The following is a 64,927-nucleotide window of genomic DNA, read 5'->3' on the forward strand; positions in this document are numbered from 1 at the left end:
GAAGAAATAATAATAATTATTTTGAATATTAAAATTGAATTGAATTAACACGTGTAATCAGACATTATGAAAATTAATTAACTAAAGTTAAATTAGTAACTAAATTTCCATTTGTGAAATCACACAAAAAAAAATTTTTTAATCAATACCTTTGTCTTGTTTTCCGCTAAAATGGACTAAACACCATTAAAACAAGGCAAATTTGCATGAAAATCAAAGAGAAGAAATAGAATTAACTCTATTTTTCTTATCCCATTGGCTAATTATTAATAATATTAAGCATGAATCTCAATAAATTTAGTGTGACTTGTGCTTAAAAGGGAAAAGAGGAAAAAAACTAAACTATTTGCCAGTGGGTAAGAGAAATGCAATTCATGAATTTAGACAAATTAGTTGTTATTTATTACCTGAAAACCACATTTCCTGCAACATGCTTGAAATTCGGCACCCAGCATTCGAGGAACTATCTGGACATCAAGATATTTTTATCTGACCAAATTATAATGCATATCTAGAGAGAATGTGCCCGTGTCACATCAGGACTTGTTCTGCCTATGCTCTATGATAGAGTTCACTGTGCCACATGGTGAATACAGAGAAATCCAACTTCTCCGAAAGAGCTCCCTGGAATAGAACAGAGTCCATATAATGCAGAGCCAAGACTTACTGCTATCTTTGTATTCCTGCGCTTTTATCGAGTTGGCATTCATGCAGTGACCTGATCAATCCAATTCACTTCACATACGCATCCACCCATTCAATCTCTCATTTGTCCTCTTCACAGAAAGTCATCTGTCCTTGAAATCATAGTGATACGTCAGCGACCAAACAAGCACCCATACGCGCACATGCATATCATCACCAGGGAATGTAAACAGAGCTTTGCGGAGTACTATAATCATGTCCTACTGACCTTTGTCCCAGTATTTAATAGGACTTCTTGGTCCCTTTAATTCAGTGACATGTGTATCCCATGCATACTTAAAAATCCTGTGTATTGAGGAGCTTTCTCTTATTGCGTATAATGTGTAGTGTTAACTGTAAGTACTGTATGTCTAATAGTACACTGTGTGTACTGACTGACTATATGTATGTGCGTATTGCACATTTTCACCTGTTGAAGTCTGTGTGGTTATATGTTAATTGTTTTTGCAATTTCTGGAGCAAGCTCCCAAAAATTTCACTCACCAAGGCACATGTGCTTTGGTGATGTGACAATAAAGGTGACTTGAATTGACTTGTAAGAACAAGCTGAAGTAATTGAGAAATTGCCACTGGAATGAAGATTTAACAGGTGATCTCATGCACAAGAAATTATAGAGAAATCATAAGCTTTAACAGGTAATCTCATGCATAAGAAATTATAGAGAAATCATAAGCTTCATGATAATCAAGCACGTCTGTAGTGCATCTGGAAGTTTTTTGAAATGATTCCCATTATTTAAACGTCACCTAACTTTGCAGTAAGATGTGTGGGGTCTGAAATATCACACATATGAGACCACTGAAGTGTGTCGAACCACCTGTCTGCAGTGAGACATTTGCACCTTTGCAGTTTACTCATATTGCTCTTGAAACACACCATTTATTTGTTTCTCCACAGGCAAAACAATGAAAAGCCCCCTCGGTCGGCGAGAGAGAGAGGGATGGAATGAGAAAGAGAAAGAGAGCTAGCGAAACAGTGAGTCATGAGTGCAGCTTTAAACAACAAGGGGAAATCCTTCCATTGAGAGGCATGCACTGTGGAAATATGCATCACTCATAGAGGTAATGGAACCAGAGGCCACACACAAACTAAAACTTTTAGCCATTTATCTGGAGTCTTGATGTTGTGTCATGCAAAAAGTTAGCAATATAATAACAGAACACTGTAATGCGTTAGCAATGCAAATTTCATTTCATAAATGTTTTAATATTCTAAAATGATTTTTGTTGTTTTATAGAAATGATATGGCATTCAAAGTACTGTACATAGTGCTCTTGATCGTTCTGATTAATATGCATGAACTTGTAAAAAAGTGTCTTCTTGGAGTCATTCAGATTTGTGGTTTTTCACACTTAAAAACGTAGTTTATCAAGAAGCCTACACAATTGAGCTATTTAGGGAAATTTCACGTGAATGTCATATGTAAGTATTCACCCTGTACTTTTGCAGCACTTGAGTTAGCACTTTACGCATATGAAACTCAGGGGTAGCTACCCATCTGGGTTTAACATGAAAAAAAAAAACCTGTTTCCTGTTGCTTTGCAGTGTTTCTTTCACATTGTTCTCATTTGCATAATTTCCACCCTGTTACCCATGTTAAAAATCAGGGTTTGTAGGGCCCCAAGAGTCAGTTACATCATATCATTTTGAGTCTTTTGTCCTGGTTTAACAGAAATCAATATAAAGATGTCAACAGGAAGTGTGCATGTACTTGAATGGCTGAAAAGGGGATGAACTGTGTGTGTGTGTGTGTGTGTGTGTGTGCGTGTGTGTGTGTGTGTGTGTGTGTTCTTTAGATATTATGAGACCACTTATTTAAATAATTAGGTTGGCAAATTAACTATATACTGCAATGCAATTCCATTGACTGTTTGTATGCAGAGAGGTGATGAAATGTTAATGATGAATAAATCTGTTGATAATGATTATACATTTACTTTACCTTAATTGTAGATAAAATCATAAATTCCTGTAGTGTACGCTGATTTCATGCATGAACGTGTTAAAAAAGTTAAAGAATTCAGCATAGGACTATTATTTGGCACAGCAGTAGTTTAAGGAAACCTCTAAGATGTTTACATCCTGTACAAAAATAATGAAATGACATCAATTTACAGCTGGCTCAGGGTCAAAATCAAATCAGATCTGAATGGCCTTAAAATGTGGGCTTCTGTTGCACTGGCTAAACACAGGACGTTCAAGAATATGAGCTGTATTATGAATAAAAGAACCATTCGCTGTGCTGTTAAACTTAGTAATGTTTAGACATTTATATGTCTGAATGTTATTGTATTAGATAATAAATTTATGAAACCAAGTAGTATTTTCGAAAGACAGATAGCACAAGCAAAAAAAAAAAGCATCCATATCCAAATCTGTAAGGTTTGGCAGTACATATTACATTAGTATTTATTATCATATTTGTAACCAGTGTTGGTTAAATCACTTTCAAAAATGTATTAATTACTAATTAATTCAAATCGCTAATTGGGCTACATCTTAAAATCCCTATAAACCTTAATAGAAATTAAAATCTTTATTCTTTCAATTTGAGTCAAATAATTTAGCCTTTTAGCTTTACAACAACTGTAATACTTAAATATTTTTATTTATCTGGATAACAAAAAAGCTTAAGAAAAGTGAAACAATACTTTTCAGTTTGGCAAGATGTTCAGGAAAAGCCCAACTAGTAAAATCCATACAGGTTTATGTAAAAAAACACTTTCCCCCGGTTTCACAGACAAGGCTTAAGCCTAGTCCTAGACTAAAATGCAAGTCTGAGTTGTTTCAAATGAAAGAAACTTGTACTGATTGATCTTAAAATATATCAGTGCCTTTGTTTTGTCTCAAGATGCACACCAGTAATGTTTTTTTCTAAGGCATGTTTATAAAAATTACTTAAATGTCCTAATTGAACTATGGCCTAATCCTGGTTTAGGCTAAGCCCTGTCTATGAAACCAGGCCTTTAACTAATGTAGGTAAGAATAAATTACATAAATGATCTTCTCTGGTGAATAAAGCCGTGTCAGATCACGCTGCTCTTCTGAGGTAAACTCCTCATAGCAGGACTTCTTTCAAAAATGATGAAAATGAGATGAATCTTGAATTTGTATTTATTTATTTATTTATTTATTTGATCTATTTTTTGTATCTGGATGGGGGTGTTTGCGCGCAGATGACTGCATATAATGAGCTCAGATACGGGAAAGACTGTGCATCGCTTTAGTTTCATACGGATCATCAGAGAATATTTGCTTTCAATTTGAATTCATTCAATTTAAAAGTAGAGACTTCAAGCTTTCAGATATGGGAAAGATGTGTCTCGCTTTAGGTTCATATGGATTACATAATCAGAGAATATTCGTTTTCGATTTGAATTTGTTCATTAAAAAGTTGACACTTAAAGCTCAGATCCGGGAAAGATTGTACCTATAGCTTTGGTTTCATTTGGATTACATAATCAGAAAATATTAGTTTTTGATTTGAATTCGTTCATTTAAAAGTAGACCCAAGCTTTCCATAGACACATTTCTCATGTCTCTGTGTCAAATTTCGCTGAGTTTGTGACGTGTAGAAAGTTGCTCACGGAGACCTAGACGGCAGAAAGTGCACCCTGTTTGTTTTTTTTATTTTGCAAGAGCACAATGTTTTGTTGTAATATTCAGTTATTCGATTGATTTGATTTTAGTCTTAAACCCATTCATCCTCAGAGTACAAATTAAGATATTTTTAGACATAGACAGCAATGCAACTGAAATGTTTTATGGCCCCCGAGAAGTAGTTAGGGTATTGATAAAATAGTCCATGTGACATCAGTGGTTCAACCGTAATGCTATGAAGCTACAAGAAAAGGTTTTGTTTGCAAAGAAAAGAAAAATAATGACTTCATTCAACAATTTCTTCATGTTTCAGTTGCGTTGATGTCTATGCAGGGTCAAAAAGCTTCATAATTCATAATCATAATTTGATTTCTGAAGATGAATGAAGGTCTTATGGGTTTGGAATGACGTGAGGGTGAGTAATTAATGACAGAATTTTAATTTTTATTGAACTATTCCTTTAATTTTCACATGCAGGCTGATGTTGCTGCATTTATAGATCGATAGATAGCATTTATAGAAGTTTCAAGTGTGGGATGTTTGATTTAATCAGCAGAAGTCTTGACATAAAGATGCATTAAAGGGTATTTTATGAGAAAAGCACACTGTTTTATACTCTGACGCTGACGTTATTCGCTGATGTTCTATATTCTTTTGCTGGAATCAGAAGATGTGAGTAATCCACCAAGTGAAGCTCCTACCCTTTTACCAGAAGAGTTTATCTTCCCATGCATGTTTGAGAGTGTTCTCATCTACCATCAGTTCAATCATCTAACCAAGTCTGACTGTGCATGACTAGAACATCTAACTAAAAATATCAACCACCACCAGTACATCTGGTCTGAATATGAATAATCTGTAAACCTCTGAGACTTTCAATAAGATCATTTATCGTGCTGTTGTGTCTTATGATTCCTGTGCTTCCGCAGAACCAGTTATAGATCACTTACTGTGTCAGTCGGATCATACATAAGATAGAGATGAGCTGTCAGACACCAACACTCATAAAAGGGGAAGCCCCTATCAAACACAAGACTCGTCATCTGACACACATGACAGAAATGGAAGTTTTTGACTAAAAAACACCCACCCAGGAGGGGCCCGGGTCAAATTTAGGACTCATTTCTGATAGACTTAAAGTGAGCCTTTACTTGGGTGTAAATGTGTTCTCTCTTAGTTCTTTTCCTTCGCTCATATAAAATCCCAAGTATTATAATAAAACTGATATCAATTACTTATATAATAGTATATAAAATTTTGCACTGCAATAAAACGGCTAAAAAAACAACAAGATTTGTGCTGATGGGAGAGTCATATAGGCAAATGGGGAGTTCTGCCCTGATGAGCAGCCTTGCACTAAAAGTAACTAAAAACACCTTAGCAATTACATAGCAATGGCCTGGAATAATATGTAGAAGAAAATGTCAGAAAATACAAAAATAGCTCTTTATACTACTGTTATATGTGTTGCTTAAACTGTTCATTGCAATGGTCTGGCTGATGTAAATGGACTTATGTGCTTTGTAACCATAACTTTATGATTGCAGAGTAACTCAGCTTGGTTAGTAGATGTTACTATTTTCATCCAAACTGTCTTTTTTGGTCACCCAGATTTCACCGAGCTTTTCTCAAGGCTTCCATCTTCAGGGTTGTTGGTTTTTCACAGACCACACATACTGGAGAATACTGATATTTCACCAAACAAGGGCTGAGTGTCTTGTGCAAGCAGTTTTTCCTTGAGGTAATTACAAATGTCACATAAGAGCTTCATTATATAGCCATGGAGTTTCCTAATGAGAGGTATGTGAATGTATAGTTACAGCAAAGTGCGAAAATGAAATATGCAAAGCATGCATTTTTTGGTGCATTTATTGTGGGGTTTTATTAACTCCCTCTGTTTTTGCACTCCTAACAGTGAACTCTTGCAGAATAAAAAGTAATACAGCATGAGGGTTAATAAAGTAGGACAATTTTCACTTTAAGATGAATTATTTCTATAAAGCAAGATTTTTTCACATTCAGACTGTTATTCAACAGTAAAACACATGTTCAGACTTTGGTTTGGCCTCACAGTTGTGATTCTTTGTATGATGAGGACACTTTGATCCCTCCTGCCTCTGAGTGGTTATTTTCCATGTGTCTTTATGTACAGTATGTACAGTATGTCTCTGTGCTTCTGTGAATTTTCCTGGGCTGTGTTTCAAGTGTCTGGGATCACACCCTCCCATCTGGCAGGCTTTTCTCCACCCCCTGTGTTCAGCCACACAGTGTCCACTTGAACACATTTAAATTGTATTTTATTTTATTATTTAGTTTATTTTTAGCTACATATTAATATTTTCTATTTAATTTAATTTTAAATATTTTTTTCATAATTTGTGTATATACAGGTGCATCTCAATTTCATTTAAGAAAAGTTCATTTATTTCAGTAATTCAACTCAAATTGTGAAACTCGATTAATTCACTGCACATAGACTGAAGTAGTTTAAGTCTTTGGTTATTTTAATTGCGATGATTTTGTCTCACATCTCAACAAATTAGAATACTTCATAAGACCAATAAAAAAAACAATTTTAGTGAACTGTTGGCCTTCTGGAAAGTATGTTCATTTACTCTACATGTACTCGATACTTGGTAGGGGCTCCTGTTGCTTTAATTACTGCCTCAATTTGGCGTGGCATGGAGGTGATCAGTTTGTGGCACTACTGAAGTGGTATGGAAGCCCAGGTTTCTTTGACAGTGGCCTTCAGCTCATCTGCATTGTTTGGTCTCTTGTTTCTCATTTTCCTCTTGACATTAACCCATAGATTCTCTCTGGGGTTCAGGTCTGGTGAGTTTGCTGGACAGTCAAGCACACCAACACCATGGTCATTTAACCAACTTTTGGCAGTGTGGGCAGGTGCCAATCCTGCTGGAAAATTAAATCAGCATCTTCAAAAAGCTGGTCAGCAGAAGGAAGCATGAAGTGCTCCAAAATTTCTTGGTAAACGGGTGCAGTGACTTTGGTTTTCAAAAAACACAAATGTACCAACACCAGCAGATGACATTGCACCCCAAATCATCACAGACGGTGTAAACTTAACACTGGACTTCAATCAACTTGGGCTATGAGCTTCTCCACCCTTCCTCCAGACTCTAGGACCTTAATTTCCAAAGAAATACAAAACTTGCTCTTATCTGTAAAGAGAACTTTGGACCACTGGGCAACAGTCCAGTTCTTCTTCTCCTTAGCCCAGGTAAGACACCTCTGACGTTGTCTGTGGTTCAGCAAATTCCTTGACACGTCTGTGTGTGGTGGCTCTTGATGCCTTGACCCCAGCCTCAGTCCATTCCTTCTGAAGTTCACTGAATTCCTTGAATCGATTTTGCTTGACAACCCTCATAAGGCTGCGGTTCTCTCGGACAGTTGTGCATCTTTTTTTTTCTCCACACTTTTTCCTTCCACTCAACTCTCTGTTAACATGCTTGGATACAGCACTCTGTGAACAGCCAGCTTCTTTGGCAATGAATGTTTGTGGCTTACCCTCCTTGTGAAGGGTGTCAATGATTGTCTTCTGGACAACTGTCAGATCAGCAGTCTTCCCCATGATTGTGTAGCCTACTGAACCAAACTGAGAGACCATTTTGAAGGCTCAGGAAACCTTTGCAGGTGTTTTGAGTTGATTAACTGATTGGCATCTCATCATATTCTAATTTGTTGGGATGAAAATGTGTTTTTGTTAAATGTGATCCAAAATCTTCACAAATAAAAGAACGAAAAACTTAAACTACTTCAGTCTATGTGCATTGAATTTATTTGATACAAGAGTTTCACAATTTGAGTTAAATTACTGAAATAAATTAACTTTTCCCATGACATTCTAATTTATTGAGATGCACCTGTATATTATTTATATTTTATATTTAGTTATATTTGTTTAGTTTATTCTATATATTTGTTTTAATTATTTGTTTAATCATAAAGCAATCTGATGGGGCTAGAAAAAAAAACTATAGACTAATACTGAAAGTGAAACATGACACATTTCTAGTGACAAGAATATAGACACTTGGTTGGGATTTTTTTGGTTTTATCTAGTAAAAAATGAACTAGCAGCTACATAGCAATGAAACACCAAGAATAACTTATAGACCACATATCATCAAAGAAAAAATACAGCACTTTTATTTATTTACGTTCTTTTTATTGATGCTTTGGAATTATCTTATAATATGCTGTTAAATTAAATTGGCATGATATTGAAAAAATATATATATCTTTGAAATATTTTAATTTTATAACTAATTTTGTGAGGATGTAGAGTATTGAAAAGTACTGTAGAACATCAGCTTTGTGCATTAACTGTCATTTTTATCTGGTAAAAGAGGTTTTAAATCTTACATATATACGCTACACATTAGTGTTATGTAATAGTTCATTCTCGCAGTTCTTCAGCTGGTGTCATGATAAAGTGTAGATGTGTCCCTGAGCTGCTGTGGAGAACTGGCATGCAGTTATAATTAGTTTGAAACAGCAACTGCTCTTGCATTCCCTCACACACACACACACTTTCTCTCTTCCTCTTTCTCTCCCTCACACACCTTGGCCCTCAGTAGCATTCTTGGGGGAAGGGATTAAAGCCTGAGAAGGGGCAGAACAATTACCCTGAAGAGGCGTTGGGCCAGACCCCTGCAGGTGGAGCTGACAGGGCGAGACCTCAGGCTGTCATGAGCTATTAGCTAGGCAGAGACGGCCAGAGAACACACACTCAGATGGAGCGACTATACTTTGAATAGCTTTTTTTCTGCTGGTCTAGGCTATGTTCAGCATACTAATTGTATTGTTTCTTCTGTGTGTTGTTGTGAGTGCAGTATGGACTACATTCTGCATGCATACTATATTTACCAGGCTATACAGCAAATTATTGTGAAGTTCAATATAGGGCCACAGACTTCTCTGTAAGAGCTGTCAGTATTTAGGACACACTACAAAATAACATTAGACAGTAATCCACCTTTGATTAATTTAAGTTATGACTAAAAATATGACTAAAGACGAGCCAAATATATGATTGTTGAAAAACTTTTTTTACCATTATTCATTAACATTAATTTATTTGAGGTGTATTAGCATTTATTATAATGCAGCTTGCTTGTATTTGTATTACTACTACTTGTAATTTTTTTTACATTTTCTTTTTTTACTTTTCTTTTTTTTTGCTTTAGGCATGATGTTTTATGTATGTTAATAAATGGATGATTTAATTACAGTGTATATAGCTTTTTTCCTGCTTAGGGACTGCAGATTTAGTCAATTTCAAGTAATTGATTAATAAATAAATATAGCATATTTCTGAACACAATGCCCTTTATTTCACTTTCCATTTACAACATGAAAACTGTAATATCAGCTGTGATGTTCAATACATCCTTCTTGTCGACCTGCCAATATTCAAGCCATTATACACAGAATTGTGTAAAATATATATTTACTCATAAGTTGGTAACTTGACGATACTAAATTGAAAATGCTAAGAAAAGTGACAATAATGTTGTATTCAAACACATCCTATAGAGAGTGTTTATTGTCATATAAAGGCAAACAGTGAAACTAAATATTGCTATGTAGTTTACAAAAATTACAATATGTCTATACATTGAGATATATATTTTTCCATTACATTTTTTATAGAGAGAGGATTGGAAAGGATTTGGAGAGAGAGATGGAACAACATGTCTTTAAACCATGCTAATAGTTCAGGCTAAACGTATAACCCTTAAAGACCTCATATAATCTCACCTCAGTTGCCTTTGTCCAGGTCGCACACTATGTACAAAATGTGGACTTTGACTCTTAAAGAATGACCAACCTTTGAACAAATATACTGGGTGTGTTTGTGTCAACAGAATGATGCAAAACTTCAACTCTTCACATGCAAACATGCGTGTACCATAACAACTTCCCTTGTTAATGAGCAGAAATACATGATGCTTTTGCATTATTTTTAACATTGCACTTGTCCACAGCTACAAATTAGCATTTCCCCCCACTGTCACACCTTCTCATTACTTCTCTTTTCTTTTCTGCACATTACTTCCTATTTCTAAATTCCTAATTCTGAAATATAAAACAAAACTCACAGGTTTACAGTCTTATCATGGTCATATTCAGCTCTCATTGTGCCAGTTTTGCCCACAGATGTGTTTCATTCAGAGAAATGAAGGGAAAGAATGCTGGTGAGCAGGAATTTAGCCAATAAACCCTCATATTTAAGCCTGTGTACGCAGTGATCCTTAGTGAAGGATCTACCACTTTTTTTTCTGTAAACAAATTATAGATGGCATTAGAGCAGACAACCTTTATTATTTATCATTTTTATTTATACTATAATTACAGAGTAGAATACTAAATCAGTGCTTTTTTCAGTAAAACTCACAGGGAAAAACAATTATATATATATAAAAAAAAATAATAATAATAATTTTATTTTGTATTGTATCTTCAGTTGTGAATTTTTTATATATATTATATTGAATAAATGTATTTTTCAGATATGTTTCGAACAATATATTTTGATTGCAAATATATTAAAATATATACAAGTTCACGTTATACTATTAAACTTTTAAAAAATATTTATATTAATAAATGTTTAAATATTGTATGTACTTAGGTTTACACACACACACACACACACACACACACAGATATTAGTCACAAAAAAAAAAACTTAACATTGTGTAAAACAAATACATACATACATACTTTTACACTACATTAAGGTTTTTTCTTTGGCAAATAGATGTTTTTCAGTTTTAAGCATACACTTGAATACTTTGTTTCTGTTTTCAGATTTATGCATAATATAAGGTTTAGTGTGTGCCCTAAACTCTCTGCGTGTGTACATACATGTGCTGCAGGACATTCTTGAGATGACAGACATGCACACCTACAGAATCTCAGGGGTGAAGCCCCCCCATGGTGAAGGAAACGGCCTGAAGAAAGGCCTCATGCTGGAGGGAGAGGGGCCCAGCAGCTCCCTCAACAATGGAAGTTCTTGGAAGATTCTAGGAAGGTCCTGTGATTTATGATTCATCTTTTTCTTGATAGGCAGCATGCACCCCACTTCACATTCTTTTCGCTTTAAAACACAGAGCAGTTTCTCAAAACGTGTGTTTCTTTGCTTGCATGTGAGATACCCGTGTGACCCAACCGGTCGAGCGACGTTTTGGCGCCCTTAGAAAATAAAAAGAAATATATTGTGCAAAGCGGCTAACATGTCACCCCAAGCTTTTATCATTCCTTTGTCAGTTTAAAAGCCTTTATGTGAAATAATCTTTCTGACACAATTTGACATACTTGAAATAATCCACATAAATTCCATTAATGTTTAATGAAACCCTATTGGCTTCTACGCCTAATTACCCCTGCATTTCTTTCACTGTGACTGGACTCTCATTATGCTCTGAAGGCAAGACAAAAAGGAGGTTTAACGTCCACAAAAGAAAGATCCTTCTTATGCCCAGGAAAGTGGATAAACAGTGACCTTTAACCTTTGGGGGATTAGGCTTCATTAGGGGGTGACCCTAAAACCTCTGTTCGCCCGTATGCTCTTCTCTCTGGGATTAGAGATCTTTGACCAAAAGGTACAAGGACACTTAAAAGCAGGTTATCGATGTGTAGTGTCTGTTTGTTCTTCTACTAGTTTGATTGTAAAGAAAGTCATAAATAGTGATTGCAAACAATTTAGCTTCAGTGTAAACATCATTTATATGATACTTAGAGTCCCTTGTCAAGGCTATTTTAATTGCTTTATGATTAACTAGTTTAGATATGCTGGTTAGTTAGTTCTGTATATCCTTATGCACCAAATTTTAAAGAAATTCAGGTGAAATGTCAAAAACTAAGTTTTTTATTTCATCACCAAAACAAAGCAAAGAAAGACATGGATCTGAGATCTGTTGAGTGTAATTCATTATGTACTTAAAATGGGTTTAAGATTAAGCCACTTTGTTTTGAAATTGCAGGGAAGTTTCTTTCAAATCCCTAAAACCATTAATTGTTGTGACAGTGAGGTTTAGTTGAGTTGATAAGATTAAGTGTTTTAGGCTGTGCTTGAAGCTAAAATTATACTAATTTGACTACAAGCTCGATCTGTAAAAGACTCAGTGAATGGTCCATATCTGAAACATCTATAACTGCTTACATGGCAATAACAACATCAGTTCTTGAAAGACATAAAGTTGTCTGATGGCCGCTGAAGTCCAAAGGCTTCGAGTACCATAGATGTGTTAAAGTCAACATGAAACCGTGTTCAAATTCCATTGTACTTTCACAATGTTAAGTGTGTTTCAGAGTGAAATAAGATAATCAGTGGGGGAAAAATGTTGAATGAGACCTTAAGGTTTTTATTTGATTGTGAAAAGCGATTAGTTTATGGCAGGCAGTTGGAAGGGAGGAGATGGAAAAGTTGATTACTTTTTGATGAGATTGTAAAGACATGCAACTGATGAATCATGCTCGATGAAGTGTATTAACAGGGTAAATTTTGATTTCATATTACATTCATGTAAGTTATATTGCCCTGCACTTCTTAAGTTAAAGGAATGGTTCAAATTGTTAGGATTTACTAGAACATTTTTATATATATTATTGACATATTTTTGTTTCTATGAAGTGAAAGTCTCATTAGGGTGAAAGACGTTTATTGTATGAACATAATTCAGTAGAAACATTCTTTAAAATATATTTTATGTTCTGTAGAAGAATGAAAATCATTTTTTTAACAACATGGAGGTAGGTATATGATGATATAATTTTCATTTTTGGCTGAGCTATCCTTTTAAAGGTTGAAAAAAATCCTGAGGACCACATGGTACCAGACATTCAAGTCATTCCAAATACCACAAACTCAATGCAGAAATATGTGCCTCGTTATAGGAGATGTTCTTATAATCGGCTCAAAATATCAAACATGTTTGATACCCTCTGACTGGATTGAATCATCCAGACTGCAAATCAGGGCAAAAATCTGTTCAACGTTTGTGTAGTGTATTCCAAACATAAGTAAACCATTACCATTAATCCCAAGGCTTAATTTAATGTTTTTTTTTTTTTTTGTTTTTTTTTTTTGTTTTTGCAAATGGCCTCTTAAAGACCCTCTTTATTGAAAACTCATTTGGGTGCTGTTTTCTAATGGCGGGAAGATGTTGCTATGGAATTGACTTACTTTAGCCCTCTGGTTGGTGCGTGGTGTGTCTTCATAAATCATGCGCTGAACACACAGATGCATTGATCTGAACCTGTTTTCAAAATACTTTCCCAGCTCCACACATGCATCCAGGTCGGTCCCCTTCCACATACCCCAGAGAGTGTATCCCGGCCACAAACAGATCTCACACCTGTCCTTGTCTACCACTCCGAAAAGCCTCACGTGTCAGTGTAACGTGTGGATCTCTCTGGCTATTTGGCATTTTTGTGTGCTTCCGTGACTGCTACCTCTCAAAAAGCAACTTCTCCAAAAACAGCCAGCGGTCATTCATGTCTGAAAATCAAATTTATGTGTCACTTATATAATTCTGAAAGTGCATTTCTGAAATAACTCCTTGTAGGTTGTGCATGTAAAATACTTTCATAAATCACATTTTAACCCTTAAGTAATACAAGTTCGGCTTTTCTAGGTCCTTTTGCATGATGTAATGGTTGCATTTTAATGTTTTGGGAGGATGCTGACCTATTTGGAATTAATTATTAATGAATGAATGTCTTTGTGACCTTTATGGTCAATATTCTTTAAAGAGGCTGTTTCAGCTCTAAAATCTGCTTTCATGTCTTAATGACAGCAGGAAGGTGAAATGTCCCAGCGCAAACATGGCTCCCGTCTCTTGTCACCTTCCTGCGAGGGAACATATGGCCATAGACACTTTAGTGTGATGAAAGCAAACCCAACAGTGTCAATCCACATCAGACCAACAGGCTAAAGCCCAAACAATGATAAAAACACTTTCACAGAAGGCACAATATGGCAAGATTGTAGAAAAATTCATAACTTTGGATGAACGTTTTTCAGCAAATACACTCTTAAAAATAAAGACTCCAAAAAGGGGCTTTCACAGTGATGCCAGGCAAAAAAAACATTTTTGGTTCCCCAAAGAATCTTTCAGTGAAACATTCTAAAAATAACCACATTTCTTATTGCAAAGAACATTTAAAAAAATCTAAAGAACCTTTTTCTAATATAAAGAACCTTATGTGCAACGGAAAGTTCTCCATGGAACCATCATGTCGATGTCGATAATCAACCCTTATTTTTAAGAGTGTATGGTAATTAATTTATGCATTAAATTATGATTTTTAAGGTGTTATTCCACCTCTTGAATAAAACTCAATATGCAAAAGAAATAAAGATGATTCCTCTGGTCATGTATTTAAGTGGATTGGTAGAAGCACCAGTTTTCAAAGAAAGATGGGTGTGATCGCTAAAGTAAATAGATATTCATCTCTTTATCTTTTTCTCTTATTTAGGATCAGACCTGAGGTGATTCCCTGTGTTTTTGGAGGGCTTTGGTTTAAAGATGAGCTTTTGAAACACTCTGGAATCCTTGTCAGGATGTTTTCTTGCTTCCTACTGAACAGCCTCGGGACACAAGCTTAACATGCACTGACGTGTGTGTTCAACCCTCCTACAGATGTTGCAACTTTTGATATTAGCATTTATAACATTGTGTTAAATTGAATGGTTGAAGCATATTTGCTTATTGAAACTCTCATTTTTTCTATGAAATGTGATCTGTTTCAGCCACAGACCCTTAAGAATTATGAAGGTGTATGACTGAAACTTAAATGTGAAACGAGCAGTTTCTTTTTCCAGATCTCGTCTTTTTTCGTAATGGTCTCACATTGTCTGCTTTCGTCTACAACTTCAGAACAGTTCAGGGGCCAGATGACAGCACATTTACATCTTAGACTGAATGCGGAATTCACAATGCAGTTTGTCAGGAGACTTTGCTTAAATTCTTTGCAAAGCATCCATGACCCAACAGGTTTAAGCACAAAAGATGAAAGGAGAGTAAGCAATGGAGGTCTAAAACCCGTTCTGACACATGTTGCAAAACCGTCAGTGCTCAGCCTGGACTTGCTTCTTTTTCTGAGGGAAGCGATAAAGGTCACTAGAAGTACAAATGCTGTATTATATCTATTTAAATGTATTTAAAATGTACTTCTATTTCTGTCATGACAAAGCTTATTTTTCAGCATTATTACTCCAGTCTTCAGTGTCACATGATCCTTCAGAAATCATTCTGATTAATGGTCAACTGATATATCGCCAAGGCCAGTATTATATTATTTAAGTTATGTTTTTCTGGTTGGCAGATTTGTTCAAGGCAGGACTTTTATTTTGACGGCGCTGAGAGTCTGCCAATACAAATAGAAGTCTATCTAATAATCAGATAGAACGATTAAACAAAGGAATTATTGTATACAGAAAGTATTATAATTAATGCTTTTATATTATTTGTAATAGAAAGGCAAACAGTATAATACTCTCTCGTTTGCCATCAGCATTAAGCAAATACCCATTTATATCATTTAAACAAATCTTTGAAGGACAAATTAATATCTCATTTCACAACCTTGCAAACTTAGTAGAATCCAGCTGTGAGAACTTGGGATGTGTGCATTGTTATCCTGCATGATCGCTTGTTCTCTGTGTGATCGTCTGTCCATGTTAATTGAATGCTTTAATCTTTACACTCATGATTTTAAATTATGAAGTGCTTTATGCATTTGCCCAGTCATATTCATGTCATTTTCACTGTGTGCTGTATCTAAAATGAGTGTTACCCTGGCTTTATTTGAAAAATATGATTCCCAATGCACACAATCTTTCCAGGATACTGAGTGCCCTGGTTACAGTGTTTGCTTCCTTTTTAAATGTGAGAAATACTTTGCCATCTAAAGTATAAGTATGTTTTTTACACATTTGCTTTTTAATCCATTGTCAAATTATTTCAAATTTCTTAAATAATACAATTTTATTGGCTTTAAATGGGCTATCTGCCCCCCTGCTTTCAAAGATATTGCATCTGCATCAGCTGTCAAAAAGCTAATATCGGTAGACCATTTGGCAAGTTTGTGCTCAGTGTTTCAATGCGGCAACTCATACACTTTGGTGTTTTATTGACCCACTGCAATCAGGGCCTTTAGACTTTCAACAAATGTCAACCCTGCCACCCCCTCACCTTGACCCACATTCCATCACTCAAGACATTCCTGCTTTTCTTTAAAGATTTTATTCTTGTGCAACTGTGTGTGCCTGCAATTTCACCTGTGAAGAAACCACACCTTGAAATCTTTTTTCTGCATGGTCCCAGTGAAAAAAATAGATCCTAACAAGAAGTCATCTTGCTCATTCTTTATTACTTTATAAAACAAAGTGCAGTTGAAGATGAACAGAACTTTTTTTTTTTTTTTTTACTTGCAAATAAACCAAGAAAAAGCCTAAATAACTTATCATACATATTTAACAGGTGGTGTTTACATGAAAAAAAAATTCTATACAGTTGCCATTATGAAGGCAATAAAATAGCCAGGTTTCTTCCTGATAGAGGTAGATAAACATAGAAATGGGAGGGAACATACAATAACTGACAGAGTAAAGACACGTGGAGTCAAAACAGAGTGAGATTCTAGTATGAATACACTCCACAACTCCAGACTTCAACCATACAAGCTATGCATGAACATGAATCCAATATAGTTTATCTTTCCAGTCTGAACATCAACAAATGCAAACTTTAGTCTATAAAAACGTAATCATCTGCAAATTACATTCAACCCCTTATTTTTCACAACCTTTGGATCCAGCCCAAAATATTTCAAGAAGTGTATGCCAAGAACAAAAAGGTAGAATGTGTGAGGATCTTCTAGGGTTTCTTTTTCAAGGCAAACAATGCTTTTAACTGATTATCTACATCCAACATACAGTATATGAAACTGCTTCATATTAAGACTTAAGAACTAAATGACTTTAACACAATGTAAAGTCACAACACTGAGAACGTTCTTTTGCATTGACCATGCATGTTTCCAAACGGGGAAAAATCCAGAATCTCCTCAGAGACATTGAAGTCTTTGCAGTCAGTCACAAGTGTTACAGTCCTCAAACCAGCAGGGTCCTAAACCAATATCTAGCTATGAAACCGGTGTGGTTTTTTTTAGTCCCAGACCTTCACAACCTCTTGAGTCGTTTCAGTCTGGCTTTCAACTGTTCTTGTCGTTCTAGAAGTTTCTCTGTCTTCTGCATCAGTCTCCGGTTCTCTGTTTCCAGATTTCTGATACTTTCTTTAGCCCGCTTTAAAATTACCACCTTAGACGCCTTGTCGTTTTTGGACAGTTCGGGGACGTTGTCACGTAGCCTAAGGAAGCAGTTCTTTAACTCGTTGCGCCTTTGCCTCTCCATCACATTGTGTGACCTCCGTCTCTCTTCTTCGTCCTCTGTGTCCACCCCCTGTCGGGAGGCCAGACTGCGAGAGCGTCCGGTACTCTGCGTGCTTCGGTGGGAGTCTCCAGACCCTCGAGAGCGTTTGAGAGGGGGTGCAGAACAAGGGGAGGGAGGGGGCGGAGGAGAGGCGGGCCTTGGGGCGGCATAGTTGTGCTGTTGTTGGATTTCAAAGTGACAGCGCTTGAGAGCACGCTGCTGCTCACGCCTGCTGTCCTCCAACTGCTGCTGGTGTTGAGAGCGAGTCAGTGTGCTCGACCGCCGGACGGTCACAACATCAATCTCCTCCTCTGTGGAACACAAACAGTTAAAACTATGTTAAAGAAATCTTAAAATGGTTTAAATTGGTTACAAGAAAAAACACTTTCCATCATAACATAAAAAAATGTATGCGAGTAAAAAGACTCACCAGAATCGCTTGTGGATGATTCTTCTACAGTGGACAGTGAGCCATAATCAGATGTGGACTCGATCTGCTCCTGGATGTCCAGCGGTAAGTCCTCGCTCTCCAGAGCCTGACAGGCGAGCGCCACACTGTGGCAGTCCAGCATAGAGCCGGCGATCTCGGCAAAAATCTCAGTGTCAATATTGGAGAGCAAGGGGCTCGTGGAGAGCACAGCTGAGAGTTTATCCTCGTTTGGTTTGTCTGTTTGCCACAGACAGTCCTCCGAGAGCGGATCCAAATCCGCTGCTGTAGCGCTGCCGGTAAAGTTCCAGTCCAGCTTGAGAAAGTCGCTGTCCTCCATTAAAAGTTCAGATACTAACTCCAACTGATCCACCGTAGATAACCTCTTTGCGAGCCCGGCTTTCATCGGAGGGGATTGGGGCGGCGTGGGGATGGACTGCAGGTCCTTCATGAGACTCGAGCAGAACTCATCATCAAACAGCAGCGGCTCGGAGTCGCAGAACCAATCGTGGGATGGAGAACAAGCCTGCAACATCTTCGCGGAACCTGTCAAAAAACGCACGAGAAACGAATCCTTTATTATGAGAAAACGTGTGAATCCAAAAGTAAAAGTCCAATCTTGCTTTCAGCTTGCGAGTAAAAAGCGGCTCGTTTCTAAACGGCCTGCGAAGTGTTGCCCTTATGCACTGCCGATTGTAAAGTTGCCCGGCTCGCGCGTTCTTTTTTATTCATGTTTACTATGTGGCTCCGCCCAAATGGGCGGGGCTGTGCGACTAGAGCAGTGATGTCACAGAACAGCTGAAAAGGTCCCGCACGAGAGCTGTTCTGTTCCACGCCAAATTTCTCACATTTAAAAAAAAAGTAAAATCTTACATTTGACTTTTTGAATGCTAATAACCCAAACTGAGCTAAAACATGTTTATTTTATAAAGAATTTCCACTTCATGTATGCAACTATTTTGCCTGACAATGTCATCGACACTACTAGCGTTAATATATTCAAAAGCTTATTTTCTATATTTCTATGGCATTGATTAAAGTGATTTTACCCACACGCGTTTCCAAGTTTTGCCATGATAAAAACAGACTTAAAAACCAATGTTTCGTATTTGCAGGAATTATCAAACTGTTAAAAATTGTATTATTTAAAAAGAATTAAGCTGATACTTGTGTATACATACCGAGTTTTATACAGTTTATGATATATAGACACTGCACAAGATAATTGAAGTTTGAGACAGTCAACTTTCCAACACGCTTTAACTAATTTCTCCACGAGGAATGCACTGCAAAAGTAAGCGAGAGGTTCACGTAACGCTAGCAATATCATATGGAGGAAGCCGGTAGACACACCACATGCACGAAAGAACAAAAATAAAAAAAGTAACGTCTCACCTTTTTTTACAAACACTATGGCGAATAAAATCGACGGAAACCGCCTGGCAATCTAAAATAACTGTTTATAAAATGGTTTTAAAAAACGCTGAAAACCCGCAGATCCTCTTTTCTGCATGTCAGTGGCCACGCAACAGAAACTCACACAGTGTGAGGGTGTGGCGACGGATACGATGTACTGCCTTTAATTCCTCCGCTTAGAAAACTCGCGCCAAATATAATTCGACAAATGTTGAATGAAAACACTTATTGTAATTATGACTTATTATAGTCTGTAGCTTTATATGCAATAAAAACCATCACGGAAAACCGGCTGAATAGCCGTGGAGGAATTAAGGGAATATAGGAGGGATCTAGAGTCCTCGCGGAGCGCTCGTACTCAATGAACCGTACAATACCAAGAAAAAGAAGGGGGTTGTAACTCTCACACACGTGTGTTCACAAATGCCGGTTCTGGTTTGCTAAAGTGATAGTGTCTACAAAAAAAAGAAAAAGATTAAAAAAAGGAGAACGAAAGCTGCGATCACGTTGTGCTGTGGTCTGTTTTGGCGGGTAATGTATGTAAACAAGGACATACTGTTCTCAAACAGACACTCCTTATATACACAATTACAACAGATCTCGCGCGACTTAAGGGATAAAAATATTAACTTTGGAGGTACTGTAAGGCATGTGAGGAAGATATAGGCGTTGGTTACATAACAAAAGAATCGCATCCGACTCAACACGTGCAGGGTAACCCCCTCTTCTCAGGTGGGAATGATTTATGAGTATCCCGTGAATTCAGCATATGGGCGGAATCCTGCATTCCTTACAACTGCTGACCTCAGAATGCAACAACGAGAGAGAAAATAGAGTTCTCGCAAGTTAATTGTACAATTTGATTTACTTCTTTTTCTCTACTTCTTCTTAAACTTGTTTAAACTGCATTTATTATACATAATTAGTATGTAAGCAGTTTTCATATTATCGTATTAAAGAGACAATGTAGGAGTTTTGCACTTTAAAAAACTAATTTATTAGACTATTCTAGTGCAACTTGATTTTCAGGGCATTCCAAAACACCTACGATCTTTTAAGCAGTATTTAATGAAATTATCAAATTAGGCTAAGGTAGCCTAAATAGATATATAAAGGCCTACCCAACAATATATGTTGAAAAATTTTATGCAGCAATTTTGATTGACTTTGAATGTATTGATAATTCAGAATACACAACACAACACATTAGGTAAATGAGCTCATAAGTAAATCACACTGCTTAAATGGAAAGAACTGCATATTTTTTGAATGTCCTAAAATGTTGCCACCTAGAGGCCACTGAATGAGGCTAGTGCACCAAGACCTAGTGAACTCCAAACACATGTACAGCATTACGACATCGCTCAGTTCACTTCTCAGCTGCCAGCCCCGGATCTAACCTCTGTGTATGAACCAGGCCTTTAGTGTATCTTTCACACTTTGAGCCAGAATGCTTTAAAAAAAAAAAATTGTGCCATTTTCCTGTGGATTCTTGGTAGAGCATTGCATTAGCAATTCAAAAGGTTGTGGGTTTGATTCCCAGGGAACACTGGTACAGGTTAAAATGTATACCCTGAATGCACTGTAAGTCACTTTGGATAAAAGTGTCTGCTCAATGCATAAATGTAATATTTGTATACTCACTAATGAAATGACATGAATATTGCACAATGGACAAGGACTGGAGAGCAGTGCTCAGTAATTGTATAATTAGTATTAAGTTAATGCACATGACACGCAACAGCCAGATCAGTTGTCTATACACTAAATTCATACTGCTACCTTATCCCAACCTACATTACACAAAGTTTTTATTTTATTTGATTAATGTTTAACTTTACACTGTAATCCGTCATGTCAGATTTGTCTGGGATAGACCTTCTAGAGAAATCTTATCGTATGACCGGTTTGTGGTGGTAATGTGGTTGTTAAACTCAATGGGAGGCATTTTGAAGTCCAAGACTGTTTAAATGTCTTACATCACTCATTCATATTGCTAGCTATCTCTAAAACAGCTTCTATATGTTGTCCAGCTACATGTTTTAGATGTGGAATTTAAATGGCTTTCATTCAACAAAGAATCCCATTGTTTTGTAGATTGCCTCATCAGCACTGCTTAAAAAAATGTTGCAATTTTAAAGCCACACTTCCAATGAGGTTTTATTTTTTCTCTTATCAAGACTGTATAAAAAGAGAACCTGTCTAGACAGACATTCAAAGATAAGCATAAGGTTTGCAAAGACCACGTCCACACACTGTCATCTTGTTAACAAGCAAAGTTTACTTTCCCTTATATTTTATTTTCTTCTTTATGGCAGCTTGAAACTTCTTATAATCAATTTAGTGACGTGACGTGACATACAGCCAAGTATGGTGACCCATACTCAGAATTCGTGCTCTGCATTTAACCCATCCAAAGTGCTCACACACAGCAGTGAACACACACACACCGTGAACACACACCCAGAGCAGTGGGCAGCCATTTATGCTGCGGTGCCCGGGGAGCAGTTAGGGGTTCGGTGCCTTGCTCAAGGGTACCTTAATCGTGGTATTGCTTGCCCGAAACTCGAGCCCACAACCTTAGGGTTATGAGTCAAACTTCCCCATAAGAGTCAATTAAAAATGCACAAATTAAAATGTTTTACTTTTTAAAAAAATACACTCATGAAATGTAGTGAGCTCAAATAAATGAATCATCAATTGATGACAGATAACTGCACACTTTTGCTTTTGTGAATGAAAGAATGACACAGTATAAAAGCAAAAAAAATCATTTTTTAATTGACAATGTTTTTGCTTTATTTCTTTTTGTTAGTGCATTTAAAATATGATCCTTCATGGCTTTTAGTGAAAGAAGATTGGAAACTCTATCCATCTTGATTGTGTCACTAACTAAAGTATTTAAAGCAAATTTAATTATTATTTAAGCAAAATAAAAGCAAAATAAAAGCAAAATAAAAGCAAAAAAGCATAAAAGCAAAATTTATTATTATTTTTATAAATTTTAAAACAAGTTTGACCTATTTGTGCCAATTTGGAACTGGTTTTAAAATAGCATCCTGAATTGGGAATAGAATAGCCTACTATTCTTAATATTTTTGGCAGAACAAGGGTAGCCTATAAGTAGGGCTGGACGATTATGGCCTAAAAACAAAACCTCGATTAATTGAACATTTTACCTCGATTACGATTAATGAACGATTTTTTTTTTGTTTCTGTTTTGTTTTTTTGCCCTCATAGTTCACTGACAAGGTTTGTACTGTAAATATGATTGACTATCAGCAGTTATTTTATCTATGTTCGTAACATTTCTTACTAAGGTTGGGTATCATTTGAATTTTATCGATTCCGATTCTGCTCATCGATTCCGATTCTTATCGATGCCTAGTTTCAATAAAAAATCCAATATAAAAAAAGTCAAATATTTAGATGTCAAACATTTTTACAAAGCATTCTGTTGCAGCTGAATAACATGAGCAAAAATCAGCAGCCTACAAAACACTGCAAGAGGAATTTTGCCTGTGATTAAAAAAATACCATAGCAAAAACAACTAGATTAATATAAATTTCAAATATTAAAGTGTTAAAGACAAGTAAACAGTCAGTAATAAGATAGGAACAAACAAATCAATTAGCAATATCATAAATAAATACAACTAAACAAAATTTCAGGTACAGAAACTGTAATTAAAAGTTTAAAAATACTGCATAGTTTTCTTTTTATAAATAAAATAAAGATTAATCAATCAAGTTAAGTTATTAAATATATTCAGTTAAGATCAGTGAATGATTTTCTTTTGTTCTTTGATTAACATTAATGACAGGCAGCGCGTTTATTAGGCTGTTGTCTCTTAAAGCGAAAATACTGCACGTGTGTTTTCTTTCTCATCTGTTTATGTTCACGTAAGACAAAAACGGCTGCGTTTATGATGATATACTGATGTAGTTTTCTGTATCGTAGTTTCGACTCGGAACAACCTTTTCTACAGTTAAAATACACAAAACATGGACACAAACCGGGAACCCGCAGCGCGACTGCTGCTCTCTGTGCACGCGCTTGTGCTTCATGTGCACTGCACTCAAACATGTTATAATAAGTTTTGAGATTCTAAGCTACTTTAGTGATAAATCACAGGACAGCGCTGACAACTAGTTTCCGTGTTCCTCTGTGCAGGCGATCTTCACATCTACTGTTTATATGAGTGTTCGTGCCACAATGCAGCTGCGCGAACATGGTAGCTCGATATAATAATACACATCCGATCATCTAATCGCTTGAATGTCCAAATTCAAGCGATTACATCACTATGTGCGCCATCACTATGTGTTGAACCGGCGTTCACCTCCATGTTTTGCTCTTATGCCACTGACTGGACGGGGCAGAGTCATGTGGCTACACACGCGCTAGTATGCTTTTAACGGGGAAGTGTTAACAGGATTACAAAAACCGAAATAACCGACATGGGAAAATTACGTCGGTTAGAGGTTATGAATTTCGGTTTTGATTACTTTTCGATTAATCGTCCAGCCCTACCTATAAGCCATTCCGACTTCAGCTATTCTTGCTTCTTGTGAATTTTACCTCAGAATAGCTTGACTCAGGATGGGCAGAAGCTTTTCGAGCCCAGTTACAAGATGTTGAAAGTGGTGTTTAAAATGGCATATTGTGGTTTTACTATTCCCGCTGATACTATTGTCATCTTCAGCAAGGGCAGGAAGAGAAACAAGATAACAAGAAACACCACCTAACACTATTCTCTGCAGGCAATCAAGCGTTGCAACACAAGCAGCCACAACTTTCCTTAGAAGCGCGTGGTGTGTGTGTGTGTGTGGGGGGGGGGGGGTTCTGAACTGTGAAAATGCTGCTCCTCAGGGGTCCTAGAGAACATCATGCAAGAGAACATGATGCTCTGGCATATCTGGAGTCACAGACTGTAACTGATAGCTCACTGGAAAAAAACAATTCACCAGAAGCAGATAGAATCATCTTCCTGTGAGACTGTTACTGACTTACCTTCATCCTTCTTTCTTAAGGAAACTAAGGAAATAAGAGTATGTCAGTCATGTCACCATCTGGGTCAGAAAGCAGGGTATAAGTACTTTTTACTTTCTTTCAGCCCATTGATGCATGATGAAAAATGATCATAAATTTTACCATAAGACTGTATCCAAATATGCGCTTTACTATACATTTCAAATACATCACCATTAATTAATGCATGCAGGCATGATTAACTGCAGGTAACAATAAGCAATAATTCGTTTTTAGTCGTTTTTAGCCAAGTAGGTTTATATCTATTTTTCTTTGCCGTTTTCCATTGCATTAATGCATGGAACATAAACATAAATATATATATAAAAATAGATATAGACATGCAAATTTCTGTAAGTTTAAATCAACAGTTTATTTATTTGTCTTGGTTTATATTTATATATTTATATTTATGCATTTGAAAAATGGTTTTTTATTTATTTATTTATTTATTTATTTTTTAATCCAAAGTCACTTACTTTGCTTTCTAAGGTGTAGACATTTCATCAGGTCATGCTTTCCCTGGTTAATGTTATTTACAAAACAAAAATGCTATACTGAACATGCTTTCGTATATGTAGAAAGAACATTAACCAAGATTACTAAATGCTGTAAAACTGTTCTTTATTCATAGCTAATGTTAACTATTATATAAACTTAATATCTATACTATAAAACCAATTTTTAATATTTTGAGGTCACAGATTGATTTTATCTCAGATGTTAATATAGTGCTATCAATAAGATGTAAACTTATTTAAACTAAGAAAATTATACAAGAGGTTGTGTCCAATAAGTGGCCTCTCTTTACTGTTACACTCCGAGTACACATGACAGGTTTCACTTCTGCTTTTGATGCTCTGTCGAACTGACCACATACCACCAACAGTTAGCCTTTACTGGGCCCCTCAAGTGGGGAGGAATCAGTCAGTAAAACAGCTATGAACGTTACTTTTGCAATTCATTTTTTTTTGACATATTTGAATTGACATTTTCCTTCCTCTTGGAGACTTTGTACTCAAAATGATGTTATGTAAAGTGAACAGGTATAGGTAAAACTACAAATCAGTGTGAATTTGCTGTTTTAAAGTAACAGTGTTGCTTTTAAAATAAATTAAAAAAGAAAACTCTGAAAATATTATACATAAAGTTTTTGAACAGTAAGAGTTTTTAATGTTTTTTTAAAAGAAGTCTCATCAGCTCACCAAGCCTGCATTTGATTAAATGTTTTTTTTTTTTTTTTTTGAGAAGCAAATTAGAATATTAGAATTATTTCTGAAGGATCATGTGACACTGGAGACTGGAATAATGATGCTGAAAAATCAGCTTTGAAATCACATTTACAAATATATTATAATAGAAAGCAGTTATTTTAAATAGTAAAAATATTGTATTTTAGATAAAATAAATGCAGGCTTGGTGCAGGAGAGAATTCTAAAAAAAAAAAAAAAAAAAAAAAAAAATACTGTTATATACTGGTAATGTCTCTGAATATATAAATTAATTTAAAATTAAAAGAAATATATTAAAAAATGTTGAAAATTGCTCGTGGAAAAAACACATTGGATATTATGGCTAGTTGTGTAGCTATAATATAGGCGGATAACTACAAATATAATTAAAATATTGATCTTATTAAAAATGTATAAACATTTTTTGTAGAATTTATTTTCTTCCATTTTATTGACCACAACACAAAATTGTACATTTAAAAGCCTGACCATGTAGAAAAATATGGAGTTGCGTAACAAAGTTTTATATTATATATCAAATCATTTACCCTAAATATGAACAATATTGTCTTAGCAACCACAAGTCATCACACCCAGCCAAATATGATGTGGAAAAAAGAAATGAAATAAACGTAGAATCTCACAGAAATAAATCGGACATCACAATCAATCATTGATTTGTTTGGAAACACATGAGCGTCAGCAGGAGCGGTTTCTTGTGCAAACATTTAGAATGCAAAATGTCACACACTCACATTCACATCCATCCAGTAAGAAGACGAACAGAAGAACAGAAGGAGCTCAGTTCTGAATGCAAAACAGATGCACACACACACATCACCATAAGAAACATCTGTTTTTTTAGCAGCGAGTCTCCGCATCTGAAAGTGTACTAATGCGAGCCCTGAAACTATGTCCCAATCCGACAGTCCAAACCAAGGTCACCCCGGCTGGAGCCATTCCCACATTAATTCCCTGACAATTATAACATTCTTTCAAGGTTTATCCACATAACCTGACCATTTGTCATTAAAGATATCAAACAGTACAGATGTCCTATCGTGACCAAAAGGACCAGCAAAGCAGTAAAACTGAGCCTCACATGGCTCCCACGTGAGGGGAACGTACAGGGGATGATCTGTTTTTCAGTCTCTTCCTTGAACTTAACTCCAGTATGTTTTCTAGGAACTTGGGACATAAAGCTAGACTGTGTGGAGTGGTGCAGCAAAAGATAATATGCAGCGGGAGGGAATTCGATTTAAAGCCGAGTGAAATAAGAGAGGGAGAATGAGAGAGGGCATCACCATAGTACCTCCAAATTTAGACTATACTCAGAAAGAGTACCACAGAGTACAACCGACACTGCGAAGCCACAGCAGATGCCAGAGAGGTCCTGTATCAGCAGAACATTGCAAAGCACATCCGTTCCTCCTGGCCATGTAGGGCAAAGAGTTGGCACACATGCCCCTATAGCAGTTGGTGACCACAACTGACCCGCAACCTCCATTCATCGTGGGCTCCCGAAGCGACTTCTCAAGAACAATGTCTCACTGTCCACTGTCTCTATGGTAAACTTGGTGTTGTTCCAAATACCTGATTCTTAAAATCACAAGACTGCTCATGCTACATTCAATGTAAAGAAATGGAAAGGAACAGTTCACATTTCTGTCATCATTTTGTGGAACACAATGATATTTTATAGCATTCCAAGCTGCGCTTTAAAACACTTTCTTGAGATACAAATGTCAAATGAAGTCTTAAAATGTAATGAAATTAAGTGAGATTGTACTTATAAGATTCTGTGACAATCTGTCATCAAAGTATAAAAACTTCCCTTTGAATACATTTTTCTTAAACCTGTTTGGAGATATTTATTCTTATTTAATTTTAAGCTCACTTCATTTTGATAAATTTGACAGAAAACGTTTATATTTCAGTACATGTTGACCATTTGCGTTCCCTTCAAATTATTCCTTAATTTTTTTTTCTAAACAATATAGTCTTACAGACATATTTTTGCACATTTTTTTTAACAAACATGTCACATTAACAATTATACTGAATGTTTGCATGACTTACTCAAAAATTTAAATGGTTAAAATTACAATATACCTGTGCATAGCACCAAATTGCAATCTGGTAAAAAAAAAAAAAAATCCATAATTGACAGTCAGCATGGATTTGCATTAATTTGACAAATTTGACATTGATCATGTGACTCTTTGTACAGATGGTCAGATGCTCTTGCTTCCAACAAAGCACAAGACGTTCTTCAAGATGTTGCTGTCAGACACTACATTTTTTTCATGCATTGGACATTTTTAATATTTTAGACTAGTTTGCTTCCATAACATGTCTTTTCTCAGACTAATGGAAAGAAAACATCCAAATACACATTTAAATGTCTATTTTATTATACTTTGTTTATTTGCTACACTTTATCTATGTAGAAAACCTTGTGCATCTCACAGTGCATAAATAAATAAAATACAATGAAACTGAGTTTATCCATTGCACTAGAAATGTATGCAAATTGGTGCATATTTAATCATAGAATGCTTCATTGTGCATATTTAATCATAACATTTTAGAAACCTTGTAATACAAAACAATATTCTCGGATTAAACACCTTGATAAGTTTGGTGGGATCTGTACCCTCACCTGTGGTGTCTTGCCAAAACGTAAAATATAAAAAAAATACAAAATCTGAATTTTCACTCAAGCTGTTATGCTAATAATATAATACACAATAAAAAAATCTGTATTAAATTAGGAAAGAATGCAAAATTATGGAAGCTTGTATCCACCGCAGAATAAAAATTTACGGTACTTGTGACTTCAAAACTCACAATTTTGACTTTTCCTCACAATTCTGAGTTTATATCTCACATTTATTTCTTGCAATTCTGACTTTTTTCAGAAATGCACAAAATCCTGAGAAGAAAAGTCTGAATAAAAAAATGTCACAATTACCTTTTTATTTTTTATTCTATGGCGGAAGCAATTCATCCTCATTAGTAACTTTTAGACCTTACATTTGGGGGATCATAAAGACTCTATTCTGTTCTTATTTGTTTTGTAATTTCATAATGTAGGTTTCATGATCCCCACTTATCAACTCAACAGACACCCTCAGTTGGGTTTAAATCAATATTGCTCAAAAAAAGATGGATGGGCATTTGAAACAAATGCAGGTTGTGTGTTTGACAGTGAATGATGGAGCTGTAGTAACAGATGTCCCAGCAGCCGAGGCATGCTAAGACTCGTCAGGAGTAACTGCTCAGTAACTTCTGTCCTATGCGCATAACTAATCTCTGGCCTGTTGTCTCTTCTAGTCCTCTATGTAAAGACTAAATGTCTCCTCAACACCCCGGGAGGTAGGCTACATGAACGATCAATGAGCTATGCATTGAGCATCAGGCATTAGCATAAGCCATGGCTGCATAAGCTGTGAAGTTTCTCTCTTTGTATCAGTCTCTAATGATCTGCATGTCAAAGCTTGGCTGAATAATATGGGAGAGATTAGCTGCAGAATACAGCAAAGCAAAAAGTCATGCAACGCTCTAAATGCAGTTTGATTTTTCCTTCTGCTCCATTATTATTGATGGTGATGCTATGCTGAGGTTGTTTCATGGATTGACATATGGCCAGGATATAGTGCACACTCAGCAATTATCGCTATCTCTGTCCGCCTGATTAATTCATTATTCATAGGGATTAGGACCCATGTAGCTTTTCCAAATGCTTTTGCTCAACATGCACATACATTTTTCAAAGCAAATGGTAACTAGCAAATATTATATATATATATATTAAAACAACCATGTAGGAAACCTTGTGCATTTCACAATGCAAAAATAAAATGAAATAAAACTGTGGATTTTTTTTAAATACAAGATTTTAATAATAATAAAGAAATATAAATAGTATATTTGGTGTAAAATAAAACCAGGGTATGTTCTTTAAAAACCCGTAAAGGTTTAAGTGTACTATTAAGAGTCCAAGTCTGATGTACAAAAACGAGTATATTGGAAATCAATATCACATCTTCAGAATAAAAGGGTCAAATCATTTTAATAACAATAAACATTTGAAACCCTAATCCTCCGAAATCTAAATCCTCAACAGGGTCCTTTTGTTCTTTCTATCATCTGTTCCTCTTTTTTCCTTTTTCTTTCCTTCCCTCCCATGTTTCACAACGGTCCAGATATCAGACTCATCAGACAGTGAATTATAGTGTTGCACAGAACATCTAATATTAGAGTTCGTCTCGGTTTTGCAGAGTTTGCAAACTGTCAAGCCTTTCCCATGTTGCACAAAATGTTCAGATCTTCCCTATTTCTTAATTTGCGGAAAAACTCTCCCACAGATAGTCTGGCATCAAATGCAGCTAAGCAATAACACACATAAGCGCAGAATTCTGTTATTCTGAACAATCAAATTTGTGCAACTGAACTAACTGTTACATACTAACATACTGTTACTATTTTTGCAATGTAGGCTATAATACGCCCATGTAAACTTTTATAGCTTTCTGTATGCATGGAACAGATTCCATGGAAATGCAATACAGTATACACAACCCGCTCTGGTTGGACTGCATATTAAGTCACTGAAAATGATAATCTAGGTTAACGTGTCACTATAAAACCTTGCTTTTCTGTTAAATAATAATGAGATGCTAAAATCAGCACACTAAAATTAGTAGCTACACATACTGCACTGTGTTTGGTATCCCACAATGCAATGCCCTCAAATTGACTTTTAATTTACTGCATGATAAATAAACTGGGAGTCATATATTAAATGTGATTTTCAACATCTTAATTCCATAAGAAATAAACTTGATACCACTTGCTAAATAAAGCGTGCAAACTCATATAGTCACGTGACAATATAGCATATAATTGTTAGAAAATCATTCACATAATGCCTTACTAAAGCAGACTAGTATGACTCAAGTTCAGTCATTGAGTCGGGAAACTAACGTCTGGAAACATTTCCACATGGAATAAATTAGAGAAAAGTCTCCAAGGATTTAGTCTGGACTTCTCATAACACCGCTTCACCAATTAAACGAGCTAAAATCGGTTTCTTGAATAGTTATGTTTCAGCACAAAAGCAGTTGTGACACACTTCCTGGAAATTACTCATGACAGCTCACTATAAACGTGTTCCTCATTTTATCTTACAAAATAAAATAAATAAAATAAAAAAAGAAGAAAAACGATTAGTCGTTTTTTGAGGGTCTATGCATTTATAAGAATACAAGAGCTCCACCTAGTGGCCAAAATGACCTGCCCTCAGACGCAGGAAAAGGTTTTCTTTCACAGTCGGGTCTTTGTTCTGAGGAGATAATTTTGGAAAATTGTCAGTGGATCAGTCACATGAAATAATTAATACACAGCAAAAAGTCTGCCTACTTACAGACCTTTAATTCAGAACAAGTTCATCCTCAGGAAATGGCTCTGTGTTCTCAATCATATTAGTGTATTACTAACAAATAACGTGCCGAACACACTACATAATGCACATTTTGTTTGAAACGCATTATGCAACAGAAAATTTCAAACAATTGTATGTTACTTCTTGTCATATGACCCAGTTACGTTGCTTGTGTAATTTAATAATGAATCATCAAGAAAAAAAGTTGTTTTGCATTTTAAGTCCAACTTTATCACAATTTCTTGGCAATTCAGAATGTGCAAAGGAGATTATCAGAATCGTGGTTCATATTGATTTCAGTTCATTATAAATCAAGCCCAGAGCATTGCATTGTGGGATACAGTAAAGTACTGCATATTTTGGTGATTTAATACACTACAATTACGCATAGACTTACAAAATAAAAGTCTCGGAAATAAAGAGCCTAATTTTACATTTTTCAATAAAAACTAAGCACTTAAGATCAGATTTATAAAATCAGGCAAGAATTCTAATAATCTTGATTGATAGCATCGCTGTTGTGCATTGCCTCTGTTTTCGAGATCCGAATTTAGGATGCAATTCAAGAGTTACAAGAAAACACACACTGAATTTCAGTGTTACATTTATTTCTCATTTTAAGAACTGCTTTGAACAATCAAAATATAAATAATTTTTTCCCATACATAAAACAAACCGCCAACAACACATGACGAAAACTCTCTCATACACCCATCTGCAAACACACACACACACGCGCACACTTGCAAAACACACACACCCCAGCCCCTGAATTTAGAGTTAAAGGTGCAATACGAAAAAACAAACGACATCTGTACAGACTGCAGTCTCTGTGTTTCAGTATCTAGTTTGTGTCTTTTCCAGTTTGACAAAGGCTGCTGCTTCAGATTCTTCTCTAGGGACCCAAACTCATTCAAACGACTGTTAAAACTGCTGGTTTATTAGTCTGCCAAACTCTGACAGTGTATGACAGGCAGGAAAACACTGGTTTTGTGATCAGGTAAGAATACAATTTTTAAATAAACCATTCATGAAGATCAAATAAAGGCCAAAATCTCAGAAATCAGATTTCTTTTTTGTAGGGGGTAATCAATTGTTGCATCAGCGTGCCGCTAATGCGAGCGTTCATAGTCAGCCAGTGTCTTAGTCACAGGTCCTTGTGCGGTTCCTGTGCTTGCTTGCGAGGGGCCCGTGTCAACGGATACTGCTCTGTGGCCACAACAGGAAACAGTCCGGGGCTTTCATTGTGGCATCTTCCCTTTAAAAACACAGAAGTTTCCAGACACAGTCATGCACACAGTGTCCCTGTGGTGCTAGGATGCTTTACCCAGCTCGATCTTCTTCTGTATGGCTCTTGCTGAGTGGTATATCAAAGAATCGATGAGTCCAGCAACTGCAGAAACAGGAGAGATGAGGACTAAGTGTGCACATCTACAGGTAGACCATGCATGTTGCATTCACATTTTGTACTTGGTAAAGCCATCAAAACAATGAAATGACACAAAGATTATTAAGTGATATAAATACTAATAATAAATTGTACTATTGCTTAGGATTTTTACAATAATAAAAATAAAACCTAAATCACGATATGGTTATAAAGCGACCGTCAAATTGCTGAATTTAATTAAATAAATGAGACACAATTTTGTATTTTTGTCACTATTATAGCATTGCACAGTAAAATAAATTGTTTATATTTTTAAGAACTTGATTTTTTTATAATTTTACAGTGATGTATTAAAATAACAATTTATCTTATTTAATAATTATATGTAGTATTAATAATAATTATTACTATTAAACAAAATAATTAAAACAATTAGAAATATTATTACAATAATAGTCATATTACAATCACAAAATGTTTAAACCATAACGTGCAGCCCTACAAACAAGCACAGCAAATCAGAATCTTTAAAAAGAATGCATAAAAAATATCTTCTTCAATAATAATAATAATAATAATAATAAATATAGAAAGTAAAGAGCTTTTTGTGAAGTGCACACACACTATGCTTCTCTCAAATAACCTCATGATGTTTTTAAAAAGAATCGAAGGTGTTCACATGCATGCTGGACACTTGTTGACTGATTTTCCTTCATGCTTTGGGTCTAAAAGACTAATCTTTGGCATTTAAACTTAAGTCTGTAGATCAAAAGGGTTTTTAAGATCATGAGAAACGAATTGAGTAAAGCATGTGGAAACTTGTGACTGTGCCTTTCTGAATGTTACAGTTGCTCTTTGCTGCTAAACTGGAAACAGTTTTCTGGATTTTACACACTTCACATGAACATGATGTGCACAGGGACAGTTCTGAGCATATAAATGTTCAAAATGCCACAGTATAAAGAAGCATTAAAAGGCGGTTTAAAGTCTACATGCTTTCGTTCTGCACACACGGTGGATGTCTGTGGAAACCACTCAAGCACAAAACACCAAATGAAATCTGACCTGTAAAAACACCTCCTATAATAGCACAGACTCCTGTTAGGAAATGAGTGAAAGACCTGCAGATGAAAACACATGAAAAATAGATCTAAATCATTCAACTCACATGACATTAATCTGTTTCTTTCAATCAAAGTGAACTGAGTGTATGTTATGTGATTAAATGAGAAGTTAACAACTAAAACAGTTCATTTACTGAGACATACCTTTGCTTCTCTGTGAATTTGACCATCATGGGAGACAGTTCATAAAGAACAAACACACCAGGTAAACCCTGATCTCCAATCAGCCCGTTGGCTACTTTCTCATGTCTCGTTACTGAAAACTGGTTTGTTTTAACAACCTAAAGTAAAGTACAAAAGCATGCTTTCTATTATCCCTCGCTTTATCAACACATCTAAACAAATCAAAGACAATAACTGAAGCATCCTAAAGAGTTAAAAGATTACCATGACAACCCTAATTTGTAGCTATACAGTTGTTACTACTTCAGTTATTGTCAGTGCTGTAAAACCTTATTTATATATCGTCATAGTTAGCCTTTTAACACTGATTAACAAATTTTGTGTGTTCTGTTTTTAACCCCTTTGTTTTCTCATAGCTCAGCTCTCTTACCTCTCCATCTCCTTTAACATATATCGTTGGCACAATTTTCACAAAATACTGGTACATCATTGATGCTGTAAAATGCAAAAAGAGTGCAGAAGTCAATCTTACATACAGGATCTCAACATTTTGTGTCAGCTGAACTTTTATTTCTAAGTAATACCTTAAACTCCTGATGCACTAACAACAAAAACAATATGCTGGTATAACAAGGTTTTTGTTTTTTTTACATATCAATGCCATGTGTTTATATTTTTGTTCTAATCTTTATATTATGATAGGGAATATATCCAAAAATAGCCTTTTGTGTAAGAGATTATAGAAGTACATTTCCACCATCCACCATTAGGGGGCGCGAATCTCCGGTTTAAAGACGTGATTGGTTCTACCACTAGACGGCGCTGCAGCGCTTCAGAATCTTACAATCTCCGCTTGTGCTTTTTTTAACACCACCCACTTCCTCTCAAGTAATGGCGTCCGTGTGAAGCAGTCCTGTAGCAAACATTGGACAATTTCTCAAAAAACGAACTAACCGAAGAACTTATATTGCGATTTAAACAAGGTAAGCGTACTGTCTTCATATATTTTTTTCGAAACTTTTAGCGTTGCGAACATTACAGTGCTCCGCGGAGCCAAAGACCTTGAGGACATTTAATTACGACTCACGTGCAATACGTTTTGCTCCTATTCGTTTTAGCTTAACCGCAACATTTATGTAAACCTCCTAGATAAACCAATTTCATGCTTAAATACATTCCCTTATATAACACGCATGTATGTGGTTTATCAGTAAAAACCTAGTGAGCTACCTAACGTTACAGCAGTTGCAAGCAACCTTTTTATTGTTTCGACACGCGCCTATGTAGAACAAAAATTGTAAGCTTTCAATTAAAGAAATATATATGTATGTGTGTGTGTGTGTGTATATATATATATATATATATATATATATATATATATATATATATATATATATATACACAGTATATATTTACTGAAGTATTTACATTTGCATGTTACTAAAACAATAAAAGACAAGCTAAGACAAAATATTTTCCTCTTTCCAGATGCCGGTGACCGTAGGACCGTATGGACAGACGCAGCCCAGCTGCTTTGACCGAGTCAAGATGGGCTTTATGATGGGTTTTACTGTGGGCATGGCTGCAGGTGCCATGTTCGGAACGTTCTCCTGTCTCAGGTGTGAACAACCGCTCTCACTTTTAGGATTATTTATGATATATAGTGGTACTTTTTTAACCGAGACGATTATGTTTCATCCAGGATCGGCATGAGGGGTCGAGAGTTGATGGGCGGAGTTGGGAAGATGATGTTGCAAAGCGGTGGCACGTTTGGAACCTTCATGTCCATTGGGATGGGCATCCGCTGCTGAGATCACACTAATGCCACTTCTACAATTATAGAACTTTGAAGCATTTTTAGATTCATCCATTTGTTATCATACCCACATTCAAGGACACAGGTGTCAATAAAGACGGATTAAAAAGAATCAAATCTTGGGCTCAGTCTAAGATCTAATTGTTGATGGTTGCTAGATTCTGACACTTTGAGGATAACTGTCGGATTGACCTTGAGCAGTGAGCTTTCTGTGGAGGGCTGACAATGAAATGACCACAGAGAAGTTAAAGAGGGGTTCTTTAGATTCTGGAAATCATGTTCTCTGGCATTCATGCTGATTTTTACTTGAAAGAAATTAAATGCACTTACCTTGAGGTGCTGCTACATTAGTACCATCTAAAGGATTGATAATTCCAGGGTAGTCTTTGCCGAATGAGAGATGTTTGATGAAGTGTGTCATGTTGATCTATGGTCGCACCAAACAAATTCTGTTAGGCCTAATATTTGTAGGAGATGGCAAATTTATCGTATTGAAAAGAGGAGAGGCAACTCACATTGTCTAGTCCAAAGCTCTGCAGATCATGAACTGAAAATAAAGGAATAAATGAAAAAAATTAATGTTTTTAAAGATGCACAATTTGTAAATGCATCTTAAAGGAATTTAATTAGCATATAAATCTTAACATTTCAAACAAAGGCAGAGCGTAGTATGTTAAGTGGTCACAGATGCACTCGCTGATGAGAATCATGACAAATTAACTAACGCTTTAAAGCCACTGCAGAGTCAAATCACAAACTGACTATTTGTTAAAGTCTAAATCTCTATATGTGCAGAGAAAAGCAGAATTACTGATGTAGTAACAAGGTAAATTCTAACTTGTCTTGCATAAAGATTTATTAAAATATAAAAGATCAACTTACTTTCCACAGCATGCACTGCAGAAAGAAGAGAAAATAGTCACTAAATGGGTTTTGTTTTTGGAAACCATGTTTTCAGAAGATTTTTTTTGACATCCACTGGCCCTTTAAGCTCATTCCAATGTTAGAGCAAAACGGTAATTGCCAAATTATCATCTCTTTTTTTTCTTCTTCTGAAGGGCTATTGAAATATTGATTGTCACTTGAATCCAAGGTCTGTAAAAGTGTATTAATGAGTACTGTATGTGCACTTCAGCCATTGGAAAAATAGCCTATGCAGGACCGAGGATAACTGGTGTTAGTTCTGTACCTTGTTACTTAGAAAGATTGTGAGCTTTGTGGTGGAAAAGCGTAGAAACCTTTTTATCCCCAAGTTAAAAACCCAAAAATAATTTCAATCATTAAAAGCTTTGATTTACAGCATCAATGGTCAACACAAGGTAATGAATGTGTAGAAGAATTCATACGATATTAAAGGCACACTTGCATGCACAATGACAGGATAAAAAAAAAAAACTGTTCATCAGCCCAGAAACAAAGCAACTGGTCAATATAAAAACTGACTTTGAGCTGATTTAAACTACAGACTCTCAGGTGCACGGACTGATGAACAGTTTTGAGAAAGTAGGCAGAAAAAAGCAAATATGCAAGACATGCATTGTGTATTTCTCTACATAAATACAAATTCAGATCTCAAAACATTTGTACAGCACTGAATGGCTCAATATGCACTTCTTTGCATACTAAGAAATTAAAGGCTACATGCAGACAAATCAAACGTTCAGGTCTGACACATACTGGCACAGGGGCTCGATGTAAAAGCAGTTTCAATTTGATGATAACATTAATAATAATCCAAATTTGTAACATAACACAAAAGGTCAAGTCCTTGATAAGTTAATGGGCTAAAACTAATAAACATGCCTCTGCATCAGACCTAAGAGCTTTGATTTGTGTTAGATTCATACTTAACAACTAAAACCAAGTCTTTACCATGTACATGAGACTGCTGGAAGCTCTTTCCAGGGGCAAAATGGAAATTTCCTGCCACCTGGAGAAAGATATAGGAAATAATGTGATAAAAAAAAATAAAAAAAACTAAATCTATAGAATGTACTTGAACCAAATAAATACAGTGAATCAGACATCAGATCACGGGGCTGCATGTTACCTTATTGACCTCCAGAAAGCCATAGACTTGACATCCTTCATTCTTCTGTTCCTGCATCTTCTGGCTGAAGCCCTCTCTCTTACACTGCTCAATGGTGTCAGGGTTCTTAAACGCCCAGCCACGCCTCCGGTACGCCTCCCGCACATCATCACAGTTATTGCAACACCTGCAGAACAACCAGTTGGTGTATTAAATCACATCTTAAACTGGACATATATGCACCTAATATTAACATCAGGCACTGATCAAAAGCAGTTTTTATTACTGTCATATAAAACTAAACTATATAAAAAAAAGTAACTTAAATTAAAACTGAAATAATATGAAATATAAATAAAAAACTTGAATGAACTAAATGAAATAAAAAATAAACCTAAATACAAATAACAAAATTATTAGACTAATTAAAAACCAATTCAAATTGTTAATTAATACTGATTGTATAAACACAATAAGACAATAACGGATTGCCATTTACACTTTGCATTAAAATGTCTTAAATTCCTTTTTTACAGGAAACATTAAAGTTTACAATGCAAATGTGTATGTACAGTCGTGGCAAAAAGTTTAGAGAATTACATAAATATTAGTTTTCAAAAAGTTTGCTGCTAAACTGCTTTTAGATCTTTGTTTCAGTTGTTTCTGTGATGTACTGAAATATAATTACAAGCAATTCATACGTTTCAAAGGCTTTTATCGACAATTACATGACATTTATGCAAAGAGTCAGTATTTGCAGTGTTGGCCCTTCTTTTTCAGGACCTCTGCAATTCGACTGGGCATGCTCTCAATCAACTTCTGGGCCAAATCCTGACTGATAGCAACCCATTCTTTCATAATCACTTCTTGGAGTTTGTCAGAATTAGTGGGTTTTTGTTTGTCCACCCGCCTCTTGAGGATTGACCACAAGTTCTCAATGGGATTAAGATCTGGGGAGTTTCCAGGCCATGGACCCAAAATTTCAACATTCTGGTCCCCGAGTCACTTAGTTATCACTTTTGCCTTATGGCACGGTGCTCCATCGTGCTGGAAAATGCATTGTTCTTCACCAAACTGCTGTTGGATTGTTAGAAGAAGTTGCTGTTGGAGGGTGTTTTGGTACCATTCTTTATTCATGGCTGTGTTTTTGGGCAGAATTGTGAGTGAGCCCACTCCCTTGAATGAGAAGCAACCCCACACATGAATGGTGTCAGGATGCTTTACTGTTGGCGTGACACAGGACTGATGGTAGCGCTCATCTTTTCTTCTCTGGACAAACCTTTTTCCAGATGCCCCAAACAATCGGAAAGGAGCTTCATCGGAGAAAAGTAGCCACAATATCCTTGCCTGTGAAGCCATTTTTATGCAACGGAATGATGGCTGCACGCGTTTCTTTGCAGGTCACCATGGTTAACAATGGAAGAACAATGATTTCAAGCATCACCCTCCTTTTAACATGTCAAGTCTGCCATTCTAACCCAATTTAGCCTGACATAATGATCTCCAGCCTTGTGCTCGTCAACATTCTCACCTGAGTTAACAAGACGATTACTGAAATGATCTCAGCAGGTCCTTTAATGACAGCAATGAAATGCAGTGGAAAGGTTTTTTTGGGATTAAGTTAATTTTCATGGCAAAGAAGGACTATGCAATTCATCTGATCACTCTTCATAACATTCTGGAGTATATGCAAATTGCTATTATAAAAACTTAAGCAGCAACTTTTCCAATTTCCAATATTTATGTAATTCTCAAAACTTTTGGCCATGACTGTACATTTTATTGGTTGACTGACAAATTGAACATAGTAAGTGTGAATCCAGAGGCCCTGGAGGACTTTTAAACTTCTAATTAATGTCTTCCACTTTCATTCAGCCAGGTGGTTATGAATTCGAGAAATTCTGACTATGTAAGCACCTGTCGATTTACCGGATCTTTAAAATAACTTTCACAACTGGTTTCATGCCAGCAGACAGACCGGTTCTACCAGCACCTTTCCCATCAGAAACTCTCTTTTTCTCTGTTTGTGGCGGTGGAAAACTCACTTTAAATCCTCTGTCTCAGCTCCATAACAGCTCTCGCAGCGGTCAGGATCCAGCTTACTGGTGTCAAACACCCCTTCCTCCTCCTTCCCCATATCTGCACAGAAAACAGAAAAGACAAGTCAAATCAAAGCATATATTCAAAAAATCTGTGATCTGTATATTAATTGCACACTTTTGTTTAAAGTTTTCATTATTTAGATTTTATTTTAGATATTGGATTTCATTTTAGAATTTAATTATTTTGTTTACAAAAATCACAAAGGGCGCAAACCAAGCGACATAAAAGTATCTTTTTTTTTACTTTCATTTATAAATGAACTATTCCTGTATTTATTTTAAGTATGTGTGAAAAGATTTAAATATAGCTTGAAGATTGCATTAATACATTTAAAGTTTCATGTGGAATCATTTACTCTTTCAGTAACGATGTACTGTACGTTTTTCAGTAGTACATCAGAAAACAAGAGCATCACTTACTATGACGATACTGACCGTGTTTTTCAGCCTCTGCTGTGACTGGCTGGCCATCTTTGTCGAGCCTCTGTTTAAACAAGTTATGCTCCACGTCTAGCTGCTGTTCCCCTGCTACATCCATGGCATCAATGCTCAGATCTAAGAAAACAAAATCACAAACGTTTAAACAATTCAACAACCAGCGCGGCCAGAGAAAATAACTTCAAACAGCTGGAGCAAATACCAGGATTTTACCATTGTCTGTTAGGTAATAAAGTGTCAGATTTATGACATGGATATGTGCTTGACACTTTCAGGTCCTTCGGAATCAAACATTTCACAGTATAGCGCCTTCTTTCATTTTACAACTTCTTAATCAAGCGCAGTTCAAAGGATCATTTTCTACTTTCTTTGATTTGCTTATATGGTTTTATAGTGTATTACGAACAACACAACAGTAATTTTTATCTACAGGTAATGCAAAACATAAATCGGAACAACGTGTTTACTTACAGGCACAAGGCATATGTGGAAATATAACATCAATGTTGATTCTTAGTTTGTCTCCTCTGGAAGTGTCTACAAATAGTTCAGGATGGACCTGAGAGATGACATCAAAGCCAGAACATATCAAACTTTTATGAACAGCTCTAAAAACGCACAATAGTACTATTATTAAGAAAATAAAATCTACATACACAGTCACTACAGCCTCACAGATGTCATGAGATTGAGATTATATATATATATATATAAAGTATATATATATATATATATATATATATATATATATATATATATATATATATATAAAATGCACAACAAGGTGGTGTGAAGTCATTCACTCACCTCTTTAGTGAGATAATACTGCAGTTCTGAGAAGAACAGAATCAGCATAATAAGTCCACTGATGATGGTCACTACAAAGTGAACGAAGAACATGTGAATTAGAAACAACTTCTTAAAGACTGAGCTAACGTACATGTCATTAAAATCATGACTCTTTATCTCATACAGCTCTGGATTTATGCGTCCCAGTGACCATTTCCATTCACACTATGTTCATTTTTGTGTCATTTCAATATGTAATTATATGTGAATATTTGAAGACTTTATGTTAATCAGCTTGTTCAGCACTGCTTTCTCCCCACGAGTCTGTGTGTATGAATGGCGCTCAGCAATTCTGCGGCTCTCGGTGGATATGTATCACTCACCCGTGGCTCCTCCACATGTTTTGATCCTAAAGTCCTCTAGAGTTTTCGGATAAGCGTCAAACTGTTTAAGTTTATTTAACGCATCCATTCTCCCTCTCGTACGGCGGTAACGCTAGCCGTCACTTCGAGTTCCAGTGACCCATTTCCGGTACACCAAGGAAGTGATGGAATCCTCTCAGCCAATCAGATTCCACCACGTGGCTGGAGCGTCCCAGAGCCATAGAGCGTCCCTGCTGGGTTTCCACCCTCTAGCGGTAAATTTCTAGAGGGAATTTCTATTTTATTTTATTATTACTTATACCGGTAATTATAAAAACATTACTTTTATAAAATATATGTTTTATAACTGAACGTGGATTTTAGGACCTCTTTAACATACTATTTTTATATCAACTTTTACACACCCATTTAATTACAGATATATAAATATATATATATATATATATATATGCTCGATATTTGTAGTAAGATCAGCACAAAATATAACCATGCAACATTGCTTTAATTAAATGCATATATATTGAGATCAAATGAACATTTTGTGGTGTTTATTATTATCTTTTAAGTGTAATCAGTGTAATTTAAGTGTAATTTAATTTTGTTGTAATATTATTAATTTGCCCAAAATTACTTATTGACTGACCCTTAAAGATATTAGTAGAAAATAATAAAAAATAAAATAAAAATGTTCATCTATGATGCATCAAAACCTTCAGGAAATCCCAGAAAACTGCTTTTCGATAAGCAGTTGATTTCACAACATTTTATACACATCTAAACTACCCGCATCTGTACTTAAAAAGGTCCAAAGCTGGGATGTTAAATATTGCTTTACATCTGATAATACTGTCATTTTTGATGACTGGCCTTAGTATTTCCTCATTTTTAGGTTGCTTTGGATTAAAAAAAAAAAATGAAAAAACTGAAAGAATCAGATCACAAACTGCCAGACTGGTTATAAGAGGGCATAAGGATATACTGCTTTTATTAAATATTTACACAACAAAGTGTAGAGAGCCTACTGCAAGTACAGATCTCACAACGTACAAGAAGGTTGCAAATGTAGTTTTGATTTTTCGCCCCTGAGCACACAACTTACAAACAACCACAAATAATTCATTGGGATAATATTTATTTTACAGTAAAACATCACAAAGGTTGTCTCAGGTCCCACTCCCCAAGTCATTCAGGAGCAAGGACACCTATCTGATACAATGCCCAGCGTTTATTGATGATAGCAACCTTATCTTGAAGCATTGTGCATTCTGAAAAAGATCGTACAATCGTGAATCAAGTTTTCACTTTGTGTCAAGGCCTGGATAAGGCAGCAGTTTGGCTTTATTTGGGAGGCCTGTAGGCGATCTTTCTGCTCTTCATCACAGACCACCTGTGTCTCTTAAGGTAGTAGACCAGGGGAACAAGTATGGAGGCGCCCATCAAAATCTGCAGAGAATCAGAGAAAAACAATAAGCACTATTTTTAAGTTATTGTGCTTTAATAAGGACAAATGTAGAGATGCACCATCTCTTCATGCATGTTTTGCTCTTCTGTTGTGGGCATTTAGTATTGAACTTAGTATTGAAATTTTCCACCAACATCTGAAAAATATAACTAGTAGGGATAGAAAAAGGAAAATACATGCCTTCAGTCCCATACGTTTACGTTGGTCATGTTCAGGCTCGGCTGCCCACCTCAGGAAAGTACAGACATCTTTAGCAACCTGGCTCATGGTGGCAGGGGTTCCTATGCAGGAGAAGAGAGTTATTAATAAACTCTGACCTACGCATATAGTACTTAATATGATATTCCATGTCCATTAGTTGTAATACCTCATAAATGCATTTAATCCAATAGACGCTCTCATTTATATTCAGCCACTTAACTTTCTAAATGGCTAATTTATATGAAACTCAAATCAGGAGGAATGATTTAGAGTCTTTATATGGCAGAATTTAATTATAGTCAAAAAGTATAACCCATGAGTAAAATACACCATTAATGAGAGTGCCACTGTTGGGCTGACAAATCTTATTATTAAAGTGAGTGAGTGAAGTGAAGTGAAGTGACATTCAGCCAAGTATGGTGACCCATACTCAGAATTTGTGCTCTGCATTTAACCCATCCGAAATGCACACACACAGAGCAGTGAACACACACACACACACACTGTGAGCACACACCCGGAGCAGTGGGCAGCCATTTATGCTGCGGCGCCCGGGGAGCAGTTGGGGGTTCGATGCCTTGCTCAAGGGCACCTAAGTCGTGGTATTGAAGGTGGAGAGAGAACTGTACATGCACTCCCCCCACCCACAATTCCTGCCGGCCCGGGACTCGAACTCACAACCTTTCGATTGGGAGTCCGACTCTCTAACCATTAGGCCACGACTTCCCTAAATATATTCCCTTCATTCCACCAAAATGAACTAAACACATTAAAAATAGAATGCACAATGTTTAGAAAAAAAAGAAAGAAATGAATTGAAATGGGTTTTAATCATAAAACTCACCATCATCATACTCGAGCACTTCATTGTAAATGGGAGGTGCCATACCAATAGCCTGGCCAGGGAAATAAGGGTTGTAATACAGGCCCTCCCTCACAGACACACCAGCTGGAGGATCACAGTAACCCGTCAGGAGAGAGAACACGTAATCTTCCCCTCCGTGCCTGAGCGAGAGAGAAAAAGAGAGTTTATAACTATAAGATCATGTATGACGAAAAACAAAAGTGTGGTAATGATAATATTGAGATTAATCTATCCTAATTATAAAAAAATATATATATTAATTGCTTGCAGTATAACCACAAAAGAGGCTTTTTTTTGTTAAGAGTAAAATAATGACTTTATAATAATAATAATTCATTACATTTATATAGCTCTTTTCTACTGTTCTAAGAACTCAAAGCAATCTGCATTGTCAGGGGGAGTCTCCTCGTCCACCACCAGTGTGCAGCATCCACCAGGACAATGCACCAGCAGCCACAGTGCACCAGAACGCCCACCACACACCCGCTTACTGGTGAAGAGGAGACAGTGATGAAGCCAATCAGTAGATATGGGGATTGTTACGAGGACATGATGGTCAGAGGCCAATGGGTGAATCTGGCCCGGAGGCCGAGGTCACACCTCTACTCTTTTCGAAAGACATCCTGGAATTTTTAATGACCACAGAGAGTCAGGACCTCAATTTAACGTCTCATCCGAAGGACGGTGCTTTCTGACAGTATAGTGTCTCCGTCACTACACTGGGGTGTAAGGACCAACACAGACCTCAGGGTGAGCACCCCCTGCTGGCCTCACTAGCACCTCTTCCAACAGCAACCTAGTTTCCCCAGGAGGTCTCCCATCCAGGAACTGACCAGGCTCAACCCTGCTTAGCTTCAGTGGGCAACAAGTCTAGGGCTGCAGGGTGATATGGCTGCTTTATGGCTTACTTTAGCACCTGACCAAAATTAATGAATTACCTGGCACTGACAATATAGCTGAGGTCAGGGGGCAGAGCACCGTTGTTAGCAGCACGGGCGGCCTCAGGGTTTGCATAGGGTTTGGGGAAGTAATCTGAGAGTTTTCCAGGACGGGTGAACATCTCTCCAGTGTCATCAGGACCATCCACAACTTCAATCTGCATAGCAGAATATTAACATTACAGACAAAGCACACAGTCCTTATGGATTCTTATATACGTGTAAAATATATTAAAGGGGTATTAAGCTCTTTTACAAAGTCTTGATTTTGTTTTGGGGGTGTACTAGAGCAGGCTCTCATACTAAGTAGTTTGCGAAAAACAATATTTTTCACATATTTTACATTACAACACCTCTCTCCCAAGTCTGGCATGAACGGCTCGAATAGTTCCTGTATCAAATGAAGGCCCGCCTTTTGAAATGTGCTGTGATTGGTTAGCTGGGCCAGTCTGTGCAGTGATTGGTTAGCTAGGCCAGTGTGTGCAGTGATTGGTTAGCTGGGCCAGTGTGTGCTGTGATTGGTTAGCTGGGCCAGTGTGTTTTGTGATTGGTTAGCTGGGCCAGTGTGTGTTGTGATTGGTTAGCTGGGCCAGTGTGTGTTGTGATTGGTTAGCTGGGCCAGTGTGTGTTGTGATTGGTTACCTGGGCCAGTGTGTGTTGTGATTGGTTAGCTGGGCCAGTGTGTGTTGTGATTGGTTAGCTGGGCCAGTGTGTTTTGTGATTGGCTCCACTCTGCACCTGTCTGGAAATGTCATGTCCCTTCCCATAGCCGCCTGTGGACTTCAGTGTAAATACTAAAAATAAACAAAATCACCTCAATATGAGCGTGATTTTAAACTCAAATGAATGTAGCCACTAAGTTTGTCTGTCTTGGGAAAGCTAGTGTGTCTCCACCTTAGTGATAACACTCGTTGCCTTCTCTAGTGCAGCTCAACCAGGTCTCATCCTATTCGTCAGTATTTGGGACATCACAAACCCCGGAAAATATGCGTTGTAGTCCAAATGAGTTGTTCGTTGTAGTTATTGAAAAGTAACTTTGCAGATCTTTTTTTATGGTCTAACAGCAACATTACAGACTGACTAAAGTTGAAAAAGTGAACAAGCATAATAGCACCCCTTTAAGTTAACCTTCGCATTACCAAGACACTCTGACCCTACACTGTTTATGTAAAAAAAAAAAGTTAGTCGGTGTAAAATCTGTCACCACAATTGCCAGGGTGTTGCTAAGTTGGTGGTTTTTATCATATTGCTTTGCCCTAACATGCACTACACTATCTAATTAAACACATCAGCGCAATTAGACAATTAAATTAAGTTGTGTCTGGGTTAACATCATATGAAATCTGACCTCTTCAGCAAGAGTCTTGACCTCTGCCTCTGTGTGTGACACTCCCACCAAGTTACGGAAGGCCAAATACTCCATACTGTGACAGGCCGAGCACACCTGCTTATACACCTGATACCCACGCCGAATACTGAAAAACAGTTGTTTTTTAATGAAGCAGTTTATTGAAACTTTAGACAAAATCATCTCTACACTGGTTGAGTATTACATTTAATACATCAGGCTTTTATGGCTCATAATATTATACAGTGATAATATGGAGCTCATACCCGAGGAGGAAAAAACACCTTTTTATCAAAATTTTATTCAGAGGCCCAAAACAATGCAAGATTATTTTTAGTACATCATGACAGACTACATTCATAAAACACATGCATGCATGTTTAGTTTTATGATCAAAGATCTGTATTTTTTTTATTGTAGATGACAAAACATAATGTAATACAATGAAAAATGAGAGATGCAAATCAAAAACCTTGATGCATCACATTCAATATTGGTAATTTTACCATGATTTGTCTAAAAATGATATGTGAATAAAGAAGTATGCCTAAGTTACTTCCGTCCACTAAATGTTTTTAAAAATATTACTAACAGTATAAAAGTTACTATTACATTTGCTTCATAACAATCAAAAAATAATTCACATTTAACACGACCTGAAGTTGGACATCTTTACAATTATACTAAAACTACTTTTACTAGCTAAAAAAATTAAATAGGATCAACAGAAGGCATGTAGTAGATTGTATACAATAAGTTGATTACAAGGCCTTAGAAATGTGCATATTAAATATGATACAGCAGGCTGTAAAGGGTTAAGTCTGCTATCCTTTAAGGCCAAATAAATAAAACTTCTGGAAAAAAGTGCTTAAAAATGCTCAAATATTTTCTCCTGACTTAGTTTACATTTTGCTGTCTCATTAAGAACAATCTCAGTTCCCGTCTGATGTAAGAGTTCATGTTTGGCTGTAAAATTGTAGACGTCTAAAATGATCTGAAAACCTTTTTAAAAAGTCAATTATTGTGCAATTGGCGCCACAAGTTGTCATGCATAAAAGGCACACATCACCTTCGATATATTGTTACAACAACATTACCAGACACTTTGACCATCTTGTACTCCCTAGTAAGACAGTACTCTGATGTAGGCTGTGGTACCTGGAATGGTCGAGGGAGGACAGCAAGCCGTTGTGGCTCCAGGGGTATGACGGAGGGTGCAGCTCCAAATCAGAAGCCTTGACTGACTGCTGCAGCATCAGAGCCAGACCTGCTCCTCCTGTCGTCAGCACTCCAATCGTGGTCAGGGCTATCTTCTTTCTCTTCGGCAGGCTAGTGAATGACATGTTGGCCTACAAAAAAAAATTAAATAAAAATAAAGTGGTTAGTTAACTGATGGATAACTAATAATAAATGCAGCTGATTATTGCACAAACATGATGATCATCATCTTAACAAAGTCAAAGTCACCTTTATTTATATAGCGCTTTAAACAAAATACATTGCGTCAAAGCAACTGAACAACATTCATTAGGAAAACAGTGCACAGGAAGGGACAAATTATTATATTGCAATACAATGAGCAACTGAATTATTTCCATAATCATATACCAAGTTAAGGCACTACAAAGTAAAAGCAGTCCAAAAAATAAATAAATGAATAAAGTAAACTATTCCTCAAATAATGACAAAGATTAGCACCAATGAAGAACAGTCTGACCTTAAATGCCCATTAAAAGACATAACAAATACATATCTGTATTAACTTAAATTACAAATATGGAGGCCAAAGGTTTGGGACCCCATTAAAAATCTAAATTTAAACCTGTTAATTAAGTTTAAGGATTCTAAACAATTTAACACAAGAACCGTCACTATCACAGCAAGCTAATTTGTGACTTCTACCAAGTTAAATTCTTTGCGCAAATTACAGACAAATTAAAAAAATATTATCAGTAAGATTCTAAAATCATGCTACATGTCAAGTATCATCAGGTTGTACACAAACTTGAAGTTCATGCCAGCTCAAATGTTGCTGTCATTACAACAAGTACGAAGACATTATGACATTACTTATTCATATTCACTTTTCAATTCAGCAACTTAAAGAATTCTGAAAAAGCATCATATGCCAAACAAACAGAAATAGCTGTCATGCACTGTTAAATCTACGAGGATTTATAATAAGCCTTGGATGTCAAAGACTAATGATGTCTCCCAGGATAAACTCATGACAGCTCACATAAGATATTAGACTTCAAAGTGCTTTTTTAACACAAATATACATTTGAATTACAAAAAACGCAACTTATTAGACAGCTATTGTCTTATGACACTAATATAAAAGCAAACATATCATGATGCTAGTGTAATGAGAGCCACAACTGCTGTGACCTTGCTATAGTAATACACTGTAAGAGACGCCGGGTTTTGCCAATGAAAATAAAAGGCGTTTATTTGCATCCTTCACGCTCCAGAACGTGAAACTAAAGCTAATAAGAAAGAAAACACAATGTGTGTCCCTACCCGTGGAGTATGAATAGATTTGGATGTGTTGAGGAGGGTTCTCCCGGTGCCGAAGAACACGACCACACGGAGCGCCGCCATGATCTTGACACTGCGGTGAGAAAGACGCTTCCACCGGATGAGAACAATTCTTCCCCCTCCCTTCCCTGAAAATTACACAAGCTCTTAGAAATCTCACACATTATGCTATTAAACATCATATTTTATAATGACAGAGAATATATGTAATTTCATTAGAGAAAATTGTTTTTATTGTGTTCAAATGAAGAGGTTTTTTATTTTATAGTTAGATTGACGCGAGAGTGTTCTTTTGATATAGCGCCCACCTGAGGTTGGAGGTGTATTTAACAGCGTCGAAGAACAACGAAGAGCTCATCCAGTCCCTACAGCCTACCATGAATTGTGTCAATTAAAACTGATACAGTTTATTGGAATGCTTTGGTTTCTGATATTGCATGGAGAAAAGTTTAGCTGATTCAGAATACATGAAAGGAAATATAAGATGTAAAATATTTATATATATATATCAAAAATACAGAAAAAAATCTTGAATCTTGCAAAATGTTATTAGCTACAATATAAAATAATGGTTTCTCTTTTAATATCCTTTAAAATGTAATTTATTTCTGTGATGCAATGCTGAATTTCCATCAGCCATTACTCAAAGTGTCACATGATCCTTAAGAAATAATTTTACTATGACGATTTATTATTAGAATTATCAATGTTGGCAATTGCTAAATTGTGCTGCCAAACATTTTATTAATTAATTTATTTATTTTTTGAAACTGCAATATTTTTTCAGGATTCTTTGATGAATAAAAAGCTAAAATGAACAGCATTTATTCAAAATATATTTTTTTTCTGACAATATAAATATTTGCTATCACTTCTTAACAATTTAAAACATTCTTGCTGAATAAAATTTTAATTTCTTTCGAAAAAAGAAAGAATAAAAATGTACTGACCTCAAACTTTTACATGGTAGTGTATATTGTTAGAAAAGACTTCTATTTTAAATAAATACTCTTCTTTTTAACTTTTTATTCATCAAAGAATCCTGAAAAAAAGTATCACAGGTCCCAAAGAAAAAATATTAAGCAGAACAGCAATTTGCATCACTGATAATAAATCATTATATTAGAATGATTTCTGAAGGATCATGTGACAGTAAAGACTGGAGTAATGATGCTGAAAATTCAGCTTTGCAGGAATACATTAGATTTCAATGTATATGTATGTATAGGTATATAATGTTAATACTTTCTTAAAGAAATACAAAAAAAAAGATATTTATACAAAGTGTTCTTTTTGTAAACAATGGTTGTGTATACTTACTACAATCATTGGTAGGCTGCTAAAATAAAATTGTGTGGTTTGGCTTGGATTTTATTTTTAAACCCATGTAATTGCGCGTAAATTTCTGTAGATGGCAGCAGGTGTCCAGCTCCAGCCCTGAACAGTCAAAACGCACAGTAAATACAACTCTCTTGTATGATGTGTATCAGCTTCAGCCTCTTATTGTGTTCATACCATACTAATGAGTGTTATAATGCAGAATAAGCATTTGTTATGCTCATTTTAATGAAGTAATTTCTAAGGAAAAATTAACTGGGGCTTTTGTGGATCATGTTTATTAATGCAGCAGTACAAAACTGAGATTTATTCATACCATGCGCAGCTTCAGGACTCAGGAGTATCACCCGTCTCATAGCTCTTGTTTTTTAATGCATAAGAAAAGATACCAAATGTGCGAACGACATGCCAACTGCAATCTTGAGTCATATTTTACCAAAGAATCTATGAAGGACTTGTTTATTTTACAGTAGTTCATATTAAACAGATAGATTAGCCAAGGTGAAAATTAAAAAGACAGACAAAAGTTCTAAATAAAACAATCATTATCGCAGTATTTTTTTTAACAATAAAATACTATTTTAGCTTTTCAACTTCAAAATCTCATTTAATTAACTTTGTTACATGCAGTTTCTTTGTAATTAATTGTGAAATATAATAGAAAATTTTTTGACTGAAAATGAAAGCTTTAGCATAAGTTCTGCCAGGAAGACTCAATTGTTAGCGTCACCTATTACCTTCTCAATTGTCCAATCAGGTTCTAATGATAGAAGTATAAAAGAACCTGTGCTTACACTTGTCTGAGTTTGCAGATGCTGAACGCTTCACTCACCACCACCCACCCCTCCACCACCAAGATGGGCTCCTCCCTCATAAATAACAAGCTTCTTCTCTGCATCTCCCTTACCACCGCAGGATGTTCTTCCCCTCCAACCACCCCACCACCACCAGGAGGGTCCCTCCTAAAACCTCACGGGGGTCGGCTGCGCCCCTGCCTTCATCTTCAGGCAGGAAATACCGAATCCGTACCCTCGGACAGCTATTTACGGATGGGGCCTACGCCAAATACAACCGTATAGCTTGCTGGGTCATAAATAAATGGATAAATTGTTACAATATCTTCTCCGAGTCTTTCTGGTAGAAATGGTTTCTATTCTATTTTTTTTATCCAGTGAGGAAAAGAGTCATTGTTCATTTCATGTTCACACAACATGAGGGTGATTAAATGATGACAAAAATTAAATTAAACATAATCTATACTCATCAAGCATCAACTACAAGGCCATTAATTTATATTTTAGGCCCTTGACTGTATCCCCTTGCCCTTAACATGGTCCCAACAAATGCAACTGTTCTTACATGCCTTTGTAATATGGGACCATATCTCAGAAAGCCAAGCAGCAAAAGAGCCCTAAATTGGCCACCTTGGCAAGATAAGCCTGTGGAAAATTGAGCGTGTCCCACAGGACGGGAACGAGTCTGCAGAGAGCGGGTTCAATCAGGTACAGCAAACAAGAGCTTTCAGAGGCCAGGCATTGGAATTTTTATACAGCTTTATCTGATTGTTTGGAAAATAATAGAATTTTGATTTCTACTGACAATTTAGCAAAGGCTGTAAGCCCTGATATCACAATTTCAATTGAAACAGCCTTGTTACTGTGGTGGTAAAATTAAAGTATATCTCAGATCAAACATTATAAAACATGTATTTCATTGCAATAAAGCTCTTTAGTTATTTATGCTTCCATTAAAATGTAGAATACACTGTGTACCTGTGTCTGACCCACAAGCCTCTCTTGGGTAAGTCTAAACAGATGCTTTACCCTTGAAATCTCTCGAGGCCAGCCTTCAGTTTTGCTTGCTCTCAAACACTGGGTTAGAATGCTGCCTGCAGTCATAGTAAATGATAAAACCCGTCCCCATCCGCTCCCCAGGGGAGAAAGTTAAGGGACATCTGAAAGAAAGGCCATGTTTCTCTGAGATGGTGTGATATTAACTTCCCTTCAATAATAAATAAAGCTAAACATCTTCCTTTTTTTTGGCTTGCTCCAGATAAATCTTTCCCAAAGGAAGATTTTATTGCTCAGAGGTTATTCCTTCAAAGCTCAGGAGACTTGTTGGCACTTTCCACAAACTGGGTACAAAATAGGGCACAAAACACCTGAAAATTTATGTTAAAGTAATGTTTGTCTTTTATTAACAAATGTTTTGGAATGATGGTGCTAGGCCTTTAAATATATATATATATATATATATATATATATATATATATATATATATATATATATATTATAAGTCTAATAAAAAAGAAAGAAAGCAAACAGACAAAACAAAACATGAGAATGGTGTATTAAAAAAATTAGGAAATACCAAAGTGTTGGCTATTTGTAACGACTGGGTGAAGGAGTGGCAGGAAGCAAGTGCAAGATTAATGAGATTTAATGAAAACAATGCGACAATACAAAACTGAGACACAAATAACGCTGGGCGGAATGCACAGTCCAAGATGGTGGTGAGTAATGACGAATCCGGAAGGCGGAGGTGAGTTGGCAGCAGGAGAGGGTGACACAGGAACTGCGGGGAAGCGAGCCGAAGGTAAGTGGTGTTGCTTGGTGGTGGGTTGCATAGAGTGGACGGGGTTCCGGGGAGACACGGACATCCAATGCAGAAACACACAAGAAAGCAAGGCATAGGTTACAAACATGAAACAACGCTCTCACGAACACAAGACGCTAGACAAGCCAATATATAGGGATGAGTAATGAGTGAGAGCTGTTGCTGATGACAATTAACGGAGACACCCACAAACTAATCAGTGCTGACGCGTAACACACAGACTTCACCCACAAAGTGCTAAACCCAGAGATCATGGTTTACCAACTGTGACAATACCCCCCCCCCCCTCTAAGAACGCCTGCTGGAGTTCCCCTGAAGGGCTTACCTGCTGATTGTAATCATCAATAAGGGAGTGATCCAGTATGTCCCTAGCAGGTACCCAACTCCTCTCCTCAGGACCGGCAGGTACCCATCTCCTCTCCTCCGGACCGTAACCTTCCCAGTCCACCAAGTACTGGAATCCTCGTCCCCTCCGTCTCAAGTCCAGAATACGATTAACCGAATAGGTCGGTTCCCCATCTACGAGACGCGGCGGCGGGGGAACCGAGGTAGGCAGATTAATACGTGAATAAAACACGGGTTTAATTTTGGACACATGGAAGGCTGGATGTATCCTCCTGTACGCTGGAGGTAGTTTGAGGTGGACTGTCACCGGACTAATGATCTTGGTGACAGTAAACGGGCCAATGAATTTGGTAGCTAATTTGTTAGAAAAGGAACGAAGAGGAATATTGTTAGTAGAAAGCCACACTTTTTGACCCAGGACGTAAATGCCTTGGCCTTAGTGCGCTCCCTCATCCGGAGCAGAGTCTCGCAGGCTCTGGTCCAGGTGCGGTGGCACCTCTGGACAAATGCGTGAGCGGAGGGGACCGCGACTTCAGATTCCAGACTAGGAAAAGCTGGTGGACTGGTAACCTACGTTGCACTGAAAGGGAGAGAGGCCCGTGGCTGACACTGGTAATGAATTGTGAGCGTACTCCACCATAGAGAGTAGTTGGATCTAGGAAGAAGGATTTTTGGAGACCAAACATCGCAACGTTCTCTCTAAATCTTGGTTGGCTCGCTCAGACTGCACGTTACTCTGGGGATGATAACCCGAAGACAGACTAACCATCGCTCCTAGCAATTTACAAAATTCCTTCCAAAATCTGGATATGAATTGGGATCCCCTGTCAGAAACCACGTCTACCGGGAGGCCATGTAACCGAAAGACGTGATCTAGGACAGTGACCGCTGTCTCCTTGGCTGTAGGTAATTTGGGCAAGGGAATGAAATGTGCCGCCTTCGAGAACCGGTCCACTATGGTCAAAACAACCGTCATGCCATTAGAGGGCGGGAGGGCGGTAACAAAATCTAGTGCGATATGTGACCAGGGTCTCGAAGGGACAGACAGCGGTTGAAGAAGCCTATCAGGAGGCTGGTTAGACGACTTACCACTGGCGCACACTGAGCAAGCCAAAACAAAATCGTGGACGTCACGAGCCATAAGTGGCCACCAGAATCGTTGTTTAACTAACCCCTTGGTTCGGCTTATCCCCGGATGACAAGCAACATTAGAGCAGTGACCCCACTGAATAACTTTGGCCGTAATTCTGGCACAAATAAACGATTCGGTGGGCAACCGGGCGGAGGCGTTACCCCTTCTAAGGCCGTCTTGACTTTCGATTCGACCTCCCATACGAGTGCTGAGACGACTATTTTCTCAGGTAAAATACACTCGGGAGTCACCGGACGGGCGGATGGATCAAAAAGACCTGACAAAGAGCCGGGTTTGACATTTTTGGAACCCGGGCGGTACGACAGAGTAAAATCAAAACGACAGAAAAAAAGTGCCCACCGAGCCTGCCTGGAATTGAGTCTTTTGGCAGTTCTAATGTACTCTAAATTCTTGTGATTGGTCCAAACAATGAAAGGTACCCCTGACCCTTCCAACCAGTGATGCCACTCCTCTAAAGCTAATTTGACGGCCAACAATTCTCTGTTACCAATGTCATAATTGCGTTCAGCAGGAGATAAACGATGAGAGAAAAACGTGCAGGGATGCATCTTATCGTCCGAGGCAGCCCGTTGGGAAAGAACTGCTCCTACCCCCACCTCTGATGCGTCGACCTCAACCACGAACTGCCGTGTGGGTTCAGGGGCTACAAGAATGGGAGCTGAAACGAAGCGGCTCTTGAGGTTGGTAAATGCAGTTTCGGCTGCATCCGACCACCTGAACGGAGTACTGGGGGAGGTCAAGGCCGTCAGAGGGGAGACTAGTTGGCTGAAATTACGAATGAAACGTCGATAAAAATTGGTGAACCCCAGAAACCGCTGTAGGGCCTTACGGGAATCTGGAGATGGCCAATCTATTACAGCCTTAACCTTGTCAGGATCCATACATATTCCCTCGGACAAGACGATATACATCGGAAGGGGACAGACTGTGCATGGAATACGCATTTCTCCACCTTGACAAAAAGCCCATTCTCGAGTAATCTCTGGAGCACTCGTCTGACGCGTTGAACATGTTCCTGGAGAGATGAAGAAAAAATCAGTATGTCATCCAGGTAAACATATATAAACTGATCTACCATGTCTCTCAACACATCATTAACGAGTGCTTGGAAAACCCCTGGCGAGTTGGAGAGCCCGAACGGCATCACCAAATATTCAAAGTGCCCTCTAGGGGTGTTAAAGGCGGTTTTCCATTCATCCCCCTTCCTGATGAGGACCAGGTGATAAGCGTTACGTAAATCCAATTTTGTGAATACGAATGCTCCCTGTAACCTCTCGAAAGCTGAAGACATCAACGGTAACGGATAGGTGTTCTTTATCGTGATGTTGTTCAGCTCTTGGTAGTCGATACAAGGTCAAAGAGAACCATCCTTCTTATCCACAAAAAAGAATCCCACCCCCGCTGGAGAAGAGGAAGGGTGGATGAACCTCGATGCCAAGGAATCAGAAATGTATTTCTCCATGGCCTCCCTCTCCGGAATAGAAAGAGAGTAGAGCTTGCCTTTAGGCGGAGACTTACCTGGAACTAAATCTATAGCACAGTCGTAGGGATGATGCGGAGGAAGAGAAGCAGCACGGGACTTACTGAACACCTCCTTCAGGTCCAAGTACTCTGCAGGCACGTTTGATAACACAATGGTCTCTTTCTGAAAGACAGAAACAGGCACAACAGGACAAGCAGAAACCAGACAAGCCTCATGACAACTTTCACTCCACAAGGTGACTGTGTTGGAACCCCAATCCACTCGTGGATTATGTTTGATTAACCAGGGGTGACCTTAAACAATGGGAGCTACAGGGGACTCCATGAGGTAAAAGGATATGGTTTCACTGTGGTTGCCTGAGGTGAGCAGAGTTATGGGTTCAGTGTAGTGGGTGACGTGTAGCAGTTCCTGGCCATTGAGTGCGGTGACATGGATGGGATGAGACACAGGAAGGACTGGAAGGTTCAAGTGATGTGCAAGGAGAGAGTCAATGAAATTACCTTCGGCCCCAGAGTCCAGAAGGGCGTGACAGTCGTGAGTGTGGTTCTCCCACCGCAGTTTCACTGGAAGGAGAGTCGATGATGTGGTTGAGGACTTCCCGGCGGAGATCCCACCCAATAGTAGCCTCAAACTTACTACCGGGCTGGCTCTTTTTACCGGGCATGAATAGATGGAATGCTCCAAGCCACCGCAATATAAGCATAGTCTTGGGACCTCCGCCGCTCTCTCTCCCTCCGGGAAAGCCAAGCTCTACCCACCTGCATGGGTTCGTGATCGTCGACGGGGCCAACCATGTTCTCTCGACTCGAGCGGCCCCTTTCCGGAGAGACGTAATGGCGTGTAGGACTGGCTTGTCTACCCAGGCGGTTAATCTGAGCGTCCACCTGGAGTGCCAGGTCGATTAGGCCATTGAGCATTGGGGGCAGCTCAAGGAGGTAGATCTCCTTCTGAACACGGTCGGCCAGCCCATGCAGGAATTGATCCCACTGCGCTGCCTCGTTCCACTGACACGCGGCTGCCAGGGTGCAGAACTGAATGGAATAGTCCGCCACCGATGATTCTCCTTTTTTGAGGTCCGAGAGCTGGTGAGCGGCCTCCCTGACATCCAATGCAGAAACACACAAGAAAGCAAGGCATAGGTTACAAACATGAAACAATTTTTGTTTTGTTTTGTTTTGTTTTGTTTCTTTTTTCTTCCTCACTTAATATATTTACACGACTGATGCAAGTATGAATATTTGTAAGGTTTGATAGCAATTGCTTTGATATCAGCCGTTGCAGTTCGCAAGAGCCTGTATTTGTCTTGCCATTATGACACACCATTCCCATTGGAGATACTACTGATTTTTCGAGGATAGAAACTATATACATTATGTGTTAAAATGTCAGGACACACTGTTGTGGAGGGGTTATTAACCCTGGCAGTTGCTATAGTAACCTCCTATCTTTGGGGCAGAATTGATGACAGATTGAGGTGGTCAGACAGACATGTTTCACTTATATTATATATATACTTATACACGTTATTTCCACCTTGGAGATGTAGAGATGTAGTCTGGTTGTACTTCAACATTTCATATTCAATATATAGATTTTGGCAGTAATTTTTATCAGTAAAATCTGTGTCCCATATTCACTGAGAGCAGCACTATATGGCAAAACAAGGAGAACTTAAATGCTATAATTTTGGATAATTTACAATACATAACAATGCATAAAATGAGTAGGCTTAATGAATGTCAATAAATTAAAATGTTGTTAAGAATCGCACATTATTTGTTATTTGTCACATGTAGTAGACCATTTTTCCAAAGCTTGTTGTGCTTGTTTGTAGAGCTGCATAATTTGGCCGAAATAATATATCAGTATGACTTATTATAATTATAATTATTATTATTCATTCTTATGATTGTTATTATTGCTAAATAAAACCAAAACAAAAAGTATTACTGACGAAAATGTTCACTTTATAATAAATAATAATAATAACAATAATAAAAAACATATACATATACATACATTTATACATAATAACTGTAAAATTACAATATTAATATTTATGGCTGTCCTTATTTCTTAATTTGTAAATGTTAAATCAAAAGTGAAAGTGACGTGTGGTCAAGTATGGTGTCCCAAACTCAGAATTTGTGCTCTGCATTTTTCCCATCCATGTGCACATGCACAGCAGTGAGTACTGAACACACACACACACACACACACACCGTGATCACACACGTGGAGCAGTGAGCAGCCATATTGCTGCGGTGCCTGGGGAGCAGTTGGGGGTTCTGTGCCTTGCTCAAGGGTCTCACCTCAGTCGTGGTACTGAGCGTGGAAGAGACCGCTGGTCAATAATATCAAAGTTTAATATTTTTAAAAATCCCCTGCCATAAGCATACGGATCAGTTTTACGAAAATGAAGACATACTGAAGGTCTCAGGTAAACTTATGAATGCATGAAATATTTCCTTGTCTCTTTTTTTTAATGAATTGCATGTAATTTAACATGGACCCCATGCTAATGCCCCAACTGGATTGGCCACTCCAGAATCATTCAGTATAGTCACCAAATATACATCTACAACAACAGGCATGTTTTTTCAGCTAGTGGGAATGCTTATGCATCCACAATGATGGCCTGCAGTGGCACTGGCATACTAACATGAAAATTTATTATTGGTGTGAGTAAGAGCTGTTGGCAGCATGTGATGGAGTGGCCCTGGTGCATGTGCCGAGGGAGACTTCCGGCTTGTCGTAACAAAAGTTGGCAAGTAATCCATGAGAGTTCTCAAACCCATTCTCATTTTCTCTCTCTCGTTCCCTCTGACTATTGTGGTGGAGGAAGTAAAGTGTTTCATGAACGCTCTCTTCCATTAAGCGGTCTCCTGTCACTGTCTGCCTGATGACTCTCTGCCTAATCGGTGCACCTGTCTCCTAGTGTCAGCCGGTGCTCCACTGTCTCGCCGTCCTCCGTGCAGACAGCAGGAAGCCACACCCCCAATGTCAACAATGATTAACGACAGTCGCTTCAGTGATGCCCGTTCTCCCCAGGCTGGGATCCGGGCAGAGTAGGCAGTGAGTTTCGGAGGTTATCAACACCTTTAGGTGGCTAAATTGAGCTTGAACGAAGGTTGCCACAATGCTGCATAGCGGGGCTACAAGTGTTCTAAATAACCACAGGCAAATGTTATTATTATTTTTTTTTTTATATATTCTTCAAATAAGCTGCAAGTAGAGAGAGCAGACACATGTCTCGAAATGGTAAAAGTACTCCAGAGTGCAGCCTGGACAATGAATGACATGATTATATATTAACATGCAGAAATGTGTGTCGTGGCACTAAAACATTAGTGTTTTGAAAATTAAAAGAATATTTAACCTGAAGCTCAATCAGCAGAATGGCATAATTACTGCAAAAAATAAATAAATAAATAAAAAGATATAATGATAATAATAATAATATGTGTGTGTGTGAGTGTGTGTATATTTCCACTCCATTTCTTTTATACTTGATATAATACTTTTAAATTATACATAATTAGGGCTATTTATTTTTTATATAGTTATTTATAAAAAGTATTTGCCATATTATCATATTAACATTATAAACTAATAATGTATCTATATATATTGAAGAGACTGTTGATGGTTCGCACTCTGAAAAACTAGACAATTTTTCAGAGTCTAGTTCTCTAGCTGGTCTAGTTTTTCAGAGTGCGAACCATCAACAGTCTCTTCTACATTTTACTGGTTTTCACGCACCTGGACTTACAACCAGCCTTCATCTGAGCGCAACAATATTCCCTTGTCCTCTATATATATTGAAAAATTAGTAAAAAGGTACCTTGGAATTACCACAGTTTTTGAAAATTTTACCAGACAATCGATTAAATTTCGATTAAAAATGACAGGGTAAAAAAAAAAAAAATGAAACATGGATGAAATGTTCACTATAAGATCAATATATGCATTTAGGAAATAAATTGGATGAATTTTCATTTCATGACTTTACAATACTATCAGTTTCACTATAGCCAGGACATAAACAATATGCATGCTAACACGATTGTCATGTTAAAACTGCTTGCTAAATTTCTTTATAAAGTTATATCCAATTACAACTTTGCAACACCATAAACCATAAACCCTGGAATGACCACAAAAATGATTTAAGTAGCAAATAATGCACAAAGTATAACAGAAGAATTAATAATAAATGCTTTAAAACTCCCCTCCAAACTGGCCCCATTTACTTTCATTGTAAGTGCCCTACTGTAACCTTGATTTTTCCTTTAATTATAACAGTGAGATTTCATATTTTTTAACGTTTTGTTACAAATGCTGCACTAATATGCTGTGATTATGTAAGTGTGTATTTTAGCATGGTTGAAGTGCTATATTTACCAGTCAACATCAAGGACTGGCGAAGTCTGTTTACTTTTAAGACAGCAATACAGGAGGTGTCACATACAGAAGTCACAAGGATTCAATGGCAAACTGGTTCACAGTCGCCCAGTTATGCAACATTTTACACAAGTGCACTTTGTAGGTTCATAGAAACCCATGGGATGGTTTTCTTGTTCAGAGGTTGTTCTTTCACAGCTCAGGAGACTCAGGGTTCTCACATATTCAAGAATCTACTTTATAAAATCCGATAATAATAAATCAGAAACAAATGAGAAATCTTTGACATAGCTCAGATAATTCAAAAGGTCACAATAACATTAAAATAGAAGTTTGTTTTAATTTTTTTGTACAGTTTTGGTGGAGTATATGTTATATCGTGTGCATTTTGGGTAGACTCTGTCCAGCTATAATAGTGCTGTGACATGTGACGGTGGTTCAGATGCAGTCCTGTCGTATCTAGGGAGATGTAGCTGTGTCTTAGCACCATCAGTTTGATTTAATTTCAGGTGCCCTGAGCAGGGCCAGCTCATCGCCACCGTAATTCATCTCAACCTCAGTCACAACTGACACCCGGATCAGTGCCAGGAATGTTGATATGGTTGAGCCAGATATGCTATTAGCTGCATATCAAATGTTCAACAATATAGAAAATCAAGAGACAATATTCAGGGTAAAAGTTCCAAGCAGACACTGGCTACATGTCTTTGATCTGTGCAAGATGATATTTTCCCTAGATTCCTTTAGTTGATAAGTGATCTCTCTATATTCTGTATGCATCTGTTGTAACCAAGGGAAATATTTCTATAAATGGCTTCCAAAAATATGCTGTAGTAAGCTCAGGCACAAACTAATAAATTATTGATTTTGTATGTTTTTGCAGTTTTTTGACTACAGAAATGTAGGCAGGGTCACATTTATTCAGTGACCCTGGGCTGCATAATTTATACAGTGGAAGTGATTGGTTTTAATTTTAAATAATTAATAAAATTTTGTTAAGGAATTAGTTAAAAGGAGCGAGTAAAATTGTATTAATAATTATCATTTTGTTAAAATTGTTTGATATTTCTTTAAAGTTTTAGAGTGAAACAAACAAATCCATAGCACAAAATAAAACCTTGAAGTCTGTTTCTAATATTAGTTGTTACAGCTGTTGTTTCCCCATCAAAACAATGTCAGTTATGGATTATTGATTATTAAAATGATATTATCTTCATTTTTTTTAAATAATTTTAGAGAAAACTAAGGATATTGAAAAAATGGCTCTCATTCTCTCAAAACAAACTGGTATTTTTTAAATCACTATATACACTTAATTTGTTTGTAGTATTTCACAATTATAGAATAATATATTATGATCATACAATTAATTAATAACTACTTCAGTTCTCTATATATAATATATATATATATATATATATATATATATATATATATATATATATATATATATATATATGTATGTATTAAAAACGAATTCGATCTGAATGTTATGAATATATGAATATATATGACTATGATATCAACATTACATTTACTTTTAGTCATTTAGCAGACGCTTTTATCCAAAACGACTTACAAATGAGGGCAATAGAAGCAGTGATATGAACAACAAGTATTAAAAATGTCTGCACATCACTCAACAAAAAGGTGTTTTCACCCCTCAGCTTCTCTGATAATTATCCTCTCAAGTTTAAAATGTAACACATTTCACTTAAAGATTAAAAGGACTAATGTCACATTGTTAAGTATTTATGAAGAAGAGACAGAACAGAGCTCCTTGTACGCTGCAAGAGAAGAGTCTCACTTTTTGGAAACGTCTGAAAAGAGAAACCGACTAATGTAAATTCTGTGGCAAGCATATCTCATTCAAAGTTTTTTAACATTGCTCTGGCAGTTCATGGCCGGTTGCAAAAGTCTGAATGGATAAGAATAAAGATGTATTTCCACATTCACTTGTTGTCCCAGCAGAACTGGGAAAGGCCATTGCTTCTTCCTTCAAGTCAGAATGATTCTGTGGCTTTTCATAGTATGTCAAGGCTATGTTCGGTTAGGTAATTACGAGGTTGTGTATGTGGGTGTTTTTATTAGTACACCCCTTGTCACACTCCCATTTTATTTGTGCACCTCAAACAGATATACATTCATATACTAGAACTATAAAGTTGCATTCTATACAGTCGTGACCCAAAAGCATGTAACAGATCTGCTTTTTTAAGGGCGCAGAAAGCAGGGAAAAATCAATGTCAAATGCATAAAATAAAGCGCCACTCTCCAAATAGCCATCATTAATTAGGACAGCAGCATAAACAGGCAAAACTACAAACGGGAGTAGAAAACTTGACAATATACAATCAGCGAAATCTGAGATCCTTCATCATGCCTGAAATAATTGTGTCATTATGCAATGAAAGAGCAAAACACTCAAACAAATCAAACTACTGGCAGATCTTACAGAAATCAAAGCACATTGGCTCCCAATGTTGTGTTCACACAAAAGGCTTCATTCATGGTGCTTTTAGTGTAATGAAAGTGTAGTGAGCAAAGTGGTCTGAAAATGGCATGAAAGAGAGGTTATGATGATTGTGCAAGAATCCTGTGCCAAAACTGTTGTAGGATAATAACTTCAATTTTATTTCCAGCCTCTTCAGATATAACAAAAAAACAATATTGTGGAGGTGGGCTGGTTGTCTCAAAAGTTTTTTGCTTGTAGTGTATCATATGATTATTTACACAGCCACAGAATTGTGTAGCTTTTAGTCTAGATGTAAAGCCACCTACTTTGCGATAGTGATCTTAAAAAGGTGAGAAAGTGAACTTTTTGCAGCTATAGACATACAAACTTTCTTTTTCCCCGACAATGGGTGTTTGCATAGGTACTGAACAAATTTTTGTCTAATACATACTTACTTCAAGGATTTTCTTTATAGAAATTGATTTAAGTTAATGAATTGTAAATAAACGTGTTCTTTTATGGTTAGTTTTCTCTTTCAGTTCAGCTGCTGTCAATGCAGACCAACAGTTTGAAGGAAATCTTGCAGAATACGTTAGTTAAAGGTATAATGATAATGTTAATGTGGATTCAGTTTAATGGAACATATAAATGTAACTCGACCACCCCCTTGAGTACTAACGTCTTTTACCATCATAATAACAGTTTGTACAGTGGGACTGCATGTGTTAAATGTGTTTGCCAAGAGCTGACATCTGCATACTCGTGCATGTATGTTTCCGGCATATGTTTCAGCTATTACGTCGCATAAGCACACAATAAATAAAGTCAAATAAGGCTGTTTACATTGATTTTTGTTAGTCAGCCAAAAAATAATTATTTCTAAGAAAAACAGAACAGTATTTGCTGAGATGAAGATTTCATTGTTATTTTCTGCAGGTTTTATAATACGTGGTTGCTTTATTTGCCTGATAATCAGTGCCATAGCTCAGAGCTGTGAAGATGACTACAAAAAATGTGATCTCCATTATTCCTGCACTCTCTCTTTCAATGTGTTCATTACCCCATATTCTGTTATTTGCAGTGATAAAAGAACATGGAACATGCAAATACAAAACTATCCAGATTGAAGAACAAATGAGTTTAAATTACCACGTAGAGTTGTTTACACAATCCTTTTTATCCATAAAAGCAAGCTGTCTGGAGAGTTATGGGCCTGGGGTCACAAATGGATAGCTTTTGAAGTGCAAAGGATGCTGAAACATCAGACAGTTATTTATATATTTATTTGGTATATTTGGATGCAGATTGCTGTATATTTTCAGTAAACAGCTATCATTATTAGAGCAAAGAACATTCAGATTACAGTAGGGACCTCCTGAAAGTGCTATTGTTGTCTAGTGAAACAAAGCTATGCAATATCAATGCCTTTTTGTCATGTAACCATGTCACTGATGTTTGTATAGACCTGGCAAAGATGCTAAAAAAAAATGTATGTTATTTCCTCCTTTAAAAAACAATTTACACCAATTACACTGCTCAGAGAAGAATGGGCATCCATAGGAAAATGTATTGCTCAGAAGTTACTCTTTCATGTCATCTAAGTGAATTATTCTGTGGCAAGCATTTTGTAGGCATTTTTTTTATTTTATTTTTGGAACCAATAGTTTGTAGGCCCCATTGAGCTAAGCTTTGTTTTTTGTTTTTTGACGTGAATAAGCTTGAATGAACTTTTTTCACTCAAATTCTGAGGTGCATAAGTTCAGATCATAATCAGTCTGTTCCAAAAAGAAATACAAAACCTGACCTAATTGAAAGAAATCAATTGATGAAAAGATTGAATCCAATATTTGACAGTAACATAGTAAAACTAGATATTTATACCCCCCCCCCACCTTTTTTCTTTTTTTTTGATATAATATGGCATAATTTGCATGTAGGTATGTGGATGGAAACCTGGCTACTGAGAATTATAATACACATAACCATTCAGTTTTTTTTTTTTTTTTTTTATGAGGAGAAGGACCACACTTACAACAGATTTGTAATCACTAAACACTAAACACTATATGGCCAAAAGACTGCGGGTCTTTGACTATTTCAATCATTTTTGTGAGGGTGAATCTTAATAATAAGGCATAAAAATAATTTCTAGAGAATTCCTTGTTTTTTTATTATTATTTTTGTTTTTGTTAAATAGCATTTTATGTTCAAATGCTTTGGCTCATATAGTTTAGATAAAATTGAACACAAACACTAAACTGTA

At 36.8% G+C, this 64,927-nt stretch overlaps 4 protein-coding genes across 7 annotated transcripts; 1 reads left to right on the top strand and 3 right to left on the bottom strand.

Annotated features, from left to right (window-relative positions):
- Positions 1 to 16,688: 16,688 nt before the first annotated feature.
- On the bottom strand, positions 16,689 to 19,875 carry LOC132151568 (transcriptional regulator Myc-2-like). Its single transcript, XM_059559768.1, has 3 exons — positions 19,591 to 19,875; positions 18,199 to 18,741; positions 16,689 to 18,079 (listed from the first exon to the last, which is right to left on the bottom strand). Exons 2-3 carry the CDS (start codon positions 18,728 to 18,730, stop codon positions 17,520 to 17,522), a joined length of 1,092 nt encoding a protein of 363 aa, XP_059415751.1. The 5' UTR covers positions 18,731 to 18,741; positions 19,591 to 19,875; the 3' UTR covers positions 16,689 to 17,519.
- A 12,365-nt stretch (positions 19,876 to 32,240) lies between these two features.
- Positions 32,241 to 41,695, bottom strand: ergic3 (ERGIC and golgi 3). 4 transcript variants are annotated; one of them, XM_059559769.1, is made up of 14 exons: positions 41,516 to 41,695; positions 41,151 to 41,221; positions 40,815 to 40,902; positions 40,326 to 40,460; positions 39,849 to 39,942; positions 37,825 to 37,990; positions 37,647 to 37,704; positions 36,657 to 36,671; positions 36,290 to 36,321; positions 36,105 to 36,201; positions 34,389 to 34,453; positions 33,980 to 34,116; positions 33,777 to 33,832; positions 32,241 to 32,714 (listed from the first exon to the last, which is right to left on the bottom strand). In XM_059559769.1, exons 1-14 carry the CDS (start codon positions 41,601 to 41,603, stop codon positions 32,635 to 32,637), a joined length of 1,182 nt encoding a protein of 393 aa, XP_059415752.1. In that variant the 5' UTR covers positions 41,604 to 41,695; the 3' UTR covers positions 32,241 to 32,634. The 4 variants fall into 4 exon arrangements, with proteins under 4 accessions (XP_059415752.1, XP_059415753.1, XP_059415754.1 ...); XM_059559770.1 differs by having other exon boundaries at positions 40,341 to 40,460; positions 41,516 to 41,693; XM_059559771.1 differs by lacking the exon at positions 36,657 to 36,671.
- On the top strand, positions 34,789 to 35,891 carry LOC132151571 (reactive oxygen species modulator 1-like). The gene is made up of 3 exons (XM_059559774.1): positions 34,789 to 34,941; positions 35,447 to 35,577; positions 35,661 to 35,891. The coding sequence occupies exons 2-3, from the start codon at positions 35,447 to 35,449 to the stop codon at positions 35,767 to 35,769; spliced, it is 240 nt and encodes a 79-aa protein (XP_059415757.1). The 5' UTR covers positions 34,789 to 34,941; the 3' UTR covers positions 35,770 to 35,891.
- A 935-nt stretch (positions 41,696 to 42,630) lies between the features above and the next one.
- On the bottom strand, positions 42,631 to 49,011 carry LOC132151572 (cytochrome c1, heme protein, mitochondrial-like). The gene is made up of 7 exons (XM_059559775.1): positions 48,853 to 49,011; positions 47,488 to 47,678; positions 46,330 to 46,456; positions 44,982 to 45,139; positions 44,023 to 44,183; positions 43,158 to 43,258; positions 42,631 to 42,958 (listed from the first exon to the last, which is right to left on the bottom strand). Exons 1-7 carry the CDS (start codon positions 48,931 to 48,933, stop codon positions 42,854 to 42,856), a joined length of 924 nt encoding a protein of 307 aa, XP_059415758.1. The 5' UTR covers positions 48,934 to 49,011; the 3' UTR covers positions 42,631 to 42,853.
- Positions 49,012 to 64,927: the final 15,916 nt, after the last annotated feature.

The sequence above is a fragment of the Carassius carassius genome, chromosome 10, assembly GCF_963082965.1.
Source record: "Carassius carassius chromosome 10, fCarCar2.1, whole genome shotgun sequence".
In the NCBI taxonomy this organism is placed as follows: domain Eukaryota; kingdom Metazoa; phylum Chordata; class Actinopteri; order Cypriniformes; family Cyprinidae; genus Carassius; species Carassius carassius.

What these genes read in the sequence shown, in the direction of transcription:
- LOC132151571 (XM_059559774.1), top strand. Translation starts at nt 35,447, where the DNA reads ATGCCGGTGACCGTAGGACCGTATGGACAGACGCAGCCCAGCTGCTTT. An exon ending in GGAACGTTCTCCTGTCTCAG is followed by an intron (nt 35,578 to 35,660) that starts GTGTGAACAACC and finishes TGTTTCATCCAG; the next exon opens with GATCGGCATGAGGGGTCGAG.
- LOC132151568 (XM_059559768.1), bottom strand. Translation starts at nt 18,730, where the DNA reads ATGTTGCAGGCTTGTTCTCCATCCCACGATTGGTTCTGCGACTCCGAG. An exon ending in ATCATCCACAAGCGATTCTG is followed by an intron (nt 18,080 to 18,198) that starts GTGAGTCTTTTT and finishes TGTGTTCCACAG; the next exon opens with AGGAGGAGATTGATGTTGTG.
- ergic3 (XM_059559769.1), bottom strand. Translation starts at nt 41,603, where the DNA reads ATGGATGCGTTAAATAAACTTAAACAGTTTGACGCTTATCCGAAAACT. An exon ending in AGTATTATCTCACTAAAGAG is followed by an intron (nt 40,903 to 41,150) that starts GTGAGTGAATGA and finishes GTCATCTCTCAG; the next exon opens with GTCCATCCTGAACTATTTGT. An exon ending in TCCACATATGCCTTGTGCCT is followed by an intron (nt 40,461 to 40,814) that starts GTAAGTAAACAC and finishes TTGTTTTCTTAG; the next exon opens with ATCTGAGCATTGATGCCATG.
- LOC132151572 (XM_059559775.1), bottom strand. Translation starts at nt 48,933, where the DNA reads ATGGCGGCGCTCCGTGTGGTCGTGTTCTTCGGCACCGGGAGAACCCTC. An exon ending in AATCTATTCATACTCCACGG is followed by an intron (nt 47,679 to 48,852) that starts GTAGGGACACAC and finishes TTTTTTTTGTAG; the next exon opens with GCCAACATGTCATTCACTAG. An exon ending in TCCTCCCTCGACCATTCCAG is followed by an intron (nt 46,457 to 47,487) that starts GTACCACAGCCT and finishes ACTGTTTTTCAG; the next exon opens with TATTCGGCGTGGGTATCAGG.